Here is a 72,089-nt window from a genome sequence, read left to right on the forward strand (position 1 = left end):
AAATGTCTCTCTGTGCATCTCGCATATATAGGAATGCATCCTTTAAATGCTCTATAGTCAATAATATATTGTCCCTGTCCAGGGTATCAATATTTTCAGTCAGGGAATCCGACCAAGCCACCCCAGCACTGCACATCCAGGCTGAGGCGATTGCTGGTCGCAGTATAACACCAGTATGTGTGTATATACTTTTAAGGATATTTTCCAGCCTCCTATCTGCTGGCTCCTTAAGGGCGGCCGTTTCTGGAGACGGTAACGCCACTTGTTTTGATAAGCGTGTGAGCGCCTTATCCACCCTAGGGGGTGTTTCCCAACGAGCCCTAACCTCTGGTGGGAAGGGATATAGTGCCAATAATTTTTTAGAAATTAGCAGTTTTTTGTCGGGGGTAACCCACGCTTCATCACACACTTCATTCAATTCATCTGATTCAGGAAAAACTACGGGTAGTTTTTTCACACCCCACATAATACCCCTTTTTGTGGTACTTGCAGTATCAGAGATGTGCAAAACCTCCTTCATTGCCGTGATCATGTAACGTGTGGCCCTACTGGAAAATACGTTTGTTTCTTCACCGTCGACACTGGAGTCAGTGTCTGTGTCTGGGTCCGTGTCGACCCACTGAGGTAACGGGCGTTTAATAGCCCCTGACGGTGTTTGAGACGCCTGGACAGGCACTAACTGAGCTGCCGGCTGTCTCATGTCGTCAACAGTTTTCTGTAACGTGCCGACACTGTCACGTAATTCCTTAATTACAGCCATCCATTCAGGTGTCGACTCCCTAGGGGGTGACATCACCATTATAGGCAATTGCTCCGCCTCCACATCATTTTCCTCCTCATACATGTCGACACACACGTACCGACACCCAGCACACACACAGGGAATGCTCTGATAGAGGACAGGACCCACTTAGCCCCTTGGGGAGACAGAGGGAGAGTTTGCCAGCACACACCAGAGCGCTATATATGTATAGGGACAACCTTACAATAAGTGTCTATCCCTTATAGCTGCTTATATCTGTTATTTTGCCAAATAAGTGCCCCCATCTCTTTTTTACCCTGTTTCTGTAGTTGCAGGATGCAGGGGAGATTCTGGGAGCCTTCCTACCAGCGGAGCTGTGTGGGAAAAATGGCGCTGTGTGCTGAGGAGATAGGCCCCGCCCCCTTCACGGCGGGCTCTTCCGCTTTTTTCTGGAAAACTGGCAGGGGTTAAATACATCCATATAGCCCAGGAGCTATATGTGATGTATTTTTTGCCAAATAAGGTAAATTCATTGCTTCCCAGGGCGCCCCCCCAGAGCGCCTTGCACCCTCAGTGACCGAAGTGTGAAGTGTGCTGAGAGCAATGGCGCACAGCTGCAGTGCTGTGCGCTACCTTATGAAGACAGGAAAGTCTTCTGCCGCCGATTTATGGACCTCTTCTTGCTTCAGCATCCGTAAGGGGGCCGGCGGCGCGGCTCCGGGACCCATCCATGGCTGGGCCAGTGATCGTCCCTCTGGAGCTAATGTCCAGTAGCCTAAGAAGCCCAATCCACTCTGCACGCAGGTGAGTTCGCTTCTTCTCCCCTTAGTCCCTCGATGCAGTGAGCCTGTTGCCAGCAGGTCTCACTGAAAATAAAAAACCTATTTAAACTTTTACTCTAAGAAGCTCAGGAGAGCCACCTAGATTGCACCCTTCTCGTTCGGGCACAAAATCTTAACTGAGGCTTGGAGGAGGGTCATAGGGGGAGGAGCCAGTGCACACCAGCTAGTCCTAAAGCTTTTACTTTGTGCCCAGTCTCCTGCGGAGCCGCTATTCCCCATGGTCCTTTCGGAGTCCCCAGCATCCACTAGGACGTTAGAGAAAACTTTTACTATTTTATCTGCTTTTAATAAGAGAGGTAGGCTTATTTTTTATAATTGCTTGAAAGGATTTTATTAATTGCGCAATAATAAAATTTTACTTACCGATAAATCTATTTCTCGTAGTCCGTAGTGGATGCTGGGGACTCCGTCAGGACCATGGGGATTAGCGGCTCCGCAGGAGACAGGGCACAATACTAAAGCTTTACGATTAGGTGGTGTGTACTGGCTCCTCCCCCTATGACCCTCCTCCAAGCCTCAGTTAGGATACTGTGCCCGGACGAGCGTACACAATAAGGAAGGATATTGAATCCCGGGTAAGACTCATATCAGCCACACCAATCACACCGTATAACTTGTGATCTGAACCCAGTTAACAGTATGACAAACGTAGGAGCCTCTGAACAGACGGCTCACAACAATAACAACCCGATTTTTTTTTTTTTTTTTTTTGTAACAACAACTATGTACAAGTATTGCAGACAATCCGCACTTGGGATGGGCGCCCAGCATCCACTACGGACTACGAGAAATAGATTTATCGGTAAGTAAAATCTTATTTTCTCTGACGTCCTAAGTGGATGCTGGGGACTCCGTCAGGACCATGGGGATTATACCAAAGCTCCCAAACGGGCGGGAGAGTGCGGATGACTCTGCAGCACCGAGTGAGAGAACTCCAGGTCCTCCTCAGCCAGGGTGTGCCCCTGACCAAGTAGCAGCTCGGCAAAGTTGTAAAGCCGAGACCCCTCGGGCAGTCGCCCAAGATGAGCCCACCTTCCTTGTGGAATGGGCATTTATATATATTTTGGCTGTGGCAGTCCTGCCACAGAATGTGCAAGCTGAATTGTACTACACATTCAACTAGCAATCGTCTGCTTAGAAGCAAGAGCACCCAGTTTTTTGGGTGCATACAGGATAACAGCAAGTCAGTTTTCCTGACTCCAGCCGTCCTGGAATCTATATTTTCAGGGCCCTGACAACATCTAGCAACTTGGAGTCCTCCAAGTCTCTAGTAGCCGCAGGTACCACAATAAGCTGGTTCAGATGAAACGCTGACACCAACTTAGGGAGAAACTGGGGACGAGATATGGGCTTTTGTGAGACAAAGCCGCCAATTCTGACACTCGCCTGGCCGAGGTCAGGGCCAACATCATGGTCACTTTCCATGTGAGATATTTCAAATCCACAGATTTGAGCGGTTTAAACCAACGTGATTTGAGGAATCCCAGGACTACGTTGAGATCCCACAGTGCCACTGGAGGCACAAAAGGGGGTTGTATATGCAGTACTCCCTTGTCAAATTTCTGGACTTCAGGAACTGAAGCCAATTCTTTCTGGAAGAAAATCGACAGGGCCGAAATTTGAACCTTAATGGACCCCAATTTGAGGCCCATAGACACTCCTGTTTGCAGGAAATGCAGGAATCGACCGAGTTGAAATTTCTTCGTGGGGCCTTCCTGGCCTCACACCACGCAACATATTTTCGCCACATGTGGTGATAATGTTGTGCGGTCACCTCCTTCCTGGCTTTGACCAGGGTAGGAATGACCTCTTCCGGAATGCATTTTTCCCTTAGGATCCGGCGTTCAACCGCCATGCCGTCAAACGCAGCCGCGGTAAGTCTTGGAACAGACATGGTACTTGCTGAAACAAGTCCCTTCTTATCGGCAGAGGCCCTGAGTCCTCTGTGAGCATCTCTTGAAGTTCCGGGTACCAAGTCCTTCTTGGCCCATCCGGAGCCACGAGTATAGTTCTTACTCCTCTACGTCTTATAATTCTCAGTACCTTTGGTATGAGAAGCAGAGGAGGGAACACATACACCGACTGGTACACCCCTGGTGTTACCAGAACGTCCACAGCTATTGCCTGAGGGTCTCTTGACCTGGCGCAATACCTGTCCAGTTTTTTGTTCAGGCGGGACGCCATCATGTCCACCTTTGGTCTTTCCCAACGGTGCACAATCATGTGGAAAAAACTTCTCGATGAAGTCCCCACTCTCCCGGGTGGAGGTCGTGCTGAGGAAGTCTGCTTCCCAGTTGTCCACTCCCGGAATGAAAAACTGCTGACAGTGCTATCACATGATTTTCCGCCCAGCGAAGAATCCTTGCAGTTTCTGCCATTGTCCTCCTGCTTCTTGTGCCGCCCTGTCTGTTTACGTGGGCGACTGCCGTGATGTTGTCCCACTGGATCAATACCGGCTGACCTTGAAGCAGAGGTCTTGCTAAGCTTAGAGCATTGTAAATTGCTCTTAGCTCCAGTATATTTATGCGGAGAGAAGTCCCCAGACTTGATCACACTCCCTGGAAATTTTTTCCCTGTGTGACTGCTCCCCAGCCTTTCAAGCTGGAATCCGTGGTCACCAGGACCCAGTCCTGAATGCAGAACTGTGGCCCTTTAGTAGATGAGCACTCTGCAGCCACCACAGAAGAGACACCCTTGTCCTTGGAGACAGGGTTATCCGCTGATGCATCTGAAGATGCGATCCGGACCATTTGTCCAGCAGATCCCACTGAAAAGTTCTTGCGTGAAATCTGCCGAATGGAATCGCTTCGTAAGAAGCCACCATTTTTCCCAGGACCCTTGTGCAATGATGCACTGACACTTTTCCTGGTTTTTGGAGGTTCCTGACTAGCTCGGATAACTCCCTGGCTTTCTCCTCCGGGAGAAACACCTTTTTCTGGACTGTGTCCAGAATCATCCCTAGGGACAGCAGACGTGTCGTCGGAGACAGCTGCGATTTTGGAATATTTAGAATCCACCCGTGCTGTCGTAGAACTACTTGAGATAGTGCTACTCAGACCTCCAACTGTTCTCTGGACCTTGCCCTTATCAGGAGATCGTCCAAGTAAGGGATAATTAAGACGCCTTTTCTTTGAAGAAGAATCATCATTTCAGCCATTACCTTGGTAAAGACCCGGGGTGCCGTGGACAATCCAAACGGCAGCGTCTGAAACTGATAGTGACAGTTTTGTACCACGAACCTGAGGTACCCTTTGTGAGAAGGGCAAATTTGGACATGGAGGTAAGCATCCTTGATGTCCAGGGACACCATATAGTCCCCTTCTTCCTGGTTCGCTATACTGCTCTGAGTGACTCCATTTAGAATAGGTCTCACCGAGCCGTCTGGCTTCAGTACCACAATATAGTGTGGAATAATACCCCTTTACTTGTTGTAGGAGGGGTACTTTGATTATCACCTGCTGGGAATACAGCTTGTGAATTGTTTCCAATACTGCCTCCCTGTCGGAGGTAGACGTTGGTAAAGCAAACTTCAGGAACTTGCGAGGGGGAGACGTCTCAAATTTCCAATCTGTACCCCTGGGATACTACTTGTAGGATCCAGGGGTCCACTTGCGAGTGAGCCCACTGCGTGCTGAAACTCTTGAGACGACCCCCCACCGCACCTGTTTGTACGGCCCCAGTGTCATGCTGAGGACTTGGCAGAAGCGGTGGAAGGCTTCTGTTCCTGGGAATGGGCTGCCTGCTGCAGTCTTCTTCCCTTACCTCTATCCCTGGGCAGATATTATGGGGACGAAAGGACTGAGGCTGAAAAGACTGTCTTTTTCTGCTGAGATGTGACTTGGGGTAAAAAAGGTGGATTTTCTAGCTGTTGCCGTGGCCACCAGGTCCGATGGACCGACCCCAAATAACTCCTCCCCTTTATACGGCAATACTTCCATGTGCCGTTTGGAATCTGCATCACCTGACCACTGTCGTGTCCATAAACATCGTCTGGCAGATATGGACATCGCACTTACTCTTGATGCCAGAGTTTCGCATATATAGAAATGCATCTTTTAAATGCTCTATAGTCAATAAAATACTGTCCCTGTCAAGGGTATCAATATTTCCAGTCAGGGAATCCGACCAAGCCACCCCAGCGCTGCCCATCCAGGCTGAGGCGATCGCTGGTCGCAGTATAACACCAGTATGTGTGTATATACATTTTAGGATATTTTCCAACCTCCTATCAGTTGGCTCCTTGAGGGCGTCCGTATCTGGAGACAGTAACGCCACTTGTTTTTATAAGCGTGTGAGCGCCTTATCCACCCTAAGGTGTGTTTCCCAACGCGCCATAACTTCTGGCGGGAAAGGGTAGACCGCCAATAATTTTCTATCGGGGGAAACCCACGCATCATCACACACTTCATTTAATTTATCTGATTCAGGAAAAACCACATGTAGTTTTTTCACACTCCACATAATACCCTTTTTTGTGGTACTTGTAGTATCAGAAATATGTAACATCTCCTTCATTGCCCTTAACAAGTAACGTGTGGCCCTAAAGGAAAATACGTTTGTTTCTTCACCGTCGACACTGGAGTCAGTGTCCGTGTCTGTGTCGACCGACTGAGGTAAAAAGGACGTTTTAACGCCCCTGACGGTGTTTTAGACGCCTGGACAGGTACTAATTGGTTTGCCGGCCGTCTCATGTCGTCAACCGACCTTGCAGCGTGTTGACATTATCACGTAATTCCTTAAATAAGCCATCCATTCCGGTGTCGACTCCCTAGAGAGTGACATCACCATTACCGGCAATTGCTCCGCCTCCTCACCAACATCGTCCTCATACATGTCGACACACAAGTACCGACACACAGCACACACACAGGGAATGCTCTGATAGAGGACAGGACCCCACTAGCCCTTTGGGGAGACAGAGGGAGAGTTTGCCAGCACACACCAAAAACGCTATATTATACAGGGACAACCTTTATATAAATGTTTTTCCCTTATAGCATTTTAATATATATATACATATCGCCAAATAAGTGCCCCCCCTCTCTGTTTTAACCCTGTTTCTGTAGTGCAGTGCAGGGGAGAGCCTGGGAGCCTTCCCACCAGCATTTCTGTGAGGGAAAATGGCGCTGTGTGCTGAGGAGAATAGGCCCCGCCCCCTTTTCGGCGGGCTTCTTCTCCCGTTTTTCTGAGACCTGGCAGGGGTTAAATACATCCATATAGCCTCCAGGGGCTATATGTGATGTATTTTTAGCCAGAATAAGGTATTATACATTGCTGCCCAGGGCGCCCCCAGCAACGCCCTGCACCCTCCGTGACCGTTGGTGTGAAGTGTGTGACAACAATGGCGCACAGCTGCAGTGCTGTGCGCTACCTTCATGAAGACTGAAAAGCCTTCTGCCGCCGGTTTCTGGACCTTCAATCTTCAGCATCTGCAAGGGGGGTCGGCGGCGCGGCTCCGGGACGAACCCCAGGGTGAGACCTGTGTTCCGACTCCCTCTGGAGCTAATGGTGTCCAGTAGCCTAAGAAGCCAATCCATCCTGCACGCAGGTGAGTTGAACTTCTCTCCCCTAAGTCCCTCGATGTAGTGAGCCTGTTGCCAGCAGGACTCACTGAAAATAAGAAACCTAAAAACTTTTTCTAAGCAGCTCCTTAAGAGAGCCACCTAGATTGCACCCTGCTCGGACGGGCACAAAAACCTAACTGAGGCTTGGAGGAGGGTCATAGGGGGAGGAGCCAGTACACACCACCTAATCCTAAAGCTTTAGTTTTGTGCCCTGTCTCCTGCGGAGCCGCTAATCCCCATGGTCCTGACGGAGTCCCCAGCATCCACTTAGGACATCAGAGAAAATTTGCCCTACCCTCTAGAGCACATAGGCACAAGGATAGCAAAAACCCTTAGGCTGGGTACACATTTAACGATTCAGGGATCGTGGCCGGTGGTATGAACGAAGGGACAAAAGGTCGGTCGGTCGTACACACTGAATAATATAGCACTATATCGTTCATGGCCGCAGTCAGCAGCATGACGTCGGCCACGGGGTCATCCCATCTGCAGTGCAGCACAGCAGATGGGACGAGACACGTATGTGACGGGAGTGCGCAGTATTGGGTGCATGCTACCCGATGTCCGTGATATAATCAGTTCAATCCGCAGGATATGGCGACATACTGCCTAGTGCAGTGGTTCCCAAACTGTGTGCTGTGGCACCAAGGGGAGTCTCCAGGCATTTTTAGGGGTGCCTTAGGTTGGTGGTCCAGGACCAACTCAATTTATTTATGTTCAGTATAATAGGCAAAACCAGAGCTGGTGGCTGATCATAAAACAAGTGGACACAGACTTGAATCTTGTCACTCACCACACAATTGAACCTAAGGATGATATATAAACACAATTTACTTAGTTTAACAGATTTTTCAATAAAAAAAACCCATTTACTGTGACAAAAAAATTCTGATACTTTAGTGCACAGGGATTGAAAAAAGTTTGGGAACCCCTGGCCTAGTGTGTACCCAGCCTTAGTCACAAATGCAGTTAAGCAAATGAATGCAGAGTGCTACATTTCTCTGCAGGCCTGTGACTTCCATAACGGGCTTTACTATCATCACGGCACATAATGATCACTTTGAGAGTGACTATAATGACAGAAAAATTCATAAACTGAACTGAAGTTAGAATACTCTTCCTTATTCTATATATGTTACGCATTTAGAAATAAGTTTAGTGTATTAGAATAAAGTAAAAACCATACTTTGTTATTGCATGCAAATAAATACATTTGGATACAAACTGCAACTACTGACTTATTACATCTTAGCACACAATGTGATAAAGAAATGCTACACAATATTAACTTATAATTTGACATTTTATTTTGCAAGTTCTACCTAGTATTTCTGTAGAATGGTTTGTTGTATCGAGTGATTTTTTTCTCTCTCTCTCTCTCTTTCTTGTAAGAGTAACATTCACCAAGAAGGCTTTGATTGCCAATTACAGTACATAGTTTTGGCACTAGTTAGGGAGCAAAACACAGTTAAATAAATATAAAAAGTACAATTATGAAGTGACACTAACATAACCATTTACAGACCTAGTGTGATGACAGCATCATAAAATCACAAGAAAAAACAAAAACAAATCCAAAACCCTATACAAACCTGCATCTGAAATCAACTACGGTCAGTTGATGAATACAAGTAACAGTGTTTTTGTATAAGGTAGAGAAAGTTCAGTCTGTAGAAGTGTGCGCAGGCTACACAGTTCTTTGCAAGCACTCTCTATAGGTAAGCATTCACAAGAAAACTGCCTTAGGAATAAAACAAAAAACAAGCCATCTTTGTTTTGCAGCCAGGTATTTTCCTTTATCTTCATTTTCACAACCAGTCTTCAGTTTTATGTGATGAGTCTCATCATGCAGCTCATAACAGCTTCCTAAGAGGCAAGACCTAATAAGAAGCCTCCAACAAATCCCCCAGACACAACAATGTTCTGCTTGATGAAATCTGTTGACTGCAAGAAATAAAAAAATAAAAAATAAAACTTTAACCTTAATGAAATCAATAAGAAACAGATATTGTAACAATGTTTTTTTTTCTTATTTCAGACATTGTCCCGCTGTGTACAGTGTCACCGAGATGAGAAGCCAAGCGGTCTGATGTATGGCATAGAACTTTTAATATCAAAACGCCATGATTTTTATTTTATTTTTTTTATACTTTTTTTTATATTTCCACCTCCAATCAATTAAGGCAATTGAGGTGTGGGTCCCCCGGAAATGCTTAAGGGCTTTACAATAATAGGATTTTAATTACCTACCGATAATTCCTTTTCTCGTAGTCCGTAGAGGATACTGGGGTCCACATTAGTGCCATGGGGTATAGATGGGTACAGTAGGAGCCTTGGGCACTTTAAGAAATCAATAGTGTGCACTGGCTCCTCCTACCAGATTCAGTCTAGAAACCGTGCTCGAGGAGACGGACTTATCATGAGAAAAGAAATCAGAAAGGATAGTGGTGAGATTCGAACCAGCACACACTAAAGAGAAGAAAACCATGTTAACACAAACGGATCAGGAACAGCAACGGCTGATCCCACAACAATATTTAACCAAGTAACCCTGCAGGAAACACAAAGCACCGGGCGGGCGCCCAGTATCCTCTACGGACTACGAGAAAAGGATTTACCGTTCGGTAATCAAAATCCTATTTTCTCTTACATCCTAGAGTATACTGGGGATCCACATTAGTACCATGGGGGATGTACCAAAGCTCCCAAACCGGGTGGGAGAATTCTGAGGTTCTTGCAGAACTGACTGACCAAACTAAAGGTCCTCAGAGGCCAAGGTATCGAACTTGTCGAACTCAACAAACGTGTTTGAACCAGACCAAGTAGCTGCTCGGCAGAACTGTAAAGCCGAGACACCCCGGGCAGCCGCCCAGGAAGAACCCACCGACCGAGTAGAGTGGGCATGAACAGATTAAGGAACCGGCAAGCTTGTCGTAGAGTAAGCATGCTTGATAGTCAGCATGATCCAGCAAGCAATAGACTGCTTAGAAGCAGGACACCCAATTTTCTTGGGATCATAAAGCACAAACAGCGAGTCCGATTTTCAGTGATAAGACTTTCGTTTGACATAGATTCTTAAAGCTCTCACAACATCCAGGGACTTTGAAGTAGAAGAGGGGTCACAATTGGCTGGTTGATGGTGACACAGACACCACCTTTGGAAGAAACTGCTGATGAGTTCTGAGTTCAGCTCTATCGTCATGAAAAATCAAATAGGGGCTCTTGTGAGACAAGGCTCCCAATTCCGAAACACGTCGTACCGAAGCCAAGGCCAATAGTGTGACAGTCTTCCAGGTAAGAAACTTTACATCCACCTCCTGTAAAGGCTCAAACCAATCTGACTGCAGAAATTTCAACACCACGTTAAGATCCCAAGGTGTCGTGGGAGGCCTGAACCTCATGAAGCGAAGCTAACTGTTCTGGAAGAAAAATGGACAAGGCCGAAATCTGTACTTTTATAGATCCTAAATGTAGGCCCACATCTGCACCAGACTGCAGATAAAGCAGAAAATGACCCAGTTGAAATTCCACCGCAGGAAATTTCCTGTTTTCACACCAAGAGACGTATTTTCTCCAAATTCGGTGGTAATGTTTTGACGTTACCCCTTTCCTGGCTTGGATCAAGGTAGTAATTACCCTGTGCAGAATACCTTTCCGGGCTAGAATCTGACGCTCAACCTCGATGCCGTCAAACGTAGCTGCGGTAAGTCTTGATAGATGAACGGTCCCTGTTGTAGAAGATCCTCCCGAAGAGATAGAGGCCATGGGTCCTCCAGAAGCATTTCCAGTAGATCTGCGTACCAAGCCCTACAAAGCCAATCCAGAGCAATGAGAATTGCTTGAACCCTTTCCCTTTTTATTCTTTTGAGAATTTTTGGGATCAATGGAAGTGGTGGAAAGACAGACACCATCTGATAGACCCATGGAGTCAGCAGAGCGTCCACCGCCACCGCCTGTGGGTCTCTTGACCTGGAGCAATACCGCTGGAGCTTCTTGTTGAGACGAGAGACCATCATGTCGATCTGTGGAGTCCCCACCGACGAGTCAAGCACCCGAACACCTCCGGGTGAAAGCCCCACTCTCCTGGGTGGAGGTCGTGTCTGCTGAGGAAGTCTGATTCCCAGTTGTTCACTCCAGGAATGAAGATCGCGGACAGCACCACAGCGTGTCTCTGCCCAGAGGAGAATACTTGTCACCTCTGACACTGCTGCTCTGCTCTTTATTCCGCCTTGTCGGTTTATGTACGTCATCGCCGTCACATTGTCCGACTGAACTTGGATGGCTCGATCTTGAAGAATATGTGCTGCCTGCAGAAGGGCGTTGTATATGGCCCCTAGTTCCAGAACGTTGATCGGAAGAATGGTTTCCTGACTTGACCATTTTCCTTGGACGTGTTCTCCTTGGGTGACTGCTCGCCAACCTCTGAGGCTTGCGTCCGTGGTCAGAAGAATCCAATTTTGGATCCTGAACCTTCGGCCCACGGTCAGGTGAGAAGTCTGTAGCCACCACAGAAGAGAAAACCTGGCTCTTGGCGACAGACGTATCCTCTGGTGCATGTGGAGATGCGATCCGGACCATTTGCCCAGCAAATCCAGCTGGAAGGGCCTTGCGTGAAACCTTCCGTACTGCAATGCCTCGTAAGAGGCTGCCATCTTCCCCAGGAGGCGAATGCACAGATGCACCAATTTCCGGGTCAGCCTGAGGACGTTTCCGCAGTATTGACTGAATTACCAATGCCTTTTCCAGAGGAAGGAATACTTTCTGTACCTCAGTGTCCAGTATCATCCCCAGGAACGGAAGCCTCCGTGTTGGTTCCGGGTGAGATTTTGGCAGGTTCAGAATCCACCTGTGATCCTGGAGAAGTCGTGTGGAGAGGGCAATGCTGTGCAACAACCTCTCCCTGGATGGTGCTTTTAACAGCAGATCGTCCAGGTACGGTATTATGTTCACTCCTTGTTTGCGGAGGAGAAACATCATCTCCGCCATCACTTTGGTAAATACCCTCGGGGCCGTGGAGAGCCCAAAGGACAGGGCCTGGAACTGGTAATGGCAGTCCTGCAATGCAAACCTTAGATAAGCCTGATGAGGCGGCCAAATCGGACTATGAAGGTACGCATCCTTGATATCCAGAGACACCAGGAATTCTCCCTCCTCCAGACCTGAGATCACCGCTCTCAGCGACTCCATCTTAAGGTTTAAAATGTGCCTCACCGAACCGTCCGGTTTCGGTACCACAAACAGGTTGGAATAGAAACCCTTGTTTTGTAGTTGAAGAGGAACTGTGGCACAATGACCTGAGTCTGTACCAGTTTTTGAATTGCTTCCTGTAAAGTCATACTTGCTTCTTGAGAAGCTGGTAAGCCTGATTTGAAGAAACTGTGAGGTGGGAGTTCCTGAAACTCCAGTCTGTAGCCCTGGGCTATAAGATCTATGACTCAGGGATCCTGACATGACGTTGCCCATATGTGACTGAAGAATATCAAACAGGCTCCCACCTGCCTGTCTTCCAGGCAGTGCGGTCCACCGTCATGCTGAAGGCTTAAAGGAAGCAGAACCGAAGTCCTGTTCCTGTAAAACCTGCAGTTTCTGGTTTTCTGGGTTTACCTCTATTGCCTTTGAAGGCAGTAGAACCACCCTTGGCCTTACCTTTAAACTTTGCCGTCCGAAAGGACTGCAACGTTGGTGCAGAATAGGATTTCCTAGCCAGGGGTGCTGCGGAAGGAAGGTATGTAGGTATGTATGTAAGGTATGTAGGTATGTATGTATGTAGACTTACCAGCAGTAGCCTTGGATATTCACGTATACAGTTCATCTCCGAAAAGGCCTTCACCTGTGAAAGGTAGGCTTTCCATGCCTTTCCTGGAATCCGCAGTCCACTGGCGTAGCCACAAGCCCCTGCATGCCGACACTGCCATGGCAGTGGTGCGTGCGTTGAGCAATCCAATCTCCTTTATGGCCTCCACCGTAAAGTTAGGAGAATCCTGTATATGCTGTAGGAGTAAAATAATCTTCCCCCTGGATAAGGAATCTAACCCGTCAATTAGGTTACCGAACCATTTTGCAATGGCCCTAGTGATCCATGCACAAGCTATAGTGGGTCTTTGGGCTACCCTCGCAGCTGTGTACAAAGATTTGAGAGTGGATTCAATCTTGCGGTCTGCAGCATCCTTCAACGAAGCAGCCCCAGGAACAGGTAGAACTATCTTACGAGACAGCTTGGAAACCGAAGCATCCACTATCGGTGGGTTTTCCCATTTTTTCCTATCATCCTGAGGGAATGGGAAGGATGTAACTGTTTTGGAAACTGAAACTTCCTGTCAGGATTAACCCAAGTTGATTCAAAAAGAGAATTTAATTCCTTAGAAGCAGGAAAAGTAGCAGAGGATTTCTTTTTCACATTAAAAAAAGGATTCCTCCTCATTCTCTGACACCTTGTCAGGAATGTGTAATACACGTCTTATAGCTTCAATCAGGGCCTGTATTCCCTGTGCTAAAGCTGCATATCCCCCTACCAAGTCCACCTCCCCCTCCTCTGGGTCTGATACATCATTGTCTGTATCAGCCTGCATGATTTGGGCCAGAGTACACTTCTGTGTACAAATAGCAGGGGTCTGAGACCTTGGGGTGACCACTGAATCTCTATTCAACAGGTCATCTACAGATTGCCTTAAATATTGCGTCTCCTTTTCATTTTTCAATTTATTTGAAATATTCCCTTTTAATGATTCTAACCATACAGGTTCAGATCCACTAGTTTGAGAATGTGTACTATCCTGAGTACACTGCAGTGGATCACTGATTGAGAAAAACACTCTGCTGTGCATGATACACACTCCTTTGACATGATAAATGTGAGAGAAACACACACAGAGTAAGGAAAAGGTTAAAGCACAGAGTACAGTGGAGCCAGCCACACAGCGCCCCTATAGCTAAAAATTAAACTTAGCTGGGTCGCATCTAAGTACCCTTAATAGGCCTTAGTACACCAAATTATTGATCCCCCCCTTGCTATGACCCCCCGATACCGCTGAGGTGCTTTGGAGTCCGTGTGGAGGAGCTGCGCTTCCCTGACAGGCTGCATGTGTAAAGCTGCAGAGGGAAAATGGCACTGGTGAGCTGCTGGATCCGCTCATAGTGAAGGCCCCGCCCCGGTAATGGTGCGCGGTCTTCCCGGTCTTTATACTGGCTGAGGTGTGGAAGCATATCTGTAAGAGATCAGAACCCCTGTAATAGTGCCAGTTTTGCGGGAAATAGATGTGGCTCCAGCCGCCCCTCACAGCGGACACTACAGTGTACCTGAAACCTGGAGCGCTGCGCTACTACCCTCATGCCTCCATCACAGCTGGCGACCCGCTAACCAGACGCCGGCCACCTACTCACCATTTTTCTGGCTCTGTTAGGAGTGGCGGCTTGCTGCGGGTCTGTACGCTCGCCGTGGTGGGGCTTGCGAATAGGACCCTCAGAAGCTCAGTGTCCTGTCAGCGGGGAACGGGACCATTAACCCTAGTGAGGTTGGGCCTCCCCCTGCCCCCAAGTACCACGAAGCAGGCAGTCTGTTGCAGAAAACACTTCAGGAGCTTCCTAAGCGTGACCGCCTCCTCCAGGCACATTTTCTAAACTGAGTCTGGTAGGAGGGGCAAAGAGGGAGGAGCCAGTGCACACTATTGCTTTCTTAAAGTGCCCAAGGCTCCTAGTGGACCTGTCTATACCCCATGGCACTAATGTGGACCCCAGTATCCTCTAGGACGTAAGATAAATAATATTTACTTTAGCACCCTATAGCAGTATCTGCTATTATCTATCCAACTTTCTCACACACTTGACTTTCCTCAGTAGTGTGATGCGTTGGGGTGGTTTTGGCTGGGCTGTTTTTGGGAGTGTTGCACGCCCTAGACTTGAACCCTTAGAATGTTAGGGACTTCCCAGAGTTTGAGGTTACCATGAAGTGGTGGGTAAGCCCGTAATTTTGGCCAGGAATATGCAAAATACCTCATGTATTACTGTTCCAATTAGTAATGTTTGAATAGTGCACCTGCATTCGTTCTCTTTGTGTGTGGCACTACAGGTCTCAGTAAGATAGCACCTCAAATTAATTGCAGTTAGGGTGTGCAGCCTAGGGCCCCTTCCCTATGTACTTTAAAGTATTAGTTTGCATGCTCTCTAGAACACTTCTGCTTAATAAATTGCTTTATATTTAACCACTTGCCTGGCATGGTCGCATTAGATGCGACCACACCAGGTTGTGCTTTCCCACACATGATTGCATCTAATATGACCTGTCAGAAAGCTCACTGTGCGGCTGCAGGAAGAGAAGCTTCCCGCAACTGCTACTCTCAGTGTGATCTCCTAAGTGTGTGTTGGAAAAAAAAAATATTAGTCAGTTAAGTGGTTAAAGCTTCTTAAAATGTTTTTCATATAGCCATTTATATCAGCCAGGGAGAGTTGTATGTTTTCAATTCCCATGGATATGACATGTTCTCCTGTAGTAAAAAAAAAAACAGACTGGTAGGTTGACTGCATATAATTGTATGCAAGTCTTTTCATATTTTAGGCCTCTACTGCAACAATACACTGGAACAAAACAGTAATTGTACAGTGTTACTATATAAAAAATAAGGAGATTTATGGTAAGACTTACCATTGTTAAATCTCTTTCTGCAAAGTACACTGGATTACACAGGGAATAACATTGGGGTGTAGAGTTGGATCTTGATCTGAGGCACCAACAGGCTAAAGCTTTGACTGTTCCCAGGATGCACTTCACCGCCTCCTCTATAGCCCCGCCTCCAGGCACTGGAGCTCAGTTTTGTTAACCAGTCCAATGCAGTAGCAGGTAAGAGAGATGACAGTAGTCAGTAGCCACATATAATCACACAATCTCACGACAGAAGGTACCAGCGGCTAATGCCATACCAACCCAAAGAAGCTAAGTACGTCAGGGTGGGCGCCCTGTGGAATCCATTGTACCATGCAGAAAGAGATTTAACAATGGTAAGTCTTGCCATAAATCTCCTTTTCTTTAGCGGGGTACACTGGTATTCCACAGGGAACAACATCAGGGATGTCCTAAAGCAGTTCCTTATGGGAAGGGACGCACTGTAGCGGGCACAAGAACCAGACGTCCAAAGGAAGCATCAAGGGAGGCGGAAGTATCAAAGGCATAGACTCTGATGAACGTATTCACTAAGGACCACGTAGCCGCCTTGCACAATTGTTCTAGGGACGTGCCACGGGGAGCCGCCCAAGAAGGTCCCACAGACCGAGTAGAATGGGCCTTGATAGTAGCAGGAGCTGGAAGTCCAACCTGCACATAAGCTTCTGCAATCGCCATTCTAACCCATCTTGCCAAGGTCTGCTTATTTGAAGGCCAGCCACGTTTGTGAAAACCAAAAAGGACAAAGAGAGAATCAGATCTCCTAAGAGAGGCGGTTCTCTTCACATATATACGGAGAGTCCGTACCACATCCAAAGACCGTTCTTTGGAAGACAAACCAGGAGAGATAAAGGCCGGACCCACAATCTCTTGGTTAAGGTGAAAAGACGACACCACCTTAGGCAGATAACCAGGGTGAGTTCTAAGAACCGCACGGTCAAGGTGAAAATTCAGATAGGGTGACCGACAGGATAAGGTACCCAAATCTGAAACCCTTCTAGCAGAGGCAATAGCCAGCAAAAACAAGACCTTAAGTGTAAGCCACTTCAGTTTCACAGAATCAAGAGGTTCAAACGGAGAGTCTTGTAGGGTATCCAGAACAACCAACAAATCCCAAGGAGCCACAGGAGGGACATAGGGAGGTTGAAGCCGTAAAACACCCTGAGTGAAAGTATGAACGTCAGGCAGAGATGCAATTTTTCTCTGAAACCATACCGACAAGGCTGAAATATGAACCTTGAGGGAGGCCAGACGAAGGCCTAAGTCCAGGCCCTGTTGAAGAAAAAAAAAAAAAAAAAAAAGTTTGGCAGTACTGAACTTGTATGCATCATAATTCTTAGCCGCACACCAGGTGAAGTAAGAATTCCAGACCCTATAATAAGTCTGAGTTGAAGCCGGTTTACGGGCTTTCAACATAGTTTGAATGACCTCCTTAGAAAATCCTTTGGCCCTCAGAACTGAGGCTTCAAGAGCCACGCCATCAAAGCCAGTCGGGCAAGATCCTGGTAGACACAAGGGCCCTGAACGAGGAGGTCTGGGCGTTGCGTAAGTAGAAGAGGATGCTCTATCGAGAGACCTTGCAGGTCTGAGAACCAATACCGTCTGGGCCACACCGGAGCGATTAGAAGTAGTATTCCTCCTTCGTGTTTGAACTTCCTTATTACCCTGGGCAGGAGTGACACTGCAGGGAACACATACAGCAGCAGAAAGTTCCATGGATTTGCCAGCGCGTCCACGAACGCTGCTTGAGGATCCCTTGTCCTTGCTCCGAAGACCGGAACCTTGGGATTGTGTCGAGACGCAATCAGGTCTACATCTGGTAGGCCCCACTTGTCCACTAGGAGCTGAAATACTTCCGGATGAAGGCTTCACTCTCCAGCATGTACGTCTTGATGACTGAGGAAGTCCGCATCCCAGTTGAGTACCCGCAGAATGAACACTGCCGATATGGCTGGCAGATGGCGTTCCACTCATTGAAGAATCTTTGACACTTCCATCATTGCCATGTGGCTTAGAGTGCCGCCTTGATGATTTATGTACGCCACCGTGGTGGCGTTGTCCGACTGTACTTGAACAGTACCAGAGGCAGGACAAGTTTCAGAGCATTGAACACTGCCCGCAACTCCAGAATGTTTATCGGAAGGAGAGATTCCTCCCTGGTCCACCGACCCTGAAGAGAGAGTGTTGCTCAAACACCGCGCCCCACCCCCGCAGACTGGCATCCGTCCTTAGGAGAACCCAGTTGGAGATCCAGAAGGGACGACCCCTGCTCAATCGTTGGTCCTGGAGCCACCAGCTCAGAGACAGAAGAACTTCCGGAGTCAAGGAAATCATGCGAGACCTGATCCGGTGAGGCAGGCAGTACCACTTGGAAAGGATTAACCGCTGCAAAGGGCGAGAATGAAATTGAGCGTACTCTACCATGTCGAAAGCAGACACCATGAGGCCTAGTACTTGCATCGCCGAGTGTATCGACACACGTGGGAAGATAGGAAGCATCTGATCCTGTCCTGAAGTTTCAGGACCTTCGCCGGACACAAGAACAACCGTTGGTTGTGTGTGTCCAGTAACGCCCCCAGGTACACCATGCTTTGAGCTGGGACCAGTGGGGATTTCTTCCAGTTGATGAGCCACCCATGGGATTGCAGGAATTGGATCGTCAGTTCCAGATGACGGAGGAGAACCTCTGGGGAGTTCGCCAGGATCAACAAGTCCAGAGACGGCAGGATCCTGATACCCTGACGGCGGAGAAGGGCCGTCATGACCGCCATGACCTTGGTGAAGATTCGCGGAGCCGTGATCATTCCAAAAGGCAAGGCCTAGAATTGATAATGTAGGTTGCCAATAGCAAACCGCAGATATTGCTGATGCAACATAGCAATAGGTATATGTAGGTAAGCATCCTGTATGTCCAGGCATACAATATAGTCCTTGGGCTCCAAGGCCAGAACAATAGAGCGAAGAGTTTCCATACGGAATTTGGAAACCTTCACAAATTTGTTCAAAGACTTGAGGTTGAGAATGGGACGGGAAAATCCATTCAGTTTCGGAACTAGGAACATGTTGAATAGTACCCCCTGCCTCTCTGAGACAGAGGCACCGGCACTATCACTCCTGTGTCCAGGAGGGATTGTACCACCAAATGTAGAGAGTTTTTGCTTTCAACGGATCCGAAGGGATATTTGTCGAGCAAAACTGGCAAGAGGGACGTTTCTTGAAAGAGATGGCGTATCCGTGAGCGACGACTTCCCTCACCCAGGCGTCTGAAGTGGTCTGTAACCATACTTGTGCGAACCGCATAAGTTGGCCTCCCACCTTGGGGTCGCCCAGGGGGAGGCCCGCCCCGTCATGCAGCAGGCTTGTCTGGTTTGGAAGCAGACTGACGGGCAGCCCAGGAACGTTTAGGTTTGGGCTTAGAAGTTTTGGAAGTGCGAGCCTGCTTTGTGTACGCCTGACCCTTTGCCTTACTTGGAGGTCGAAAGGAACGAAAAGGTGGTACTCTTAGCCTTCGAAGCCGAAGGATTAGTACTCGGCAGACATGCAGTTTTAGCAGACACTAAGTCGGCAACAATCTTGTTCAGATCTTCCCTAAAAAGGATGTTTCACTTAAAAGGGATCACCTCCAAGGTATTTTTGGAGTCCAGATCCACAGACCAGGACCGCAACAACAGAATCCGGAGAGCCAGAATGGACGTAGTAGACGCTTTGGCTGCCAGCTAACAGGCATCAGAGGCCGCCTCCTGAATGTAATGAAAGGCTGTGGTAATACATGAAAGACACTGTCTCCACTTCAACTTCTTGAACCCAGGCTTCAATAGCTTTTGCAGCCCAAAAAGCAGCAATAGTAGGTCTATGTACAGCACCCGCAAGAGTGTAAATAGACTTGAACCAACCCTCCACACGCTTATCTGTTGGTTCCTTCAAAGAGGTGACGGTAGTGACAGGCAGTGTAGAAGACACCACCAGATGTGCAACATGCGAGTCCACCGGCGGCAGTGTTTCCCAATTTTTACTTAACTCTGCAGCAAGGGGATAACGAGCTAGCATCTTTTTAGACAGGGAGAATTTCTTTCCTGGAGACTCCCAGGATTCCTGACGCATGTCAACAAAATGGTCAGAATGTGGCAAAACTAATTTAGTAACCTTCTGACGTTTGAACTTATCAGACTTCTTAGACGTATCTGGAAGTTCAGGTTCATCATCAATCTGAAAAATCAGTTTGATTACCTCCAAGAGGTCAGGAACATCCACCTGTGTTGTAGATTCCCCATCAGAAGCATCTGCATCAGTGTCTGATGGGTCAGTATATACGCCATTTTCAATGGATGAAGTATCCGAAACATGCGTGGATTGTCAAGGAAGAAATGGCCCGCTTAGATTACCCTTTGGTCCTAGGAGGGCGAGAGTCAGGCTTTTGTTTAACCAAAGACTGATTTAACTGCTGTAACTGAGTCAACAGAGAATCCACCCATGGTGTATTTACAACAGGGACAATATGCGATTGTACAGGCACAGGAGGTCCCACAGGGGGCGCAAGTCTCATTACTAGCGTAGTCAGTAAAATTACAAAAAGCAGCCCAAGGTGGGTCTTGGTGTGCCACCGGTGCTGCAGGCTGACCGAGGGGTACAGAACCCCCAATACCTGGACCCTCAGCTGGAATATTTTCCTCAGATAAATCCGCGGCATCAGCACTGCATGACGCAGGATCAGCCATGGATCTCCCGCCCTGTGAAGCAGACATTATTGGAGAATGTAGCCCTAGGGCATAACAGTACAATATAGCCAGACACAGTACCTGACAAAAAACTCCTGTGGAGTGTGATGCAAATCACAAACAGAGGATTTAAGTGGTATAAGGCGACTGAAATACACAGAGAAAAATACCAAACAGTATATCCTGTGAAACACTATATACAGTATATAGGACCCTGATGCACTTAGCCCCCGTCAGGGTACAGAATAATAAGATTTTACTCATCGGTAAATCTATTTCTCGTAGTCCGTAGTGGATGCTGGGAACTCCGTAAGGACCATGGGGAATAGACGGGCTCCGCAGGAGACTGGGCACTCTAAAAGAAAGATTAGGTACTATCTGGTGTGCACTGGCTCCTCCCTCTATGCCCCTCCTCCAGACCTCAGTTAGGATACTGTGCCCGGAAGAGCTGACACAATAAGGAAGGATTTTGAATCCCGGGTAAGACTCATACCAGCCACACCAATCACACTGTATAACTCGTGATACTATACCCAGTTAACAGTATGAAATATAACAGCTTCTCAACAGATGGCTCAACAATAACCCTTTAGTTAGGCAATAACTATATACAAGTATTGCAGACAATCCGCACTTGGGATGGGCGCCCAGCATCCACTACGGACTACGAGAAATAGATTTACCAGTGAGTAAAATCTTATTTTCTCTGACGTCCTAGTGGATGCTGGGAACTCCGTAAGGACCATGGGGATTATACCAAAGCTCCCAAACGGGCGGGAGAGTGCGGATGACTCTGCAGCACCGAATGAGAGAACTCAAGGTCCTCCTCAGCCAGGGTATCAAATTTGTAGAATTTAGCAAACGTGTTTGCCCCTGACCAAGTTGCAGCTCGGCAAAGTTGTAAAGCCGAGACCCCTCGGGCAGCCGCCCAAGATGAGCCCACTTTCCTCGTGGAATGGGCTTTTACTGATTTAGGATGTGGCAATCCAGCCGCAGAATGCTCCAGCTGAATTGTGCTACAAATTCAGCGAGCAATAGTCTGCTTAGAAGCAGGAGCACCTATTTTGTTGGGTGCCTACAGGATAAAAAAAAACGAGTCAGTTTTCCCGACTCCAGCCGTCCTGGAAATATAAATTTTTAAGGCCCTGACTACGTCCAGTAACTTGGAATCTTCCAAGTCCCTAGTAGCCGCAGGCACTACAATAGGTTGGTTCAAGTGAAAAGCTGATACCACCTTAGGGAGAAACTGGGGACGAGTCCTCAATTCTGCCCTATCCATATGGAAAATCAGATAAGGGCTTTTACATGACAAAGCCGCCAATTCTGACACATGCCTGGCCGAAGCCAAGGCCAATAACATGACCACTTTCCACGTGAGATATTTCAAATCCACAGTTTTAAGTGGCTCAAACCAATGTGATTTCAGGAAACTCAACACCACGTTGAGATCCCACGGTGCCACAGGAGGCACAAAAGGGGGCTGAATATGTAGCACTCCCTTTACAAAAGTCTGAACTTCAGGCAGTGAAGCCAGTTCTTTCTGGAAGAAAATCGACAGAGCCGAAATCTGGACCTTAATGGAACCCAATTTTAGGCCCATAGTCACTCCCGACTGTAGGAAGTGCAGAAAACGACCCAGCTGAAATTCCTCTGTTGGGGCCTTCCTGGCCTCACACCACGCAACATATTTTCGCCAAATACGGTGATAATGGTTTGCGGTTACTTCTTTCCTGGCTTTTATCAGCGTAGGAATGACTTCCTCCGGAATGCCCTTTTGCTTTAGGATCCGGAATTCAACCGCCATGCCGTCCAACGCAGCCGCGGTAAGTCTTGGAACAGACAGGGCCCCTGCTGTAGCAGATCCTGTCTGAGCGGTAGAGGCCATGGGTCCTCTGATATTATTTCTGTAAGTTCTGGGTACCAAGCTCTTCTTGGCCCATCCGGAACCACGAGTATCGTTCTTCCTCCTCGTTTTCTTATTATTCTCAGTACCTTTGGTATGAGAGGCAGAGGAGGGAATACATAACCGACTGGTACACCCACGGTGTCACTAGAGCGTCCACAGCTATTGCCTGAGGGTCCCTTGACCTGGCGCAATATCTAGTTTTTTGTTTAGGCGGGACGCCATCATGTCCACCTGTGGCCTTTCCCAACGGTTTACCAACAGTTGGAAGACTTCTGGATGAAGTCCCCACTCTCCCGGGTGTCGGTCGTGTCTGCTGAGGAAGTCTGCTTCCCAGTTGTCCACTCCCGGAATGAACACTGCTGACAGTGCTAAGACGTGATTTTCCGCCCATCGGAGAATCCTTGTGGCTTCTGCCATCGCCATCCTGCTTCTTGTGCCGCCCTGTCGGTTTACATGGGCGACTGCCGTGATGTTGTCTGACTGGATCAGTACCGGCTGGTTTTGAAGCAGGGGTTTTGCCTGACTTAGGGCATTGTAAATGGCCCTTAGTTCCAGAATATTTATGTGTAGGGACGACTCCTGACTTGACCAAAGTCCTTGGAAGTTTCTTCCCTGTGTGACTGCCCCCCCCCCAGCCTCGAAGGCTGGCATCCGTGGTTACCAGGACCCAGTCCTGTATGCCGAATCTGCGGCCCTCTTGAAGATGAGCACTCTGCAGCCACCACAGTAGAGATACCCTGGTCCTTGGATACAGGGTTATCAGCCGATGCATCTGAAGATGCGATCCCGACCACTTGTTCAAGAGGTCCCACTAAAAGGTTCTTGTATGGAACCTGCCGAATGGAATTTTGCTTCGTAAGAAGCTACCATTTTTCCCAGGACTCGTGTGCAGTGATGCACCGATACCTGTTTTGGTTTCAGGAGGTCTCTGACTAGAGATGACAGCTCCTTGGCTTTCTCCTGCAGGAGAACACTTTTTTCTGTTCTGTGTCCAGAACCATCCCCAGGAACAGTAGGCGTGTGGTAGGAACCAGCTGTGACTTTGGAACGTATAGAATCCATCCGTGCTGATGTAGCACTTCCCGAGATAGTGCTACTCCGACCAACAACTGCTCCTTGGACCTCGCCTTTATAAGGAGATCGTCCAAGTACGGGATAATTAAAACTCCCTTTTTTCGAAGGAGTATCATCATTTCTGCCATTACCTTGGTAAAGACCCTCGGTGCCGTGGACAGTCCAAACGGCAGTGTTTGGAATTGGTAATGGCAATCCTGTACCACAAATCTGAGGTACTCCTGATGAGGATGGTAAATGGGGACATGTAGGTAAGCATCCTTGATGTCCAGGGATACCATGTAATCCCCCTCCTCCAGGCTTGCAATAACCGCCCTGAGCGATTCCATCTTGAACTTGAATTTTTTAATGTATGTGTTCAAGGATTTCAAATTTAAAATGGGTCTCACCGAACCGTCCGGTTTCGGTACCACAACCAGTGTGGAATAGTAACCCCGTCCTTGTTGAAGTAGGGGCACCTTGACTATCACCTGCTGGGAATACAGCTTGTGAATTGCCTCTAGCACAGCCTCCCTGCCTGAGGGAGTTGTCGGCAAGGCAGATTTGAGGAAACGGCGGTGGGGAGACGCCTCGAATTCCAGCTTGTACCCCTGAGATACTACTTGAAGGATCCAGGGATCCACCTGTGAGCGAGCCCACTGATCGATGAAATTTTTGAGGCGGCCCCCCACCGTACCTGGCTATGCCTGTGGAGCCCCCGCCTCATGCGGTGGACTCAGAGGAAGCGGGGGAAGAATTTTGATTCTGGGAACTGGCTGACTGGTGCAGCTTTTTCCTTTGACCCGCTTGCTTTTTTGAAGCCGAAAGGACTGTACCTGATAATACAGTGCTTTTCTTAGGCTGTGAGGAAATCTGAGGTAAAAAATTTTCATCCCAGCTGTTGCTGTGGATACGAGGTCCCAGAGACCATCCCCAAACAATTCCTCACCCTTATAAGGCTCTATGTGCCTTTTAAAGTCAGCATCACCTGTCCAGTGTCGGGTCTCTAATACCCTCCTGACAGAATGGACATTGCAATAATTCTGGATGCCAGCCGGCAAAATATCCCTCTGTGCATCCCTCATATATAGGACGACGTCTTATGTTCGCAAAATAGTATCCCTGTTTGAAAGGGTTACAGACCACGCTGCAGCAGCACTATCTGCAGGTCTCAGTCTAGAACCTGAGTGTGTAAATACAGACTTCAGGATAGCCTCCTGCTATTTATCAGCAGGTACCTTCAAAGTGGCCGTATCCTAAGACGGCAGTGCCACCTTTTTTGACAAACGTGTGAGCGCTTTATCCACCCTAGGGGATATCTCCCAGCGTAACTTATCCTCTGGCGGGAAAGGGTACGCCATCAGTAACTTTTTAGAAATTACCAGTTTCTTATCGGGGGAACCCACGCTTTTTCACACTTCATTCACTCATTTGATGGGGGAACAAAACACTGCCTGCTTTTTCTCCCCACACATAAAACCATTTTTTAGTGGTACTTGGGTTAATGTCAGAAATGTGTAACACATTTTTTATTGCCGAGATCATGTAACGGATGTTCCTAGTGGATTGTGTATATGTCTCAACCTCGTCGACACTGGAGTCAGACTCCGTGTCGACATCTGTGTCTGCCATCTGAGGGAGCGGGCGTTTTTGAGCCCCTGATGGCCTTTGAGACGCCTGGGCAGGCGCGGGCTGAGAAGCCGGCTGTCCCATAGCTGTTACGTCATCCAGCCTTTTATGTAAGGAGTTGACACTGTCGGTTAATACCTTCCACCTATCCATCCACTCTGGTGTCGGCCCACAGGGGGCGACATCCCATTTTCAGCATCTGCTCCGCCTCCACATAAGCCTCCTCATCAAACATGTCGACACAGCCGTACCGACACACCGCACACACACAGGGAATGCTCTGACTGAGGACAGGACCCCACACAGCCCTTTGGGGAGACAGAGAGAGAGTATGCCAGCACACACCAGAGCGCTATATACTGTAGGGATAAACACTATCACTGAGTGAGTTTTCCCCAATAGCTGCTTGTATAACCAATATTGCGCCTAAATTTAGTGTCCCCCCCCCCTCTCTTTTTAACCCCTTGAGCCTGAAAACTACAGGGGAGAGCCTGGGGAGCTGTCTTCCAGCTACACTGTGAAGAGAAAATGGCGCCAGTGTGCCGAGGGAGATAGCTCCGCCCCTTTTTCGGCTGACTTTTCTCCCGCTTTTTTCTGTATTCTGGCAGGGGTAATTACCACATATATAGCCTCTGGGGCTATATATTGTAGTTATTTTGCCAGCCAAGGTGTTTTTATTGCTGCTCAGGGCGCCCCCCCTCAGCGCCCTGCAGTCTCAGTGACCGGAGTGTGAAGTGTGCATGAGGAGCAATGGCGCACAGCTGCAGTGCTGTGCGCTACCTTGGTGAAGACTGAAGTCTTCTGCCGCAGATTTTCCGGACCATCTTCATGCTTCTGGCTCTGTAAGGGGGACGGCGGCGCGGCTCCGGGAACGAACACCAAGGACGGGTCCTGCGGTCGATCCCTCTGGAGCTAATGGTGTCCAGGAGCCTAAGAAGCCCAAGCTAGCTGCAAGCAGGTAGGTTCGCTTCTTCTCCCCTTAGTCCCTCGTTGCAGTGAGCCTGTTGCCAGCAGGTCTCACTGTAAAATAAAAAACCTAATTTTAAACTTTCTTTCTAGAAGCTCAGGAGAGCCCCTAGTGTGCATCCAGCTCGGGCCGGGCACAGAAATCTAACTGAGGTCTGGAGGAGGGGCATAGAGGGAGGAGCCAGTGCACACCAGATAGTACCTAATCTTTCTTTTAGAGTGTCCAGTCTCCTGCGGAGCCCGTCTATTCCCCATGGTCCTTACGGAGTTCCCAGCATCCACTAGTACGTCAGAGAAATAGGGATAGCAATATGTGTGTGAGATACACGGAATAGGAACCACACAGCAGCTATTGGCACACACAGTCACATATACAATGCAGAAATTATTACAAACAACAATAAAACTGCACTAGACTAGCAATACTACGTAAAGCTATGTATGCATACAGATTTAACAATGCACAGTAAATACTGGATGTATATCACAGAATACTTGTACTAAATATTCCTGTAGTTATGCACTTGTTCTTAACTAACACTGTCTAAACGACATGTAGAATACTTAAGTGTCCTGTAAATGCTCAGCGCTGATGAAGCAGGCGGCTTTACAGAAGAGACAGTGCCCAGCAGTCCCAGAATCAGCGCAGCTGTGCGTAATGGCACCCAAACGCTGACAGGGAGTGAGAGAGAGAGAGATGCAGCTCCAGGGCGGGAACATCTGCTGTAAATGGCACCAGGGGCTGGGGGAGGAGCTACAGGTCAGAGCCTTATCCCCTCTGCTGGACTTCACCACCGGGTACTATGGAGCCTGTACTAAACGGATTTTAGTAAATCTGACCTGTGCTCCTTGCCCTGGTGGATATAGTGGGGTCCCTGCACGGCCACAGTGTCTACACCAGTGGCGCGGTCCGTCTCCGGAGACCGCAACTGGATTGCGATTTCGGCAGGTCCCGCCTGGGGAAACCTCTTACCTCCTCCCTATCGTGCGGCCACATGATCCAGGAGAGCAGTGGCGGTATGTGTGCCTGATGAGACCGGAGCGCCTCCGCTGAAAGTACCCGGCAACCAGGGCGCGGGAGTATACAGCGCCGCTGGGGGAGGTGATTGAGCCGCATCACAGAATGTCAGTATGACATATAGCACCAATTGCCTATGCTGCGGCCCTCTAAGTCTTCTTTCTTATCAGAAAAGCTCTTTTCAGGGCTGCCTAGCGCAGCCCCACCTGTTAGTGACCTGCACTGCAGGCACCAACTTACAAACTGAGCTCCAGTGCCTGGAGGCGGGGCTACAGAGGAGGCGGTGTAGTGCATCCTGGGGACAGTCAAAGCTTTAGTCTGTTGGTGCCTCGGATCAAGATCCAACTCTACACCCCGATGTTATTCCCTGTGGAATACCAGTGTACCCCGCTGCAGAAAAAAAGGATATCATCAGGTGACAAACATTTACTGGAAGGACTAAAGGCCTTGAGGAAATATACAGAAATGCTAGATAAATAATCCAATGTATTTAGGCATATTAAACGTCTATAGATAAGAGACATTTTAAAGGTATCAAAGAAGAAAAATACAACTTTGGTGCTGAAAAAGCAACAACAAAAAAACAAATGAAAATTTTTTTTTTAAAAATCGGAAATTGTATAAGCATACAGTATTTCTGTGTCATGCAGCTGTATCATATTGGCATCCTCAGGGAAAAATAACGTTATAAAAATGAGAAAGCTGCAGTCAGATATAAAATGATCAATGAGCTAATACTGCTAATCACACTATTACACACTTTAAAACCACAAAAGTGACATTAGCATCTTAGGCTAAAAAAACGACAAATGCAAGCTATAAGCATCTATCTGGACTAATAATGTAAACACTATCCTGAAGTAGGAAAGGTTATGTGCTGGTAGGTGGCATTGGCAAAGAACATATGCACAAACTTCCAAAAGGCCATTCTTAATATGTATGTAGCTGTGAGCAAGAACTTGCCGCAAGTGACGCTGTAAACAGACAGTATATTACCATCTAGAATGCCCCCTTTGGGATCCCGAATGTTGTCTAACCCATTAAGGGGTATATTCAATTAAAGTCGGATCCATTCCGACATGTATTTGTCGGAATGGATCCGACAAACCCTATTCAATCCCATCTTAATTTGACTTTTTCCAAGTCGAATTTAGAGGAGGAGAAGGGGGGCAAACCGTGGGGGGGGGGGGGGGGGGGAGGGGGGCAGCCGGCGGGCATACAAGGAGATCAGCGATACGGAGTAACGCTGCAGCAGGATGTCACTCAGCCGCCCGACCTCACAGCAGCTTCCACCCGGCTCCAGCAGCATGCTGGAGCCGGGTGGAAGCTGCCGTGAGGTTGGGCGGCTGAGTGACATCCAGCTGTAGCGCTGATCTCCCTGTATGCCCACCGGCTGTCCCCCCGTCTCCCTGCGGCTCCCCACCTCGCCTCCTCTGGGTCCACATCTCAGTCCGACATCATTTTGATGTCGGACTGAGATGGTCGAAAAGGGGGCCAAAACCTGTCGGATTTGGCCCCGTTTTCGACAAACACGTGGATCGGCAACTATTCCGCCGATCCACGTGCTTTTCGACAAGCCGAATTCATCGACTTGTCGAAAAAATTTCAAAATATTGAATAGGTCGAATCAGGATTCGACCTTAAAAAGTCAAAAACTGCCGTCTTTTCGACAGACGGCAGTTATCGACTTCAATTGAATATACCCCTAAGCCTGTGACCAACTTATGTTCCGGGTGACTGAAATTAAAAAAAAAAAAAAAAAGTGTAGAGTAGCAAGAGGCTTATGATCAAGATGCCGTTCTTGAACATGCAGTGCTGCTGTCGGTCAGTACGATCTTGCAAAAATTAAGTAATGCGGTAATGTAAATCTATAATGCATAGTTTACATACATATTATAAACAAAGTCCCTGACATGTTTCTATGCCAATAGAAATTTCCTCAGAAGGTTAGTATCCAAAGGTTTCTAATACTTAAGGGCCCCATACACTAACGCAACACGTCCGACTGTCATGTCGCAGGCTATCATCCCCGCAGCCTCCCGAGGAGCAGGATCGCATACGATACATTGTATGAGGTCCTTTTGCATACGATGTATCGTATGCGATCCCAGCCATGCCTGCAGGGTCGGACATGATCGTTAGTGCAGCACATTCAATCTAGGGGATCCGATCCGATGCTCACGGGAACGCGCATCGGATTGGATCGGATACATCTCCAATATACCCGATTTCACCCAATATATTGGCCCAAAATCTGATGAAATCGGGCATTATCGTTCTAGTGTATGGGGCCCTTAACACTCTGAGAACATCGCTACTGGAGAAGAAACTGTTAGAAACTTTTCGGTTTGTTTACCAAGTATTTTGGAGGTCAATTTACTAAGCCTTGGATGGAGATAAAGTTTACGGAGATAAAGTACCAGCCAACCAGCTCCTAACTGTTAATTATTCAAATCTAGCCTGTGACATGGCAGTTAGTGGCTGATCGGCTGGTACTTTGGGCCTAATTCAGATCTGATCGCAGGAGCAAAATAGTTTTCTAATGGGCAAAACCATGTGCAGTGCAGGTGGGGCAGATATAACATGTGCAGAGAGAGTTAGATTTGGGTGGGGTGTGTTCAAACTGAAATCTAAATTGCAGTGCAAAAATAAAGCAGCCAGTATTTACTCTGCACAAAAACAATATAACCCACCTAAATCTAAATCTCTCTGCACATGTTGCATCTGCCTCCCCTGCAGTGCACATGGTTTTGACAATTAGAGAAAAATGTTGCTGCTGCGATCAGGTCTGAATTAGGCGTTTTATCTCTATCAAAGGCTTAGTAAATAGACCCCTTAGTTGTAAAACCTGAAGTTGCCAAATGAAATCTAAAATGTAAAGTTTTTACTAGCCATATTTTGCTAGTAAAAGCATTGCCCTCTTAAATGTTGGGCATAAACACGATCAGAAGCACCAGGTTTTAGTACCTGTTTCTTATTAAAATAAACCCTTTTATTTTTAATCTATATATCCACTACAGATTTAACATTACTTCACTATGCACTTTGGGTGTAACATTACTTGAATCCATGTATAAGACCATCATCTGGATCACAAGCTTCCAGCTTACATGGCTTACCTTCAGTGACCCAGAATACAAGCTGAATGACAGGCTGGGTTGAGACACCAACTCTGTATTATACTGTCCATTTACAGCATCACTTGCTAGACTATCTTGCTCCACATTTTTTACTATTGGAAGTTTGTGCATGAGCTCCTTGCTATACCACCCATACGTGCATATAAATTATACTAGCTGTTCTACCTGTTCTTCGCACAGGAGTTTCTGAATTTCACTGTTGTACATATAAATGAGTGTTAAAAATTTGGTAAATCTATAGAGATGTAAATTTGAGACGTCTTGATATAAGTTGATATTAATCCACTGTTCTTGGCGTTACCAAAGGAGCACCTGTAGAAGATACAGTAAAAAGTGACAGAACCATTTTTGTAGTTTATTAAATTCTACACACTGGAGGTGCAATCCAAATTTTTATCCAATTGTCCATTTGGGTGTTACCGTTCATGCAACACAAGCCACGCATCGGTAATGATGTCATTATGTCAACCCCCTTGTCATCCCCTTAGGGGAGATTTATTAAAATTGTAATTACATAGTTTTCCTATACCCCACCTGCAGAATACCTATGGTAAATGTCATCTTTCTAATATATCGGGAAGTAAGAGAATTAGTGACAAGTCAGTCGGTGAGGGTGTGTAATATATATATATATATATATATATATATATATATATATATAAGAGAGAGAGAGCGATCAGTCCAGTAGATGCACTTGCATATTTTTAGGCCTAAGTGTCACACTTTTTATTTTGTAATATGTATGGAGTTCAGTGTGCAATAAATGTGATTAGCAGTATTATTGTTTTTACAATACATGTATAAGATTTTCACCCAGATCACGGGATGAATTATCTATTTTTCTCTGTACATTTTTTATTTTTTTATTTTATACTTAGAATGTAAAAAAGAAAAAAAATTGAGTTTATAGATAAAATACACATTAGATTAAAGGACAGAGACAGACATGCAGGGTATATATGAAACTAATGTTTTATACCTCTTCAATTAAATTACTAATTTCTGGTGCAGATTTATTTGCTTGCTTCTTTATCGTCCGCTTTGCCTTGCTTACATCCTTTTCAACTCTCTTCCAATCTATTTGTACATAACCCCCATGGCTTGCAATCTGGAAATACAAAGCAATGAATGGCAATAATACAGATGTAGCAGCATTAAGTGATGTGCTTTAACAACTCTAACATGGATTACATTTTCCGGATTAGCCAGCATTTAGCGCCTTGCTATGCTGCAAAGAATGGCTGCCACATTGATAAGGAAACAAAAAAGCATCATACAATTATATCAAGAGAATAATGTGGCAAAATGTAACTTATTCTAGACTAAAGGAATTGGAGGAATTTGGCCAACATGGGAGACTTCAAATACAGCGAACGTTCCACATAGCCAAGCCAACATTTCCAAGATGCAATATGAAGTAAATACTTCACGAAGAGCATACAAGTTGAACCATCAAAAAGACACTCTAATAAACCACTTGCCTGGCATGGTCGCACCAGATGCAACTACACCAGGCTGGACTTTCCCTGACCAGGTAACATCTTATGCAACCAGTCAGAAACGCCCACTGGGCGGCTGCTAGAAGAAAAATTGCATCAAGAAATCAAGAACACTGTGACTTCCATATCACTGAAACAGTTGTATTTTGTGTATTAGTCCATTACCTGAAGCAGAAGAAAGCCGCCTCCAACAGCGGTAGCAGCAAGTTTCCCAACCTTCTGGAACAAAAAGCCTGCACACCTACAAATAAAAACTACATTAAACCAAAAGAACACAATGGTGCAGATTAAAATGTGGCACGCATCACCTGCTGGCCACCTGAAGGAATGCGCGTCTATCTGAGCTATTCAATTGTTTCTCTGATAGACGCACATTAGCCACAGCAGTCTCATACCTTCTCAGTCTCTGGAGATGTGATCTAGTCACAAAGGGAAGAAATACCACCAGCCATAGAAAGTTCAAAGGAAATTTAATTCTACATGTGAACATACATAACTGGCCTCTCTATTGTATACACTGGATCCAGAACTCATGGAGACTAGCAGATGTTTGTTCCAAATCTTCTGCAGCCAGAAATCTTATTGCTGTTTACTATCCATCAGCTGATTTAATTTTACCAGTCTGTCTCTTCAATTAAATGTAGTTTTTAAAATAAGAATTTACTTACCGATAATTCTATTTCTCGGAGTCCGTAGTGGATGCTGGGGTTCCTGAAAAGGACCATGGGGAATAGCGGCTCCGCAGGAGACAGGGCACAAAAGTAAAGCTTTCCGATCAGGTGGTGTGCACTGGCTCCTCCCCCTATGACCCTCCTCCAAGCCAGTTAGGTACTGTGCCCGGACGAGCGTACACAATAAGGGAGGAATTTTGAATCCCGGGTAAGACTCATACCAGCCACACCAATCACACCGTACAACTTGTGATCTAAACCCAGTTAACAGTATGATAACAGCGGAGCCTCTGAAAAGATGGCTCACAACAATAATAACCCGATTTTTGTAACTATGTACAAGTATTGCAGATAATCCACACTTGGGATGGGCGCCCAGCATCCACTACGGACTCCGAGAAATAGAATTATCGGTAAGTAAATTCTTATTTTCTCTATCGTCCTAGTGGATGCTGGGGTTCCTGAAAAGGACCATGGGGATTATACCAAAGCTCCCAAACGGGCGGGAGAGTGCGGATGACTCTGCAGCACCGAATGAGAGAACTCCAGGTCCTCCTTAGCCAGGGTATCAAATTTGTAGGATTTTACAAACGTGTTTGCCCCTGACTAAATAACCGCTCGGCAAAGTTGTAAAGCCGAGACCCCTCGGGCAGCCGCCCAAGATGAGCCCACCTTCCTTGTGGAATGGGCATTTACATATTTTGGCTGTGGCAGGCCTGCCACAGAATGTGCAAGCTGAATTGTATTACACATCCAACTAGCAATAGTCTGCTTAAAAGCAAGAGCACCCAGTTTGTTGGGTGCATACAGGATAACAGCAAGTCAGTTTTCCTGACTCCAGCCGTCCTGGAACCTATATTTTCAGGGCCCTGACAACATCTAGCAACTTGGAGTCCTCCAAGTCCCTAGTAGGTGCAAGGCACCACAATAAGCTGGTTCAGGTGAAACACTGACACCACCTTAGGGAGAGAACTGGGGACGAGTCCGCAGCTCTGCCCTGTCCGAATGGACAAACAAATATGGGCTTTTTTGAGAAAAAAAACACCAATTTGACACTCGCCTGGTCCAGGCCAGGGCCAAGAACATGGTCACTTTTCATGTGAGATGCTTCAAATCCACAGATTTGACTGGTTTTAAACCAATGTGATTTGAAGAATCCCAGAACTACGTTGAGATCCCACAGTGCCACTGGAGGCACAAAAGAGGGTTGTATATGCAATACTCCCTTGACAAAGTTCTGGACTTCAGGAACTGAAGCCAATTCTTTCTGGAAGAAAATTGACAGGGCCGAAATTTGAACCTTAATGGACCCCAATTTGAGGCCCATAGACACTCCTGTTTGCAGGAAATGCAGGAATCGACCGAGTTGAAATTTCTTTGTGGGGCCTTCCTGGCCTCACACCACGCAACATATTTTCGCCACATGTGGTGATAATGTTGTGCGGTCACCTCCTTTCTGGCTTTGACCAGGGTAGGAATGACCTCTTCCGGAATGCCTTTTTCCCTTAGGATCCGGCGTTCCACCGCCATGCCAACAAACGCAGCTGCGGTAAGTCTTGGAACAGACATGGTACTTGCTGAAGCAAGTCCCTTCTTAGCGGCAGAGGCCATAAGACCTCTGTAAGCATCTCTTGAAGTTCCGGGTACCAAGTCCTTCTTGGCCAATCCGGAGCCATGAGTATAGTTCTTACTCCTCTACGTCTTATAATTCTCAGCACCTTAGGTATGAGAAGCAGAGGAGGGAACACATACACCGACTGGTACACCCACGGTGTTACCAGAACGTCCACAGCTATTGCCTGAGGGTCTCTTGACCTGGCGCAATACCTGTCCCGTTTTTTGTTCAGACGGGACGCCATCATGTCCACCTTTGGTATTTCCCAACGGTTTACAATCATGTGGAAAAAACTTCCCGATGAAGTTTCCACTCTCCCGGGTGGAGGTCGTGCCTGCTGAGGAAGTCTGCTTCCCAGTTTCCATTCCCGGGATGAAACACTGCTGACAGTGCTATCACATGATTTTCCGCCCAGCGAAAAGTCCTTGCAGTTTTTGCCATTGCCCTCCTGCTTCTTGTGTCGCCCTGTCTGTTTACGTGGGCGACTGCCGTGATGTTTTTCCCACTGGATCAATACCGGCTGACCTTGAAGCAGAGGTCTTGCTAAGCTTAGAGCATTATAAATTTACCCTTAGCTCCAGTATATTTATGTGGAGAAAAGTCTCCAGACTTGATCACACTCCCTGGAAATTTTTTCCTTGTGTGACTGCTCCCCAGCCTCTCGGGCTGGGCTCCGTGGTCACCAGCATCCAATCCTGAATGCCGAATCTGCGGCCCTCTAGAAGATGAGCACTCTATACCACCACAGGAGAGACACCCTTGTCCTTGGATATAGGGTTATCCGCTGATGCATCTGAAGATGCGATCCGGACCATTTGTCCAGCAGATCCCACTGAAAAGTTCTTGCGTGAAATCTGCCGAATGGAATTGCTTCGTAGGAAGCCACCATTTTCTACCAGGACCCTTGTGCAATGATGCACTGTTTTTAGGAGGTTCCTGACTAGCTCGGATAACTCCCTGGCTTTCTCTTTCGGGAGAAACACCTTTTTCTGGACTGTGTCCAGAATCATCCCTAGGCACAGCAGACGTGTCGTCGGGATCAGCTGCGATTTTGGAATATTTAGAATCCACCCGTGCTGTTGTAGCAGTATCCGAGATAGTGCTACTCCTACCTCCAACTGTTCCCTGGACTATGCCCTTATCAGGAGATCGTCCAAGTAAGGGATAATTAAGACGCCTTTTCTTCGAAGAAGAATCATCATTTCGGCCATTACCTTAGTAAAGACCCGGGGTGCCGTGGACAATCCAAACGGCAGCGTCTGAAACTGATAGTGACAGTTCTGCACCACGAACCTGAGGTACCCTTAGTGAGAAGGGCAAATTTGGGACATAGAGGTAAGCATCCCTGATGTCCCGGGACACTATATAGTCCCCTTCTTCCTGTTCGTTATCACTGCTCTGAGTGACTCCATCTTGATTTGAACCTTTGTAAGTGTTCAAAAAAATTTTAGATTTAGAATAAGTCTCACCTAGCCTTCTGGCTTCAGTACCACAATATAGTGTGGAATAATACCCCTTTTCTTGTAGTAGGAGGGGTAATTTAATTATCACCTGCTGGGAATACAGCTTGTGAATTTTTTCCCATACTGCCTCCTTGTCGGAGGGAGACCTTGGTAAAGCAGACTTCAGGAGCCTGCGAAGGGGAAACGTCTCGACATTCCAATCTGTACCCCTGGGATACTACTTGTAGGATCCAGGGGTCCTGTACGGTCTCAGCGCCATGCTGAGAACTTGTCAGAAGCGGTGGAACGCTTCTGTTCCTGGGAATGGGCTGCCTGCTGCAGTCTTCTTCCCTTTCCTCTATCCCTGGGCAGATATGATCTTATAGGGACGAAAGGACTGAGGCTGAAAAGACGGTGTCTTTTTCTGCAGAGATGTGACTTAGGGTAAAAACGGTGGATTTTCCAGCAGTTGCCGTGGCCACCAGGTCCGATGGACCGACCCCAAATAACTCCTCTTCCTTTATACGGCAATACACCTTTGTGCCGTTTGGAATCTGCATCACCTGACCACTGTCGTGTCCATAACATCTTCTGGCAGTTATGGACATCGCATTTACTCTTGATGCCAGAGTGCAAATATCCCTCTGTGCATCTCGCATATATAGAAATGCATCCTTTAAATGCTCTATAGTCAATAAAATACTGTCCCTGTCAAGGGTATCAATATTTTTAGTCAGGGAATCCGACCAAGCCACCCCAGCTCTGCACATCCAGGCTGAGGCGATCGCTGGTCGCAGTATAACACCAGTATGTGTGTATATACTTTTTATGATATTTTCCAGCCTCCTGTCAGCTGGTCCTTGAGGACGGCCCTATCTATAGACGGTACCGCCACTTGTTTTGATAAGCGTGTGAGCGCCTTATCCACCCTAAGGGGTGTTTCCCAACGCGCCCTAACTTCTGGCGGGAAAGGGTATACCGCCAATAATTTTCTATCGGGGGGAACCCACGCATCATCACACACTTTATTTAATTTATCTGATTCAGGAAAAACTATGGTAGTTTTTTCACATCCCACATAATACCCTCTTTTGTGGTACTTGTAGTATCAGAAATATGTAACACCTCCTTCATTGCCTTTAACGTGTGGCCCTAATAAGGAATACGTTTGTTTATTCACCGTCGACACTGGATTCAGTGTCCCTGTCTGTGTCGACCGACTAAAGTAAACGGGCGTTTTAAAACCCCTGACGGTGTTTTTGAGACGTCTGGACCGGTACTAATTGTTTGTCGGCCGTCTCATGTCGTCAACCGACCTTGCAGCGTGTTGACATTATCACGTAATTCCCTAAATAAGCCATCCATTCCGGTGTCGACTCCCTAGAGAGTGACATCACCATTACAGGCAATTGCTCCGCCTCCTCACCAACATCGTCCTCCTACATGTCGACACACACGTACCGACACACAGCACACACACAGGGAATGCTCTGATAGAGGACAGGACCCACTAGCCCTTTGGAGAGACAGAGGGAGAGTTTGCCAGCACACACCAAAAACGCTATAATTATATAGGGACAACCTTATATAAGTGTTTTCCCTTATAGCATCTTTTTTATATATTTCTAACGCCAAATTAGTGCCCCCTCTCTCTGTTTTAACCCTGTTTCTGTAGTGCAGTGCAGGGGAGAGCCTGGGAGCCTTCCCTCCAGCCTTTCTGTGAGGGAAAATGGCGCTGTGTGCTGAGGAGATAGGCCCCGCCCCTTTTTCGGCGGCCTCGTCTCCCGCTCTTAACGGATTCTGGCAGGGGTTAAATATCTCCATATAGCCTCCGGAGGCTATATGTGAGGTATTTTTAGCCAAAATAGGTTTTCATTTGCCTCCCAGGGCGCCCCCCTCCCAGCGCCCTGCACCCTCAGTGACTGCCGTGTGAAGTGTGCTGAGAGGAAAATGGCGCACAGCTGCAGTGCTGTGCGCTACCTTTAGAAGACTGAGGAGTCTTCTGCCGCCGATTCTGGACCTCTTCTTATTTCAGCATCTGCAAGGGGGCCGGCGGCAAGGCTCCGGTGACCATCCAGGCTGTACCTGTGATCGTCCCTCTGGAGCTGATGTCCAGTAGCCAAGAAGCCAATCCATCCTGCACGCAGGTGAGTTCACTTCTTCTCCCCTAAGTCCCTCGTTGCAGTGATCCTGTTGCCAGCAGGACTCACTGTAAAATAAAAAACCTAAGCTAAACTTTTCTAAGCAGCTCTTTAGGAGAGCCACCTAGATTGCACCCTTCTCGGCCGGGCACAAAAATCTAACTGGCTTGGAGGAGGGTCATAGGGGGAGGAGCCAGTGCACACCACCTGATCGGAAAGCTTTACTTTTGTGCCCTGTCTCCTGCGGAGCCGCTATTCCCCATGGTCCTTTTCAGGAACCCCAGCATCCACTAGGACGATAGAGAAATTGGGTTTGGCCTTAAACACTGCCCCGTAATAGTACTTTTGTGGTTTCTTAAACCTAGTCATGAACATGATATTGTATAACTGTGAGAAAAGTAGCTGGAAAGGATCACTGGGGAGAAAATACACTATCTTACCATCCTGTCACTCCACCCATTACTATTTGTGTAGCTACAGAATACTTTTCTGTAAGTGGACCAGAGTTCCGTCCAAAAACTCGACTCCACCAATGGTGACGTCTGGCATATTCTGTTATATCCAATACTTCGAAAGACTCATCCTCACTACTGGGATCTGTGGAAGAAAATCAAATCTATAAAACTATATATTATTAAGTAGCATGCAAGTATTACTGCATATACTGTCGAGGTAAAAATTGGGGGAGCGTTAACAATAATTTTCATATCTATTTTTGTTAATGCTACAAGATGGCTTTCTATAGTAAATCTGAAGGTTCAGTAGTTTAAGAGGAAATGTAAATACAGGTTGAGTATCCCATATCCAAATATCCGAAATACGGAATATTCCGAAATACGGACTTTTTTGAGCGAGAGTGAGATAGTGAAACTTTTGTTTTCTGATGGCTCAGTGTACACAAACTTTGTTTAATACACACAGTTATTAAAAATATTGTATTAAATGACCTTCAGGCTGTGTGTATAAGGTGTATATGAAACATAAATGAATTGTGTGAATGTAGACACACTTTGTTTAATGCACAAAGTTATAAAAAATATTGGCTAAAATTACCTTCAGGCTGTGTGTATAAGGTGCATATAAAACAAATGCATTGTGTGCTTAGATTTAGGTCCCATTGCCATGATATCTCATTATGGTATGCAATTATTCCAAAATACGAAAAAATCCCATATCCAAAATACCTCTGGTCCCAAGCATTTTGGATAAGGGATACTCAACCTGTATAGATGAAGAATCTTTCAATAACTTCTTCTAAAATGCACAGTTGTGAATCTATGTACTCGATGCAGGTCTCTAAATAGTCTCTATTGGATGGAAACATTGACATTGTAACAAAGTAAAAGAGAGGCTGTCTGCCCAGTGTGATAAGCATCAGCAATGTGTCACCAGAACTGATGCTAAACAATTGCTGCACTGGCTCAGTGTGGGTCACCAGGAAACACACAAAAGGAGAGGACAAAACATCAAGTAGCGTAAGACTATAAGGGGACTGCTCATAACAGACAATGACACTACATGTATATAACAGACAATGACACTACATGTATATTACAGACAATGACACTACATGTATATTACTGTCAAGCAATAACCCTGACACTGCCAGTACAAGAAGTTCAGCCACACAGCAGTCTCTTGCTACTCTCTAGGTATGTTTAGATATACACTAAGCTACATATATGTGACCACTGGCACGTATATTAACCAACAGCACAAAGAACCCACGCACTATTAAGCATTACCATAAAATCACCCCATCCCCCCCACCAATGACCCACTCGTCTCCCACCTCTCCTGGCAGCCATGACTTCTCCTGAGTCCTGGTATTTTGGTAGGCGACGCGATGACGTCAGCACGTGACCGGACTACATGCAACGTCACTACACTTCCTCTATCCACCCCGCCCCTAGGAATCCATTGCGGACATGCGCCGTAGCGCCAAGTGTAATGAATGTTTGTGGCGTAGTTAGAAGCTACCTTCATGCAACAGGAAAGCTGGTTTCTCCCCCAGTTTGATCTATTACGTGATATCTGGAGGAAAATATTGCGCTGTTGTACTTTTAGCGATTTTTAACTCAACGTAATCTGGCACACTTTTTTCTTATTAGTTGGAATTTCTAGATAATCACATTTATGTAATGTTAAGAGCAACACACAGCAAAACTCAGTGTAAGTGATCGTTTATAGGAACATTGAATGGGTGACCCTGGCAGTCTTAAATCACACCTCCCAACATGACCCTTTCAAGGAGGGATAAAACGCTCTGTACCATAATTTGCTACCCTCCATCTCCCTGACTCCCTGAATAGATCAGCAATCCCCCTGATCACATCTTATCACCATTATGCAGCTGTCACATTATTGGTGAATAATAGAAATCAGATACATACATGCAAATAAGCATCATTGCCATTTCCCTGCATTGGTTATAAAATCTCTATGGCTACATGCATTTTAAATAAGGTCTCTTATGGCCACCTATGGGATGCAGTTAATTTGCCGGCAGTCGGGATTCCATCAGTCAGGATACCGACGCCGCAGTCACACCTGCTTACAATACCGAGAGCTGGTATCCCAGCTCACAGGGGCTATTCCCACTTATGGGTGTCCATGACACCCAAAGAGTGGGAATAGAACATGTGTGGCGAGCCAGCAGGGGGACTCTTTGCACTCGCTCTGATGCCGGCATACTGACGGCCGGGATGCCGTTGTCAGTATACTGACGACTGGCATCCCGACCGCTGGTAAATCATACTGAACTCCCACTTACAGTATATGGATCCTCTTGTAAAGCACAATACACAAATATCAGTGTCTTATTTTCAACAAGTAGATCTTACTAACTTTGGGGCTCATTTACATTTGAAAGTAAGGCATGTTTATGACACGCCTCTCAGATGTAGCAGTATACATCCGCGCTGATAGGTGTTACTGTCACAGTCTCCCTGAAATGCTTTTTGAAAAGTAGGCTAGTATACTCTGTACCTGGACTTCCCTTTTAATCTATGGGGGAGATTCAAATGTTTGAAAAGTCGGTTGGGTGTCTGTTTTTTCCTGTCTATTAGATAGGAAAAAAAAGACTCCCAACTGACTTTTCAAATATTTGAATCTCCCCCTATGACTGCCAACACCTGTGTTGGGAGGTATGCTCAAGTACTTGTAATGCCAATGAATGTCAGAGTAGGGATGGCCATTGCTATGCTTGCCATCAATAGAAAGCATGGCAATATTCATTGATGGTATACAACTATTCTGTAATGTTCTATTGATGGTTCTAACCATCAATGTTATGCACATGTTTTGGTGGCTGCGGCTGCACTAACTTTGCTGCAGCTGCTCCGTCAAACTCAGGAGGTGTCAGGACTCAGAAGACTCCGCTACTGCTAGGCTCTATCTTAGGGATGGCCATTGGTGTGCTCATTATCGATGGCAAAGTTATGAGTGTCTATCGATTATAACAGACTATGTTATGGAAGTCCATCAATGGTTTCACCACTGATGGTCCTCCCTGTTCTTTCACAGTTTGGGGAGGGGCTTTATGGGTGTCAGGTTCTCCATGTCCTAGCACTCGTAGAAAAAGAAAAAAAAAGACTTATCAGATGTTACTCCCCCATCGATGGCAAAACTATTTGACACTGAGCAATGTTTTTGAAACATCGATGGTTGATGGCCATCCCTACTCCATCGCTCACTGCTGACCCCATAAGCGACCAATAGCTGCCTGGCCCGTCCACTTCCTGGAACACACCATCACACTCTTTTCCCTATGGCAGAGTAGAGGCTCATGGGAAATGTAGTTTCAATACAGACAAGCTGTCACGATCCGGGTAACTGGACGCCATTTTCTACCAGTTAGGTGTCTCCTGAGATTGGCTCAGCGTGCCAGGGCTGGGTCATAACTATGTGTTGTTTTACATTTCATTTGGTGTTACCCGCAACTCTAGTATGGCGCTCTCAGTCCCGCCGCGGCCGTCACCGCCGTGATACCCGCAGCTCTGGCTCAGCGGCCTTCTTAGTGTTTTCACTTAACTCTAGTATGGCGCTCTCAGTCCTGCCACAGCCGTCACCGCCGTGCCCGTGATCTTACCACATGGAAGCTGAAGACTCCACACTCTCCCACACACGCACAGCGGCCACAGGGATGGCGGCGGCCGGTGCGGCACATAGAGGACGCCACGTCCTCTATGTGCCGCACCGGCCGCCGCCATCCCTGTGGCCGCTGTGCGTGTGTGGGAGAGTGTGGAGTCTTCTGCTGCTGCTGCTGCGGCCTCCGCCGCCACTGCTGTTTGGCACACGGTTCTTCAGATCATCTTTCCCCTTCAAACTCTGTCATGGGCGCAGCCATGTTGGATGAAATCACATGTCACTCTTCTCACCAATCTACAGCGCTGCTGGTGCCTGTGTGTAATTGTCAGCCAATGCCTGCTCCCCAGCAGGTATAAATATCCTGTCCCAGCACCCAGGAAATTGTCAGTGCTTCAATTGTCTTCCCAGTGATTCCAGTCTTCAGCTTCACTAGAGACTCTCCTGTGGTTACACTCTGCAGTACAGCCTGACTCTCCTGTGATTACACTCTGCAGTGCAGCCTAACTCTATTGCTGTTGCACCCTGTGTTGGCAGAGTGTATGCCTCGGTTCCAGCAGCTCCTCTCCAGCGGTACTTTGCTCTCACTGTTTTCAAGAATCCACTATTACAGTTAAGTGCTATCTCTGCGATCCCTAGCATCACTTAAAGGCTTTACCTACGATCTCTAGCATCATAAAGCTCTTTAAGCCAACCCCTAATTACTGGTCTCAAGCCAGTAGGAACTCAAAGACTTTCTTTGACGGTTATTGTTTTGTTGCACCTTCTATGACTTTTATTATTTAATAAAGACCTTAAAGTCACTTCCAGTTGTCGTGGTCACGCCTTCGGGCATTGGTACTGCAGCCCCTGCGCATGTCTAGGAGTCCCATCTCACCTCCTAAGTTCAGGTACCCGTCAGCCCCTACAACTGAGGCTTCCCACTACCAACACCAGCCCTCAGTTGTGACACAAGCTTTGGAGAGCCGCGGCCAGGCCCGCCATCAGGGGGGTTCCGCAGGCACAGTAATCCCGGGCCCGGCCTCTCTAACAGAGAGGAGAGGGCCCAGGCCGCTCATGCCGCCGGCCGCCTGCTGCTTTGCTCCGCCCCCTTTTCGTGCCCAAGATCTGACTCTGTCACAGGAGGGGGAGAGGACGCTGCAAGCATCAATTGTAAGCGTCCCTCCCAAAATGGCCGCCGCCTCGTAGGAGACAGTTATTAAAGATACTAGTGGAGACTCCTCTTCTATCTTTAATAACTGTCTCCTTTGCGGAGGTGGCCATTTTGGGAGGAACGTTTTCAATTGAAGGTTGCAGCATCCTTTCCCCCCTCCTGTGACAGTATCAGAATGCGGGCATGAAAAGAGGGCAGAGCTACCGGAATGGAGGGGGAAGGGCTACACGGGACCAGGCTGGCTGCTACCACAGGGAGAGTAAGAGAGAAAGTGTGTGTGTGTGTGTGTGTGTGTGTATGGGTAGGTGTGTGTGTGTGGGTATGTGTGTGTGTGTGTGTGTGTGTGTGTGTGTGTGTATGTATGTGTGTGTGTGGGTATGTGTGTATCTGTGTGTGTATGTATATGTATGTACCTGTGTGTGTGTGGTCATTATGTGTAAGCGGCGCTACTATTGGAGGCATGTATAAGCACCACCGCTACGGGGGGCAGTTTGTGTGTACGCTGCACCGCTATTGGGGGGCATTATGTGTATAAGCAGCACCGCTACTGGGGGCTTTAATATGGTGCAAAAGGCATTAATATGGTGCAAAGGGCATAGTGTTGCTCCGTATGTGCACAGTATTTATTAACTTATTTTTTAAATATATATATTTATTTATTTATTTTACTACACACACACATATATATATATATATATATATATATATATATATATATATACACACTGCTCAAAAAAATAAAGGGAACACTAAAATAACACATCCTAGATCTGAATGAATGAAATATTCTTAATAAATACTTTGCTCTTTACATAGTTGAATGTGCTGACAACAAAATCACACAAAAATTATCAATGGAAATCAAATTTATTAACCTATGGAGGTCTGGATTTGGAGTCACACTCAAAATTAAAGTGGAAAAACACACTACAGGCTGATCAAACTTTGATGTAATGTCCTTAAAACAAGTCAAAATGAGGCTCAGTAGTGTGTGTGGCCTCCACGTGCCTGTATGACCTCCCTACAACCCACACAAGTGGCTCAGGTAGTGCAGCTCATCCAGGATGGCACATCAATGTGAGCTGTGGCAAGAAGGTTTGCTGTTTCTGTCAGCGTAGTGTCCAGAGCATGGAGGCGCTACCAGGAGACAGGCCAGTACATCAGGAGATGTGGAGGAGGCCGTAGGAGGGCAACAACCCAGCAGCAGGACCGCTACCTCCACCTTTGTGCAAGGAGGAACAGGAGGAGCACTGCCAGCGCCCTGCAAAATGACCTCCAGCAAGCCACAAATGTGCATGTGTCTACTCAAACGATCAGAAACAGACTCCATAAGGGTAGTATGAGGACCCGACGTCCACAGGTGGGGGTTGTGCTTACAGCCCAACACCGTGCAGGACGTTTGGCATTTGCCAGAGAACACCAAGATTGGCAAATTCGCCACTGGCGCCCTGTGCTCTTCACAGATGAAAGCAGGTTCTCACTGAGCACTTGACAGACGTGACAGAGTCTGGAGACGCCAAGGAGAACGTTCTGCTGCATGCAACATCCTCCAGCATGACCGGTTTGGCAGTGGGTCAGTAATGGTGTGGGATGGCATTTCTTTGGGGGGCCGCACAGCCCTCCATGTGCTCGCCAGAGGTAGCCTGACTGCCATTAGGTACCGAGATGAGAACCTCAGACCCCTTGTGAGACCATATGCTGGTGCAGTTGGCCCTGGGTTCCTCCTAATGCAAGACAATGCTAGACCTCATGTGGCTGGAGTGTGTCAGCAGTTCCTGCAAGACGAAGGCATTGATGCTATGGACTGGCCGCCCATTCCCCAGACCTGAATCCAATTGAGCACATCTGGAACATCATGTCTCGCTCCATCCACCAACGCCACGTTGCACCACAGACTGTCCAGGAGTTGGCGGATGCTTTAGTCCAGGTCTAGGAGGAGATCCCTCAGGATACCATCCGCCACCTCATCAGGAGCATGCCCAGGCGTTGTAGGGAGGTCATACAGGCACGTGGAGGCCACACACACTACTGAGCCTCATTTTGACTGGTTTTAAGGACATTACATCAAAGTTGGATCAGCCTGTAGTGTGTTTTTCCACTTTAATTTTGAGTGTGACTCCAAATTCAGACCTCCATGGGTTAATAAATTGATTTCCATTGATAATTTTTGTGTGATTTTGTTGTCAGCACATTCAACTATGTAAAGAACAAAGTATTTAATAAGAATATTTCATTCATTCAGATCTAGGATGTGTTATTTTAGTGTTCCCTTTATTTTTTTGAGCAGTGTATATTTATATATATATATATATATATATATATATATAAAATTATTTTTTTTTTTTAAATAATTTCAGTTTTCAATCCTGGCCCCACAATTTCTGATGGCAGCCCTGGTCACGGTCCTACCTGGCGGGTTGTGCATCTCAACTATAAGGGCTGACTGTGTGCACACCAGCACGTAGCAGATCTATGCAGCGCTCAGTAAGTATTTCTTTTTAAAAAACAGGTCCATGGCTTCCATCGATGGCAAGGAACCATTCAGGTCTCTGCCACCGATGGTAAAACTAGTTAACATCAGGCATAGATCATTGATACCACCTCATCCCTTTAATTCTGGACACATATTAATTACACAGGTTCTGTGGCTGGCTGACTTCAAGACTCCATTTCACCTGGTTTTAATCAGCCACAGAACCTGTGTAATTAATGTGTCCAGAATTAAGGGATGAGGTGGTAACTAGAGATGAGCGGATTCGGTTTTACTCGGTTTTACTCGGTTCTCAAAACCGAATCTTATTGGCTATCCAAAACACGTGACATCCGTGAGCCAATTAGATGCCGTTTTGAGAACCGAGTAAAACCGAGTAAAACCGAACCCGCTCATCTCTAGTGGTAACCCTAATCATTGATGATTTCTGATCATCAATGGTCGATGGCCAACCCTACAGCAGAGTATAAGTGTTACACGGAGGTTGATATATCAAGCAGTGAAAAGTGTGATATTGCCCATAGCAACCAATCAGCTTTGATGTAACATTTATTGAATTTATCGAAATGATAGGTAGTAGCTGAATGGTTGCTATGGACAACTTCTCCACTGGTCCACTTCTCCATTCTTCCCCGCCTGATATTTTATCCTCACATTTTTAGCCATCTGTTCTCATATTTTTTTAATGAGAAGTAAATACAGTAAAATCATATTAAAAAGGTCATTATTAGAATGGCTGTTAGCAAAAAATGTTTAGGTGCGGAGTGTTCTCTTCTATCCCATGGGGCACCTCGGGGTTCCTGCATCAAACTGAGAAAAGTGGACCAGTGGAGAAGTTGCCCATAGCAACTGATTGGCTTTGATGTTGCATTTTGTAAATGGATAAGTAGAAGCTGATTGGTTTCAATGGGCAAATTCTCCAGTGAAAGTGGTGTCATAGGGGGCTGCGGACCGCACCTGGGTGACACCAAAATGACAGGTCCTCTGCAGTGACAGGAGCTTGTTGCTGCAGTGTGACATTCTCCTACAGCACCCGGCACCTGTCATAGAGGAGGAGCCGGCAGCGCAGACAGACTGTCTCCGGGGGCAGCACTGGGCACACCCCAGAGACCTTGCCCCTTTATGTAAGGTCATGCCCCTGAAGTTGCGTGGGGGAATCCAGAATGCGCACCGGGTGTCACCAAACCTGGTGACACTTCTGCCACTGGTCCATTTCCCCATGTTTTTTACTGTTTGATACATCAATCCCCTAGTCCAGTGGTTCCCAAACTTTTTCACTTTACGGCACCCTTAGAGTGTCATCAGTTTTTTTTAAACAAATCCCCCTCAAAACCCCCAAACTCAAGCAGCATGTCAATCATGCTGTGGTATTTGGGGCAGTGCGAGTGACTTTGTATAAACAGATCTGCACACGTGCAGTGCAGCTCCTGCACATGTGCCATACTCAGTGGCGTAAGTTCGTCCTAGACGCCCGGAGGCAATATAAATACAGGTGCCCCCCTATATAGAGGCAAAAAAATAAAATTTTATATATATATATATATATATATACACACACATACACACACACCACACCAATATTGATCCTGCAGGCTATATATATATAGGCAGAATGAGGGGTCATTGTATATATGAGGCGGGATGAGGCAGAATGGGGGTCATTGTATATATGACAAAAATGCAGATTTATTAAACGGGCATTGAAACGTTGCACTACTTCAATTGGTGTCAGTGTGCAAATCATTGGAGTGCCGCAACACCTCTATTTTGCTAAACTACTTTGCTGTGAGGGCACCCAATGTATTAGTCTATTATGTGGCTGTGCCAGACCCCTACCTCTATCTATATATACAAACATACATACAGTATACTGGCAGTGCACTTATACAGGGAGAAAGGGAGCATAGATGGATACCTTGTGTAGTGAAAGAAGGCTCTTCTCTCCTCCCCAATTACCGGAGGCAGAGCGCAATTAGGAAGTGGAATCCAAGGCAAGCGTGGTACCAGCTCTTAAACACCGCCTCGCATGTGTGTCCATCCATACCGTCCCCCCCTTCCCCACAGCAGCGGGGCAACGGTAGCAGCAGCTCCTCTCCTACCTCCCACAGCAGGCGCGCACCAGCGTACTCTCCTGGGGTTTGCGCTGTAGTGGCGGCTTACAGGAATGAGTCAGTTCAGTGACGTAACTAGAAATTTTTCTCCCCCAAGCCAAAAAATTATTTCCCCCCCCCCCCCCTCCATAATTGGCAGTATAGGGTGTGTGGCTTCGTTGGGATGGGCGTGGCTTACCATAAAGGGGCGTGACATTGCAGGAAAAGACTGCGTTATACCCCAGTTTTCCAACCTGCACGCCCAGACGGGAAAGAAAAATAATCCTGATTCATGCCCCTTACATTATTTGTAATTTTTCCTCCTTATAGTAATGCCCAGTATACATTATGCCACATACTGCAGTGGCCCTTAGATATTATGCCACACACAATAATGCACATGACACAATATGCACACACCATAATGCCCCAGACACATTATGCCACACACCGTAATGCCCCCGACACATTATGACAGGAATCGCAATGCCCGTTATACATTATGCTACACACTGCAATGCCCCTGATACATTATACCACACACCGTAATGCCTGTGACACATTATGACAGGAATCACAATGCCCATTATACATTATGCTACACACTGCAATGCCCTTGATACATTATAGCACATACAATGTCTTTGACACAGTATAACACACACCACAATGAGCCTGAGACATTATACCACATATCACAATGCCCGCGATATAGTATACCATACACCGTAATGCCCGACACATTATGACACACACCGCAATGTCCGTGATACATTATGCCACACACCGTAATGCCCATTACACATTAAGTTCTACAGTAAGGCTTCTAATTACTTTTAAATTACCTGCTCGTTGCCAGGGGTTTCATGCTCTTGGTTCCATGCACGGTGCCAGGGGTTTTCATGCTCAGGGTGTCATGCTTGTTGCCAGGGGTTTCATGCACTGGGTGTCATGCTCGTTGCCAGCGGTTCCATGCACGGTGCCAGGGGATTTCATGCTCAGGGTGTCATGCTCGTTGCCAGCGGGTTCATGCACTGGGTGTCATGCTCGTTGCTAGGGGGTAGTGCTTGTTGCTAGGGCCGTGCTCCCAGTGCCACATATGCCCCCAGTGCCAGATATTCCCCCACAGTGTCAGGTATATGCCTCCAGTGCCAGGTACATGCCCCCAGTGCCAAATATACCCCCCCTCCAGTGCCACATATGCCCCCTCAGTGCCTGCTCCCCCCAGTGCCAAATATTCCACCACAGTGCCACATATGCCCCCTCAGTGCCTACTCCCCCACAGTGCCAGCTATATGCCCCCAGTGCCTGATATTCCTCCACAGTGCCAGGCATATGCCCCCAGTGCCAGATATTCCCCCCACAGGGCCAGGTATATGCCCCCAGTGCCAGATCTTCCCCCACAGTGCCAGGTGTATGCCCCCAGTGCCAGATATTCCCCCACAGGGCCAGGTATATGCCCCCAGTGCCAGATCTTCCCCCCACAGTGCCAGGTATATGCCCCCAGTGCCAGATATTCCCCCACAGGGCCAGATATATGCACCCAGTGCCAGGTATATGCCCCCAGTGCCAGATATTCCCCCACAGGGCCAGGTATATGCCCCCAGTGCCAGATCTTCCCCCACAGTGCCAGGTATATGCCCCCAGTGCCAAATATATCCCTCTCCCAAGTGCCACATATGCCCCCCGCCCCAGTGCCAGGTATATGCCCCCCAGTGCCAGGTATATGCCCCCCAGTGCCAGGTCTTCCCCCACAGTGCCAGGTATATGCCCCCCAGTGCCAGGTGTATGCCCCCCAGTGCCAGGTCTTCACCCCCAGTGCCAGGTATATGCCCCCCAGTGCCAGGTATATGCCCCCCAGTGCCAGGTCTTCCCCCACAGTGCCAGGTATATGCCCCCCAGTGCCAGGTATATGCCCCCCAGTGCCAGGTCTTCCCCCCCAGTGCCAGGTATATGCCCCCCAGTGCCAGGTATATGCCCCCCAGTGCCAGGTCTCCCCCCCTCGTGCCAGGTATATGCCCCCCAGTGCCAGGTATATGCCCCCAGTGCCTGCCCCCCCCCCCCCCTTGTGTTGGAGGGACACGGAGCGCATAGAGCGTCTCTCCTGTGTCCCTCCCTGGCTCTCTCCCCCGGCTGGTCTAATACAGGAAGTGCCGGTTCGTGAGCCAATCAGAGCTCACGAACGGCACTTCCTGTATTAGACCGCCGGGGGAGAGAGCCAGGGAGGGACACAGGAGAGACGCTCTATGCGCTCCGTGTCCCTCCAACACAGCAGGGAGGGAGACCGCAGATTGACATGCGGACGCTCGTCCGCATGTCAATCTGTGTAAAGTCAGTGGGCGCTGCGAGGCGCCCTCTTCAGGTTAGGAGCCCGGCGGCAGCCGACTCCGCTGCCTCCGGGACTTCCGCCCCTGGCCATACTTGCATACTCTCCCGAATCCTGTGGGAGACGCCCAATTTTTGGAGTTGTTCTACGCAGCCCTGGAAGAGTGCGCACCACTCCTGCATCCTGAAAGTGGGCAAAATGGGGAGTTTAATATAGGGAATCCTGGGGCTCCTCGAGGATGGGGCAGGGCCTATTGACATATTTCTATGTACATGCATCCTTCTGGCCACACCCCTATGCAAATATGAGCCAATCGTGTCAATTTCCAATGAGGAGTGGGCTTATTGACACGACTAGCCTGCCCCCGTCACCGCCCTCCTGCATCTCCTCTACGTGATTCTCCTGGAGAGGAGAACAAAAAAGTAGGCAAGTATGGCATGGGCAGATCCAAAAACATCAGAGATTTACGTATATCTCGAAACTATGTAAAGTCTCTGAATCAGCCCCAGAGTTACTGGCTAATTAGCACAGGTGTGTGGCGGAAGTGTGTATTGAGGACTATGGTAATGATATTATTAAATTGTTATACTGTAGATATTTAAATAAAGATAAAGTGCATAATTAACATACTAAAAAGAGTATAAATCTTAAGCACTTTGAACCTTATTCAGCTTGGATCGCTACTGAGACAGAAATAGCAATTTTCTCAATCCTGCTTCTGCTAAAAATCGCATGTGAAGAGCCGCCCAGAAAGGTAAGAGAGGCCGGCCGATGGAATCACAAAACTGCTATGCATACACAGAAATCAAGCACCATCAACAAATGCAGATGACCCAGTGCTACTCAGAATAATGAGAATGCAGTTGCACCGGGCGCCATGTTTTCAGTCACAGGAATCGCAGCTGATGGCAGATGCACGTCCCGGAAACGGCTGCATTTCCCCAACCACTCCCCGCAAACATCATGTGTATGCGCACAAACACCCACCACCAATCAATCAAACTGCGATCGTATCCTGGAAAGATGCGATCGCATAAGGATCGCAGGTTGCGTACGCTCAATGTGTTCGCAGTGCATGCGCAGTCATCAGATTAACGCCAGATTTGCTAGTTAGCAAAATTACAGCTGAAGCTGAATAAGGCCCTTTATTTCTATTTAAACTATCTGTAACCCTGTAATAACTTCACCAAGATCTGCAATACTTCCTAGCTGCTTATTTAACAATCAAAAATGGAATGATTAAAAAAAAAAAAGGGGTAAAATACATTTTAAATTACATATATTCTTACACAAATAGGGATGGCCATCAGTATGTTCTCCATCGATTGAGAATATGGCAAGAACCATAAATAGTATTTATTAATTCTATAATGTATCATCGATGGTTCTTACCATCGACGTTTTACGCATGCGCAGAGAAAATATGCGGCTCCAGTAGCTGCTACTGCGCTAGCCTTACTGCAGACGATTTGCCAGAGTCAGGACAGAGGACTCCAACAGTGCTTCCAGGGCTCCTTCTCTCCCCATACTATGTGATGACTTATAAGAACTCGGAGACCAGTAGTTGCACAGCCCTGCTCACTTCCTGGTAGTCACAGCACTATCACACTCCCTCATCCGAACCCATTGGTTTGTGAGATGCTATGGTGTGCTGCAATAGGCTAACAGTGAGTCAGTAGCAGCCAGTAAGTTTTGTGACTACATTTCACAGAATCCCTGCTCAGAGCAGTCTATAGGGGAGGATCATGGAAAATGTAGTTAGACAAGTGCCATATAGCTGTGTGTTGTCACAGACTTGCCTGCCGGAATTGTGTCCACAGCCAGCATTTAGCAGATATGTGCAGCAGTCCTCCATAAAGGTAAAAAAAAAAAACACCATCAGTCCCACGTCTACCATCTGCTTTTCCCCCATCAATGGCACAAACATTCAACATTCAGCTTTGAGGATCAATGATTTAGAATCATCGGTGGTCCATGGCCATCCTTACACACAATCAGTTAGAGTGTTAGGCTGCAGCACAGTATGGAGCCAGCCAGCTGCTATGCAAATGGTAGCGGGCTGCTTATAGAGGCAGCGCGTGGCCCTTCCACATAATCTGCCGTTGGCAAAGTAACCGTGGGGCACCCCTGCGGATCACGCAGCGCACACTTTTGGAACCGTTGTCTTAGTCCATTGGTGATGGGGAAGAAAATGCGAAATTGTGTCATGATAGCCACGCCCCTGCTGAACTCTCTGTATTGTATAGTAGTGGGCATGGCCTCGATGATGCAATTGTGTAGCCACGCCCACAACATATACACATACCGCCCTCTAATTCAAACCACACCCTCCGCACTGGCTTCCGCTGTGCTGACTCAGCTACCAGCCAGGAAGTCGGAAACTATGAAATTAGGCAAACGCCATGCCTCAACATTTCTAATTGCAAAATTGTAAAAAAAAAAATTGCCTGTTCTGCCCTCCTTTTGATATAGCTCCATCTATTTCAGTGTAACCTACATCCAGGGGTTCGCTGGCAAATTTTAGCCTGGGGGGGGGCATGGCGCACAGCACTGACCACTGAGTAAAAGACCATCCTTAGAAGTTGATTTTAGGTATAGTACATGAGCTGAATTTAATCCAAAATTGAAAAGCAGTTTTGCAGGACAAAATGGGTGTTTTTGCCAATGAAAATAATAATTATTTTTTTTGCTCTACACATTAATGGAGTTATCACTCACAGTAACCTCACTAGGAGCACCCTTTTAGTGACCAATAAGGGAGAACTCCCTGTTCTGATGACACCATCCACCATGTGTTCCCAGAACAGAAGAATTTAAAAAAAAAATGCTCTGTTTCAAGAATAAACTATTTGTGTAATGCAGCGTCATTCTACCCAGCATGTTGACCAGATGAACCAGAACAACAGGGTGCGCACTGCACTGAAAACCATGGTTGACCACAATAAGGGATAAGGGTCATTCCATGCCAGTTTACCCATGCATAACACCCACCGACTCGGATTTTCATGATATTTTGTACACTTGATTCTACACAGAGCTACTAACCCATGTCAATTTTTTCTGCTCTAGGCCTCATAGTTTTTGAGACATACAGTAGGGGGTCAAAGTTTTGAAAAATTGCTGGGAAATGCTGCTTCTGATGCTCTGTTTTTTCTGAGGTTTATCTGGAAAAAAAATTCACATCTCAGTGCCTGATCCACATATCACTTTAAAATGTTGACCCTTTGTCAATTGAAATAACAGGATTTTAATACCTACCGGTAAATTATTTTCTCCTAGTAGTAGTCAGTAGAGGGAGCTGGGGTCCATTCAGTACCATGGGGTTATACTAAAGCTCCAGTACGGCGGGAGAGTGCGGATGACCCTGCAGCACCGATTGACCAAACTTGAGGTCCTCATCGGCCAAGGTGTCAAACTTGTAAAACTTAGCAAACGTGTTTGCCCCTGACCAAGTAGCTGCTCGGCAAAGTTGTAACGCCGAGACCCCCCGTGCAGCCGCCCAGGATGAGCCCACCTTTCTAGTAGAATGGGCATTCACTGAATTCGGTATCGGCAATCCTGCCGTGGAATGAGCGTGCTGAATCGTACCTCTGATCCATCGCGCAATGGTCTGCTTAGAAGCAGGACACCCAATCTTGTTGGGAACATACAGGAAAAACATAGCCTCTGTTTTCCATATCCGAGCTGTTCTTGCGATATAAATTTTCAAAGCTCTGACCACATCCAGAGACTTTGATGCAGCAAAGGTGTCAGTAGCCATTGGCACCACAATAGGTTGGTTTACATGGAAAGAAGAAATCACCTTCGGAAGAAATTGCTGACAAGTTCTTAACTCAGCCCTATCTTCATGGAAGATCAAGTAAGGACTCAGACACCCTCCTTGCGGATGCCAAGGCCAACAGCATGACCACTTTCCAAGTGAGAAACTTCAACTCTATCTCCTGTAGAGGTTCAAACCAATCCGATTGAAGGAACTGCAACACCACGTTAAGATCCCATGGTGCCACTGGAGGCACAAATGGAGGTTGGATGTGCAGAACCCCTTTCACGAACGTCTGAACTTCTGGAAGGGAGGCCAATTGTTTCTGAAAGAAAACGGACAAGTCCGAAATCTGGACCTTGATTGAACCCAATCTTAGGCCCGCATCCACACCTGCCTGCAGAAAATGGAGAAAACGTCCTAACTGAAACTCTTCCGTAGGAGCCTTCTTGGATTCACACCAAGACACATATTTTCTCCAAATACGGTGGTAATGTTTAGACGTTACACCTTTCCTGGCCTGAATCAGAGTGGGAATGACTTCTCTTGGAATACCCTTTCGACTAGGATCCGGCGCTCAACAACCATGCCGTCAAACGTAGCCGCGGTAAGTCTTGATACATGCACGGCCCCTGCTGCAGCAGGTCCTCGCGAAGAGGAAGAGGCCGAGGATCTTCTATTAGCAACTCCTGAAGATCTGGATACCAAGCTCTCCTTGGCCAGTCTGGGACAATGAGGATCACTCAAACCCTTGTTCTTCTCACGATCTTGAGCACTTTTGGTATTATTGGAAGTGGAGGAAAAACGTACACGGACCGAAACACCCACTGGGTCACCAGTGCATCCACTGCTATTGTTTGAGGGTCTCTCGACCTGGAACAATATCTCTGAAGCTTCTTGTTGAGACAAGATGCCATCATGTCTACTTGAGGAACTCCCCAAAGACCTGTCACCTCTGTGAAGACTTCTTGGTGGAGGCCCCATTCTCCTGGATGGAGATCGTGTCTGCTGAGGAAGTCTGCTTCCCAGTTGTTCACTCCCGGAATGAAAATTGCCGACAGAGCTCTTGCATGTCTTTCTGCCCAGAGGAGGATCTTTGTCACCTCTGCCATTGCCGCTCTGCTTTTCGTTCTGCCCTGACGGTTTATGTACGCGACTGCTGTTACATTGTCCGACTGGATCTGTACGGGTTGATCTTGAAGAAGATGCCCCGCTTGTAGAAGGCCGTTGTAAATGGCTCTCAACTCCAGAACGTTTATGTAAAGACAGGTTTCTTGACTTGACCATCTTCCTTGGAAGCTTTCTTCCTGTGTGACTGCACCCCAGCCTCGGAGACTTGCATCCATGGTTACTAGGACCCAGTCCTGAATCCCGAACCTGCATCCCTCTTGTAGGTGAGAACTGTGTAGCCACCACAGGAGCGAAATTCTGGCTTTGGATGACAGGATTATCTTCCGGTGCATGTGTAGGTGGGATCCAGACCAACAGGTTCCACTGGAATACTCTGGCATGGAACCGGCCAAACTGTATGGCCTCGTAGGCCGCTACCATCTTTCCCAACAACCGAATGCATCGATGAATCGACACTCTCGTTGGTTTCAGAATTTGTTTGACCATTCTCTGGATTTCCAGAGCCTTTTCCACTGGAAGAAATACCCTCTGTACTTCTGTGTCCAGTATCATCCCGAGAAAGGATAATCTTGTCGTCAGTTCCAACTGTGACTTTGGAAAATTTATGATCCAACCGTGTTGTTGAAGTACTGTCAGGGAGAGTGCAATGTTCTGCACCAACTTTTCCCTGGACCTTGCTTTTATCAGGAGATCGTCCAGGTAAGGAATTATATTGACTCCTTTCTGTCGAAGGAGGACCATCATCTCCGCCATCACCTTGGTGAACACCCTTGGTGCCGTGGAGAGTCCAAACGGCAACGTCTGAAATTGGTAATGACACTCCTGTATCGCGAATCTCAGATAAGCTTGATGAGGAAGATAGGTGGGAACATGTAAGTAGGCATCCTTTATGTACACTGACACCATGAACTCCCCTTCCTCCAGACTGGAAATCACTGCCCTCAGAGACTCCATCTTGAACTTGAACCTTTGGAGGTAGAGATTCAGAGATTTCAGGTTTAGAATTGGTCTGACCGAGCCGTCCGGCTTCGGAACTACAAAGAGGCTTGAATAAAACCCTTCTCCTTGTTGTGACAAGGGAACCAGGACAATGACTTGATCCTGACATAATTTTTGTATTGCTTCTGCTACTACTTTCCTGTCTTGAAGAGAAGCTGGTAAGGCGGATTTGAAAAATCGGCATGGGGGAACGTCTTGAAACTCCAGTTGTATTTGTAAGATCCACGGGTCCAGGCCAGATTGAACCCAGAACTGACTGAAAAGTTCCAGATGTGCCCCCACCTGAGCGGACTCCCGCAAGGGAGCCCCAGCGTCATGCTGAAGATTTGGCAGAAGCAGGGGTTGATTTCTGCTGCTGTGATCCTGGAGACGCTGCAGACTTTTTTCCTTTTCCCCTTCCTCTACCCGCAAAGAAAGGGGAACCTTTACCCTTTTTGTATTTATTGGGCCAAGAGGACTGCATCTGAGAGTGATATGTCTTTTTTGCCGGCGCTGGAGCATAAGGCAAGAATGTCGACTTACCTGCGGTAGCCGCAGAAACTAAAGCATCCAGCCCATCTCCAAACAAGGCCTCACCTTTATATGGGAGAGCCTCCATATTTCTTTTGGAATCTGCGTCAGCATTCCATTGGCGAATCCACAACGCCCACCTTGCTGAAATAGCCATGGTAGCGGCTTTTGATCCCAAGAGCCCAATATCTTTCATGGCTTCTAGCATATACGCAGCAGCGTCTTTGATATGACCCAACGTTAGGAGAATCTCGTCTCTATCTATTGTGTCAATATCTGATGGCAAGTTTTCTGACCACTTTTCAATAGCACTACTCATCCACGCACAAGCAATGGTAGGTCTGAGTAGTGTCCCATTGGCCACATAAATAGATTTTAACGTAGTCTCTAACTTGCGGTCTGCCGGTTCCTTTAGGGAAGCCGTCCCAGGCGCAGGGAGAATCACCTTTTTTGTTAATCGTGACAGGGCACTGTCTAATACGGGGGGTGACTCCCACCTTTTCCTGTCCTCTGCCGGGAAAGGATAAGCTACCTGAATTCTTTTGGGAATCCGAAATTTCTTTTCAGGGTTTACCCAGACTCCCTCAAAGAGAGTGTTCAGCTCATGAGATGGAGGAAAAGTTACGTTAATTTTCTTTTCTTTATAAAAGTAAGCCTTCTCCTGAGGTAAAGGAGGGGGTTCTGTAACTTCTAAGACCTCCTTTATAGCAACAATCATGTACTGAATGTTTTTCGCTAATTTTGGATCTATTCCCCTGGAATCACTAGTGTCGACACAGGAATCAGAGTCCGTGTCGGTATCAGTTTGTACTACTTGTGCAAATGACCTTTTATGTGACCCAGAGGGGTCCCCTGTGGATGAAAAAGCAGAACTATTAAAAATCACATCTTCCACGGATTTTCTCCAGGTTTCTGCATGAGACTCAAGACTTATCGAATCTCTTACTGATATGATTCACACTATCACGTAATTCTTTCACCCATTCAGGCTCATGGTGTGCTGGCAGCGCCACCACATTACTACTCTGTGTCCCTAAAATGTCTCCCTCAGGGGAAGAGCTCCCTGCCTCAGACATGTCACCACACGTGCACAAACACACCACAGACACTCCGGGGCTTATAGGGGACAGACCCTGTCAGAAGGACACAGGAAGGATTTGCCAGTTCACAACTCAGCGCCGATATAAAATCCCTGTGCAATATAAAATGTCCAGAGACCTCTAGCGCTTTTATAATGTCAAATTATACAATACAGCACCAAATACACTGTGTCCCCCCTTATTTACACCCTGATTCTTGGTTCAGAAGTGGAGGAGGACCAGCGTTTCTTCCCCTGCAGCCTGTGTGGAGAAAATGACGCTGAGCAGTGTGCTGGCTGACTGAGGAGGAAGCCCCGCCCCCTGTAATGGCGCGTTTCCCCTCAGAATTTCTCACTCAAATATTTATACTGGCGGGGGTGTAGAGTTGTGCCACGGCATAATATGCTACTTTTGCCAGTGTAAGAATAGGTTTTCATGCTGCCCATGGCGCCCCCCCCCCCCCCCCCCGGCGTCCTGCACCCTGCTGTGCGCTGTGTATGGGTAACATGTCCGCGCAGCGTTCCCGCTCGCTGCGCGGTACCTTGAGCCGTCACGATGACCGGAGGTCCCTCTTGCAGATCCCCGGTAATAATACTCACACGTCTTCTGACTTCTGGCTCTGTCAGGGGGGTGACGGCGTGCTGTGGGAGTGAGCGCATAGCCGCAGCTAGTGTTCAGTTCCCTTCAGGAGCTAATGGTGTCCTGTCAGCAAGAAGCAGATCCATGAAACTATTTAGGAAGTTGGTTCCTACTTCTTCCCCCTAAGTCCCACGAAGCAGGGAGACTGTTGCCAGCAGTCTCTCTGAAAATAAATAAAACATAACGTAAAGTCTTTTCAGTGAAACTCAGTAGAGCTCCACTGGAGTGCAACCAGTCTGCCTGGGCACATTTTCTAAACTGAGGTCTGGAGGAGGGGCATAGAGGGAGGAACCAGTTCACACTCTAGAAAAGTCTTAAAGTGCCCATGGCTCCTGCAGAACCGTCTATACCCCATGGTACTGAAGTGGACCCCAGCATCCTCTAGGACGTATGAGAAATGGAGATTCTGGAAACAAATGTTTTAGCAATCTTGCATAACTCCCAAGAGTTCATTATACATTAATTTATGTCATACTTAATATTTTTTGGTGCAAAAAAAAAAAGTGGGTTCAATTAGCATTATCCAGGGCTTCTAAACCAAATCCCTGACATTTTGACTTTGAAATAGAGATTTTTCCCAACTTTGTACTTGCTCAGAGTAGGTGAAGTGAAATTCACGGTTAAATTATTGATGATAAATTATTGCGGCTAATTGAATAGGGGTCTTTCACGATTTGCAGTAAAATCACAGTTTTTCATGCAAAAAACGGGTTATTGCAGCTAACTGAATACTCCCCTATGGGGGTAATTCCAAGTTCATCGCAGCAGGAAATTTTTTAGCAGTTGGGCAAAACCATGTGCACTGCAGGGGGGGGGGGGGGGGGGGGGGGCAGATATAACATGTGCAGAGAGAGATAGATTTGGGTGTGGTGAGTTCAATCTGCAATCTAAATTGCAGTGTAAAAATAAAGCAGCCAGTATTTACCCTGCACAGAAACAAAATAACCCACCCAAATCTAACTCTCTCTGCAAATGTTATATCTGCCCCGCCTGCAGTGCACATGGTTTTGCCCAACTGCTATAAAATTTCCTGCTGGGGGCGTGGTCTAGCAGCCTGTGTGAACGGACGCACAGCTTCAGGGCTCCTGCTATGCCCACATCATATAACATATTTATTCCCCCTAACCACGCTCTAATCCCCCACATCTGATCCCCACCTTCACCCCGTTCTTCCTGGAGTGCAGAGACCACGGAGCCGGGAGAGACACTAGGCCTCTCTGCGGGTTGCGGCCTGCCTCCCCCACACAGCCCGGGGATTACATTTTCAGTGCGGCCCGCCGGAAGTACTGTCGGAGCCCGTTGACCCTCCTTGGTCCGTCTGTGGCCTAGCGACCCCCTGACTGCTCCCCCACCGCACTCACCACCAGTGGAGCCGATCACTCTCTCCCGTCTGGACCCTCCGCAGCTGCCGCGACTCTCCCCGCTCTCCGGATGGGCGCCCGCCATCTCTCCGAGAAGCCTCCTACGCCGCATCGATTCCCGGCACCGCACCTCGTGTGGTGCCGCCGAGGATAAGGCTCCATCTCTGGGGGGGCCAGCGGAGTGCGCACCGACACGGGCCCACAGTGATCTACATCGGGACCCGCCGGAGCCCGCGGCCTAAACTAGGAGTGACAGCAGAAAGAGGTAAGACCCTCACTGACAACCAGATGCTGCCAGTACTCCCCTGTCACTGTCCCCACTCTATCTTGCATACCCCAGCAAGTGGGTTTCATTGAGGGGCGCTGCACAAGATCAGGGCTATCAGAGCCCCCCTACCTGGGCCACTCATAGACTCAGAGCTTCCACTCCCTGACTTCCCTGCGAGCTCCGGTCTCTCTAACCCCCGCAGCTGTTTCCAAGTGTTGCCTGTCAATCCAGGGATCACTGGAGGAGTCCCCACAGATAGCAACACAGCTGGTCCCTGGTCACCGCTACTTCCCCTCCAGCTATCCGGAGGCTCCTAGCCCGGTAGACAGGGGCTCTCTGGCTCCAGCCCACGGCACCAAAGCTCTGCTGCTGCTGCTGTACCCCCACACCCGGTCCCCCTCGTGGTGACTCCTGGATAGCAGCGTTCCACCCCTTCGACCCGGGCCGTCCCATACGAGCGGTACCGCCACACTCTCCAGCACCGTACCCGCCTTCCTCATTGTCGCACCTACTTATCTACAATACGCGACTGCTCAATACGACAGCGGAGCGCTATCTCTGATTTATCAGCGGACACCCACCGCTGTGAGTGTGACGAACAGCCCACAATCCTTGGACCCCACCTTACGTACACCCAGACCTTCGACGACGACAGAGCCACGTGAACTGTACGGCTTCACCCCAGTTGCATGGGGACAAGAACTCCCACATACGGCAACGACTGGGCATCCCACAACTCTCTAAGACGTCCACCAGTCCTCATGTTCCACTGATTGCACCATAACTCAGCCCTCCAGTGGTTCCCTCTCTGGCATCTTGATAGTCCCACTCTACCCACCTACCTCAGTGCCTTGTTTAGTCCCTTCTTCTCCAAACCCGCCTGCCGAGGTGCAAACATGTCTAAATCCAACCCGAATACAAGAAAACGTGCGGGTACAGATATCTCCCAACATTTCACCAAAACCGACAAGAGCGACAAGCCCTCCCTACCTTCAGGCCCTCCCTCTCCCAGCCTATCTTCTTCAGGCGGTGACGACCCGTCATCCTCACCCGTTCCATCGACCAAAGATGATATCATGGCTTTGAAGTCGCTCATAATGGACTTTAAAGAATCATTGGAATCCAAACTCGACAGAGCAGTTACCTCTATTAGGTCGGATATCTCATCCCTGTCCTCCAGAACTTCCAAACTGGAAGCCAGACAAGACGTTCTACAGAAAGATCACCTCATCTCATCCAAGATATATCGGAGCTCTGAGCCAAAAACGAGGACTTAGAGAATCGCGAAAGTAGAAACAATCTCAGAATCCGCAACATCCCAGAGTCCATCCTCCCGGCAGCCCTCGAAACATACCTCCAACGGCTGTTCTCCCCCCTGTTGCCAAGCACAGATGCTTGGGAACTGCCTCTGGAAAGGGCTCACAGGGCCCTCCGCCCTAGACCTCGCGATGGCGAACCCCCGAGAGACGTCATCATGCGCTTTCTCAACTTCAAAGATAAAGAGATGGTCCTCCTCCCGACCCGGGGCAAGCCACACATAATGTTCGAGGACGCCAAATTACAATTCTTTCAAGACTTGGCCCCCTCCACCATACTTAAAAGGAGAGAACTCAGAGACCTAACTTCCGCTCTCCGCACACGAGGTATCCGCTACCGTTGGGGATTCCCCTTTAAACTTCTGGTCGAATATAATGGAAAAACAATCGTCATTAAAGACCCGAGAGAAGGGGGTGACTTCCTGTTACACCTGGAGGACTCAGACCCACTCATTGGGCAGAATTCTAACCCTCACCCGCCCCCTGATCACCTCTGCACCTGCGGTTACATGGACACTCCACTCATTATATTGCTATAGTACTCCTGTTGACTACTTTACCTGTTTTAGTTTCACATCCTGATTGTTCCATATACCTATTGTATATTGTCTGCCCTTACTTTTCTCCAGCCCACCTTGCTAACCCCGCTACTCGAAGTCCCGCGGTTATAGCTACTCCCTTATACCCGCTCACATATGTGCTCTCCGCAGCATATTGACCACTAACACACACTTTATACTCTTTATACTCGTATATAGGAACCAGGATGTTTAGTTTGAAATTCTAGTTACTTTGTTTGTATTAATGTAGTATTGATATTATTGCACTCGTTGTTTGACCTTGCATGCCACCTTTCAGTTACATGCCATTCACACAATGATTTATACGCCTCTCAACCATTACTGTTACTTTCACACAGACCACCACTGGAGGGACGTGTTCCCTCAATCCCTGTACTTACCACACAAACCCACACTATTGCTTTCTAGCATCTAGACCCGCTTCCCCACCTCTTCCCCTCCGTGGAGGGAGTACGATCGCTCCCCGACGCCAGTGGTGCAAGTGGGCGGGTACGGGTGGGTACGGCGTACCCGTAAGAATTTAGCCGTGGGTACGCCGTACCCACACCGACGGGCCGCCGCTCCTCGCACCGCCTATGATGTGAGGGAAGGAGAGCGCAGCCTGTGCCTCTCCTTCCCCTCAGTCTCCGGCGGGTGTCATAGTTTAATTCAGCGCCGATCCGTGAGCCAATCAGAGCTCGCGGTGCGAGCTCTGATTGGCTCACGGATCGGCGCTGAATTAAACTGTGAGACACCCGCCGGAGACTGAGGGGAAGGAGAGGCACAGGCTGCGCTCTCCTTCCCTCACACTGGACGCCAGCGGCAGCGGAAGCGGTGAGCAGGGAAGGGGGGGGGGGCATGTTATACCTGGCACTGGGGGATATCTGGCACTGGGGGGGGGAGCATTCCTATCTGGCACTGGGGGATATCTGGCACTGGTGGGCATATATACCTGGCACTGGGGGATATCTGGCACAGGGGGGCATGTATACCTGGCACTGGGGGATACCTGGCACTGGGGGGGGAGCATTCCTATCTGGCACTGGGGGATATCTGGCACTGGTGGGCATATATACCTGGCACTGGGGGATATCTGGCACAGGGGGGCATGTATACCTGGCACTGGGGGATATCTGGCACTGGGGGGGAGCATTCCTATCTGGCACTGGGGGATATCTGGCACTGGTGGGCATATATACCTGGCACTGGGGGATATCTGGCACAGGGGGGCATGTATACCTGGCACTGGGGGATATCTGGCACTGGGGGGGTATTTCTATCTGGCACTGGGGGATATCTGGCACTGGGGGGCATATATACCTGGCACTGGGGGATATCTGGCACAGGGGGGCATGTATACCTGGCACTGGGGGATATCTGGCACTGGGGGGCATTTCTATATGGCACTGGGGGATATCTGGCACTGGGGGGCATATATACCTGGCACTGGGGGATATCTGGCACAGGGGGGCATGTATACCTGGCACTGGGGGATATCTGGCACAGGGGGGCATGTATACCTGGCACTGGGGGATATCTGGCACTGGGGGGGGAGCATTCCTATCTGGCACTGGGGGATATCTGGCACTGGTGGGCATATATACCTGGCACTGGGGGATATCTGGCACTGGGGGATATCTGGCACTGGGGGGCATATATACCTGGCACTGGGGGATATCTGGCACTGGTGGGCATATATATCTGGCACTGGGGGATATCTGGCACTGGGGGGCATATATACCTGGCACTGGGGGATATCTGGCACAGGGGGGCATGTATACCTGGCACTGGGGGATATCTGGCACAGGGGGGCATGTATACCTGGCACTGGGGGATATCTGGCACTGGGGGATATCTGGCACTGGGGGGCATATATACCTGGCACTGGGGGATATCTGGCACTGGGGGCATATCTGGCACTGTAGGGGCATTTCTGTATCTGGCACGGGGGGCAATGTATATCTGACACAGTGGGGCAATGTATATCTGGCATTCTGGGGGCATTTTTGTATCTGGCACTGTTAGTCAATGTGTATCTGGCACTGTGGGGCAATGTATATCTGGCACTGTGGGGCAATGTATATCTGGCACTGTGGGGCAACGTGTATCTGACACTGCGAGGCAATGTATATCTGGCACTCGGGGGGCATTTTTGTATCTGGCACTGTTAGTCAATGTGTATCTGGCACTGTGGGGCAACGTGTATCTGGCACTATTGGGGTCATACGTGTATCTGCCCCTCCCCCATATGTGTATCACGCCCCCATTTTCATTGCCCACGCCCCATGTGGCATTTGGCCACACCCACAGTACCCGTAAGACATTTTTTCTACTTGCACCACTGCCCGACGCTCCTCCACTTTGGATCCCTTGATCCTACTTTCTGTGCCCGTTCCTTATCGCTGGTCGTAAGGAACTCCTACACAGACTCTCCCCCCTTCTCCCCCCCCCCTATTTTTCTTTTCTCTATTTTCTCTTCCCCTCTTCTCTCTTTCTTCGCCTCTCTCTCCTTCCTTTTTCCTTTGTGCCCCTTTCTAACACCTTAAAAGATGCCCCTGATCCTGGCGTCCTTGAATGCCAAGGGTCTCAATACTCCCCAGAAGCGCTCATCCCTGTTCCGCTCTCTTCAAACTCTAAAAGCGGGAATAGTGCTCATCCAAGAAACTCACTTCAAAACCTGATCGCACCCATCCCTAACCACTAAACGCTACCCAACGGTTTTCTATTCCTCAAGCCAATCGAAACACAATGGGGTGGCCGTCCTGATCCACTCCAAAATCCCGTTCACACTACAATCGACCCACACAGACTCTGATGGCCGATATATCATTCTGACGGGCACGCTCGGACACCTAGAATGCACGATCGCCACCGTCTACGCCCCCAACTCCGGGCAATCCTCTTTTTTTTATTATTTTTTCTCAGATCTAACCAAAGTCAGAAAAGGTTATTTAATACTAGGGGGGGACTTCAATACTGTCCCAGATATTGACCTAGATAAATCCTCTGGTCAGACCCGCCCCCAACGAGACTCGTCCTCACGCTCCTTAAATAAACACATCCGCGAATCTGGCCTCTTCGACGTCTGGCGAGCTCTCAACCCAACAGCCAGAGACTATACCTTCTTCTCGACCCCGCACCAATCATACTCTCGAATCGATCTTTTTTACTGCGGCACATTGGTCTCTCAGCAAGTACTAGACTTGTCTATTCTCACTAATCCTTGGTCGGACCACTCCATTATCACCGCCACCTTTGACTTCCTCGACACCACGACAACCCGCCCCAACTGGAGACTAAACAAGACGCTCTTGAAAATCCCTCAGTTTCAGGAAAAAATCAATCTAGCTCTAGCTGACTACTTCTCCTTAAACATGACTGATTCTACTTGCACTCCATTAATCTGGGAAGCCCACAAAGCCGTAATTAGGGGACACATCATTAACTATGTGTCATATAGGAACAGGGATCGTAAACAAAAAATATCATCCCTCACAGTTGAGGTCCACAACTTAGAAACCCTACATAAACAACGACCCTCACAATCTCTTTATTCAAAACTCACATCTACCAGGGCAACTTTGAACGCTTTGCTAGCCGAAAAAACCGAGCACTCACTCCGCTGGCTGAAACAAAAATTCTACGAAAAAAGTAATAAAGCCGATTCGCTATTGGCTGGCAGATTGAGGGCTCGGAAAGTGCACACTGCTATCCCGGCTATTAAAGACGAGTACAACTCCCTCCAATACAATCCAAAGACTATTAACTCTCTTTTTCGGACGTATTATGAGCAGCTCTACAATTTGCCAGACACTTCCTCTTCATTAGACCCGACCCACCCCACGATTTCAGACTACTTAGCTTCCTCAGATCTACCTCGTATCGACGCCAACACCTCCACGGACCTTGACAGACCCATTACCCCCGAGGAAATAACCCTTGCCATCGGTAGTCAGAAACCATCTAAGGCCCCGGGTCCGGATGGCTACCCAATGTCATATTATAAAACTTTTCAACCTGCACTACTTCCTCACCTCACGACAGTATTTAACCTTATTCTAGATGGGTCTCCCTTCCATCCCCACACTAACAAGGCCGTCATTACCGTGATCCCAAAACCCAATAAAGACCCCCAGCTTATCTCTAACTACAGACCCATATCACTTCTGAATTCGGATTTGAAAATCTTCGCCAAAGTACTGGCTAATAGACTTAACCCTATTCTCCCCTCGCTCATACATCATGACCAAGTGGGCTTCGTTCAATCCAGACAGGCACTCGACAATACTAGGCGTGTTGTAGATATTATCCACCACATTAATCTTCATAAGATCCCGTCCTTGACTCTTGCCCTAGATGCAGAGAAGGCCTTTGACAGAGTTTCTTGGCCTTTCATGCGACAGACTTTACAACGTTTTGGCCTTCAAGGTAAATTCCTTCAAGCCATACAGGCCTTATACCAGATCCCTTCAGCATCGGTTCTCTCCAACGGCCTACTATCGGACCCCCTCAAAATTTAGAATGGAACACGACAGGGATGCCCACTATCTCCCCTCATTTTCGCACTCGTCATTGAACCCCTTGCAAACCGCATCCGGACCAATCCTGACATCTCGGGAGTCCACGTTAACCACACTCAATACACCATCTCCCACTTCGCCGATGATATCCTCTTGACTCTGACGAACCCGACTATTTCCCTCCCGAACCTCTTCCAAGAACTAACCACGTACGGCAACCTCTCGGGATATAAAATTAATCAGACAAAATCCGAAGCCCTCTCCTTGCACATCCCCAAGCTAACTAAATCACAACTACAAAAGAACTTTAATTTTTCCTGGCGCAGACGCTCCCTCAAATATCTTGGGATCTCCATCACCAAATCTTACAGTTCTCTCTGTCACGATCCGGGTATCTGGACGCCATTTCTTACCCATCAGATGCCTCCTAAGGCTGGCTCAGCGCTCCAGGACCGGATCCCATCTGTTATCCTGATGTGTACATTCCTGTATCCTCTCCTGTCACTCTGGGACGCTGTCACAGTAAACGCCATATTACACCTGGCATGGCGTCTCCCGCGGCCTCTGCCGCCGTCCCTGAACTTCTGCATGCAGAGTGTCTGAGTGGCGATTACGTCAGCCGCGGCCTCCGCTGTGTCCGCGTGGTTGGATGTGCATCTGTCAGCCTGGCGCCTCCTGTCTCCGGTGGCCGGCGCCGCCATTACTGTTTTCATTACCACATGGATTACAAACCAAACTTCCCTCCAAGTGTCTGCATGGGCGCAGCCATCTTGGATTCTGTCAGCTGATCATTTCCACCAATCTGTTCTCAGTATTGATAATCTGCATAATTGCCTAGCCAATCCCTTCCTTGCTGCAGGTATAAATACACTGTGCCTGAGCAAGGAAGGCGTCAGTGCTTTGGTTGTCAAACCTAGTTCCTGTTTGTCTCTCTCCTGTGATTGTCTTCCAGGTTCCAGCTCCTGTCTCAAGACTTCCACCATAGAGACCCGCACCAGCATTCCACCTGCGGTGTAGCCTGACTCTCCAATCCATTGTGGAGTCATCTGTTTCCAGCTACAACATTACCTGCTTCCAGCCCAGCTTCCAGCAGAGTACAGCTTCTCTTAAAGGGCCGGTGTCCTTTCTACACTTTACCACTCTCCACCGGTATTATTATTTCTCCGCTCTCAAGTTCTACATTTCAGCTCATATTTCATCGCTCCCAAGTTCATTTATTATTTAACTGGTTCCAGCCAGTATACACTCCGTGCTAACAACAGTCTGGTTCCAGCCAGTATCCACAGCAGCCGTTTTATCTTCAGCAACCCAGCTTTTCCTGGAACACCAGCTGATACAATCCTGGGTTATCTCCATTGCTACAGTTGGGCCTGGTAAGGACTTTCCATCTAGAAGATTATAAGAACTATCTCACACTACCAGTGCCCTGTGGCTCCTGCCATCCTGTAGTACCCAGGAACTGTATTTATTCTTTGCTGACTTTTACGTTTTCTTTTACTGCTGCTGTGTTGCGGAGTTGTCATAATAAACATCATTGACTTTTATCCAAGTTGTCGTGGTCACGCCTTCGGGCAGTTATTATTCATGTTACTTACATGTCCAGGGGTCTGATACAACCTCCCAGGTTCCGGTACATCTCAGCCCCTACAACTGAGGCTGCCTCCCGTCAGCTCAGGCCCTCAGTTGTGACAGTAAGCACTGACCTAATGAATCCAGCCGGAGACCAGGATCAAGCGGCCAGGCCGATGCAAGAACTGGCAGCCCGACTAGAACATCAGGAGGCTGCACAGGGCCACATCATCCGCTGTCTCCAGGATCTCTCTACTCGGCTGGATGGGATTCAGACAACTCTCCGTGGATCAGGCGCTTCTGGTGCGTCAACCACAGTGACTCCAGTTATAACCCCACCCACCTTACCCATTTCTGCTCCACGTCTTCATCTTCCAACGCCAGCAAAATTTGACGGATCTCCAAGATTCTGCAGGGGATTTCTCAACCAGTGTGAGATTCAGTTTGAGCTACAACCTGGCAATTTTCCTAGTGACCGTACAAAAATTGCCTACATTATTTCTCTTCTCAGTGGCTCAGCCCTTGATTGGGCATCACCGTTATGGGAGAGGTCCGACACCCTGCTATCTTCTTACACTGCATTCGTCTCAACATTCAGGCGCATCTTCGACGAGCCAGGCCGGGTAACCTCAGCTTCATCCGAGATTCTCCGTTTACGCCAGGGGTCATGTACTGTAGGACAATATCTGATACAGTTCCAGATCCTGGCATCCGAACTGGCATGGAACGACGAGGCCCTGTATGCTGCATTCTGGCATGGCTTATCTGGGCGTATTAAAGATGAGTTAGCTACCAGAGACTTACCCTCTAAGTTAGATGAGCTAATCTCACTCTGCACGAAAGTGGATTTACGTTTCAGAGAGAGAGCAACTGAGCGTGGAAGATCATCTGCTCCAAAATCTTCTGCTCCTCCTCCTCGCCAACTGTCACCAACTAAAGATGAGCCCATGCAAATTGGCCGTTCCCGTTTAACTCCTGCTGAGCGCCGAAGACGTCTCTCCGAGTCTCTCTGTCTGTATTGTGCAGCTCCGTCTCACACCATTAATGCCTGTCCCAAACGTCCGGGAAACTCCAAATCCTAGCTCGCCAAGGAGAGGGCCGGCTAGGAGTAATGATTTCCTCTCCATCTCCTCAAGATTGTAATCTCCCAGTCTCGCTTCAAGTTGCTCAACGTTATCGGAACGTCATTGCCCTCCTTGATTCCGGAGCAGCTGGGAACTTTATTACCGAAGCCTATGTTAAACGGTGGTCCCTACCCACCGAGAGACTTCCTTCGTCCATTTCTTTAACTGCCGTGGATGGCAGCAAAATTTTTGATGCAGTTATTTCTTTAAGGACTCTACCAGTTCGTCTGAGAGTGGGAGTTCTTCATTCCGAACTTATTTCTTTTTTAGTGATTCCAAGAGCCACACATCCTGTGGTCCTGGGCCTTCCATGGCTCCGTCTTCACAATCCTACAATTGACTGGACGACTACGCAAATCCTGGCATGGGGTTCCTCCTGTGCTGAGACATGTTTGTTTAAAGTATTGCCTGTCTGTTCTTCCTCCCCCAGGTCGTCTGATGTTCCACCTCCTCCATATCAAGATTTCACGGATGTGTTCAGTAAAGCTTCTGCTGATATCCTTCCTCCTCATAGAGAATGGGACTGCCCGATTGATCTCGTTCCAGGGAAGGTTCCACCTCGAGGCCGAACTTATCCGTTGTCTCTGCCTGAGACGCATTCTATGGAGGAATATATTAAAGAGAACCTAGCAAAGGGGTTCATTCGACCTTCTTCTTCTCCAGCCGGCGCAGGCTTCTTTTTTGTAAAAAAGAAAGATGGTGGTCTGCGGCCGTGCATCGACTACAGAGGTTTGAACGACATTACCATCAAGAACCGTTATCCTTTACCCCTGATTACTGAGCTCTTTGACAGAGTTAGCGGAGCTACCATCTTTACAAAGCTGGACTTGAGAGGTGCATACAATCTCATCCGGATCCGTGAGGGTGACGAGTGGAAGACCGCCTTTAACACCCGTGACGGACATTATGAGTACCTCGTCATGCCCTTCGGATTGAGCAATGCTCCAGCTGTCTTCCAGCATTTTGTCAATGAGATCTTTAGAGACATTCTATACCGTCATGTCGTGGTCTATCTAGACGATATCCTCATTTTTGCCAACGATTTAGAGGAACATCGTTTTTGGGTTAAAGAGGTTCTGTCCCGTCTCCGTGTCAATCATCTCTATTGCAAATTAGAGAAATGCGTCTTTGAAGTCAAGTCCATTTTGTTTCTAGGGTACATTGTGTCCGGTTCCGGACTAGAGATGGATCCTGAGAAACTACAAGCAATCCAAAATTGGCCGGTACCCTTAACCCTCAAAGGGGTCCAGAGGTTCTTAGGGTTCGCCAACTATTACCGAAAGTTTATACGAGACTTTTCCACCATTGTGGCGCCTATTACTGCTTTCACTAAGAAGGGTGCTAACCCGTCCAAGTGGTCTGAAGAAGCCATGCAAGCATTTCATCTTTTAAAACAAAGGTTCATCTCTGCGCCTGTTCTGAAACAGCCTGACATCGACTCTCCTTTCATCTTAGAGGTGGATGCCTCCTCCGTTGGAGTTGGAGCGGTGTTATCTCAGAGGGCTAAAGATGGCCATTTACACCCTTGCAGTTTCTTCTCCCGGAAGTTCTCCCCAGCTGAGCGCAACTATGCCATTGGCGACCAGGAGTTGCTAACCATCAAGCTCGCTCTAGAGGAGTGGAGGTATCTGTTGGAGGGAGCTTCTCATTCAATTACCATACTTACAGACCACAAGAACCTTTTATATCTGAAAGGCGCACAATGTCTCAACCCTCGTCAGGCCAGATGGGCACTTTTCTTTTCCAGGTTCGACTTTAAACTCCAGTTCTGTCCGGGCTCTCAGAATCGCAAGGCCGATGCCCTTTCCCGCTCATGGGAGCAAGAAAATGAGTCAGAGTCTTCAGACAAGCATCCTATTATAAATCCGTTGGCATTCTCCACGGTAGGGATGGACTCTACGCCCCCATCAGGGAAAAGTTTTGTGAAACCGATGCTAAGGAAGAAGCTCATGCATTGGGCCCATGCTTCCCGTTTTGCCGGACATACAGGTATCCAAAAAACCCTGGAGTTTATCTCTAGGTCCTATTGGTGGCCAACTCTGAAAAAGGACGTCTTGGAGTTTATTGCATCTTGCCCAAAGTGTGCTCAACATAAGGTATCCCGCCAGTCGCCTGCGGGGCAACTGGTTCCACTATCTGTTCCCCGTCGACCTTGGACCCATTTGTCGATGGATTTTATTACAGATTTACCCATGTGCAACAAGTTCAATACCATCTGGGTGGTAGTTGACCGGTTCACCAAGATGGCACACTTCATTCCTCTCACCGGTCTTCCGTCAGCTTCCAAGTTGGCTCAAGTATTCATACAAGAGATCTTCCGACTCCACGGTCTTCCTGAAGAAATTATCTCAGATCGAGGAGTTCAATTCACAGCCAAATTCTGGCGAAGTTTATGTCAAGTCCTTCAAGTCAAGCTAAAGTTTTCCACGGCTTACCATCCTCAGACCAATGGTCAAACCGAGAGGGTGAATCAGGACTTGGAGGCCTTCCTCCGCATCTATGTGTCCTCCTCTCAAGATGACTGGGTTCAATTACTTCCCTGGGCCGAGTTCTGTCATAACAACCAGTATCATTCTTCATCTGCTTCAACACCATTCTTCACTAACTTTGGATTCCACCCTAAAGTCCCTGAGTTCCAACCGCTTCCAGCAACTTCTGTTCCCGCAGTGGATATCACCTTGCATCAGTTTGCCAATATCTGGAAGAGCGTACGATCAGCTCTGCTCAAGGCATCGTTCAGGTACAAGAAGTTTGCGGATAAGAAGCGTCGAGCAGTTCCTGCTCTCAAGGTGGGTGATCGGGTATGGTTATCCACGAAGAATTTGAGGTTAAGAGTTCCCAGTATGAAGTTTGCACCTCGCTATATCGGTCCTTTCAAGATTGAACAAGTCATCAATCCTGTTGCTTACAGACTCCAGTTGCCTCCCTTCTTAAAAATACCCAGGACATTCCATGTTTCCCTGTTGAAACCGCTGATCTTGAATCGGTTTCATTCCTCACTTCCTCCAACTCCGAAAGTCCAAACTCAACGAGGCGTTGAGTATGAAGTGGCCAAGATCCTGGACTCACGTCACCGTTACGGTCAACTACAATATCTTATTGACTGGAAGGGTTATGGTCCTGAGGAACGTTCATGGACCAATGCTTCTGATGTCCATGCTCCTGCCTTGGTCCGGAGATTCCATTCCAAGTTTCCTCAAAAGCCAAAGAAGTGTCCTGGGGCCACTCCTAAAGGGGGGGGGTGCTGTCACGATCCGGGTATCTGGACGCCATTTCTTACCCATCTGATGCCTCCTAAGGCTGGCTCAGCGCTCCAGGACCGGATCCCATCTGTTATCCTGATGTGTACATTCCTGTATCCTCTCCTGTCACTCTGGGACGCTGTCACAGTAAACGCCATATTACACCTGGCATGGCGTCTCCCGCGGCCTCCGCCGCCGTCCCTGAACTTCTGCATGCAGAGTGTCTGAGTGGCGATTACGTCAGCCGCGGCCTCCGCTGTGTCCGCGTG

At 47.9% G+C, this 72,089-nt stretch overlaps 1 protein-coding gene across 1 annotated transcript; it reads right to left on the minus strand.

The window, feature by feature from the left end:
* Positions 1-8,432: 8,432 nt before the first annotated feature.
* On the minus strand, positions 8,433-39,515 carry FUNDC1 (FUN14 domain containing 1). The gene is made up of 5 exons (XM_063955629.1): positions 39,389-39,515; positions 38,037-38,193; positions 31,893-31,968; positions 31,208-31,336; positions 8,433-9,092 (listed from the first exon to the last, which is right to left on the minus strand). The coding sequence occupies exons 1-5, from the start codon at positions 39,402-39,404 to the stop codon at positions 9,015-9,017; spliced, it is 456 nt and encodes a 151-aa protein (XP_063811699.1). The 5' UTR covers positions 39,405-39,515; the 3' UTR covers positions 8,433-9,014.
* Between the last annotated feature and the right edge of the window lie 32,574 nt (positions 39,516-72,089).

This window comes from Pseudophryne corroboree, chromosome 2 (assembly GCF_028390025.1).
Source record: "Pseudophryne corroboree isolate aPseCor3 chromosome 2, aPseCor3.hap2, whole genome shotgun sequence".
NCBI lineage: Eukaryota > Metazoa > Chordata > Amphibia > Anura > Myobatrachidae > Pseudophryne > Pseudophryne corroboree.

Bases quoted from the DNA above. Each gene is read 5' to 3' on its own strand.
- FUNDC1 (XM_063955629.1), bottom strand. The intron at 31,337-31,892 runs GTAATGGACTAA...TTGTATTTCCAG, and splicing joins GCGGCTTTCTTCTGCTTCAG to ATTGCAAGCCATGGGGGTTA. The intron at 9,093-31,207 runs GTATAAAACATT...TATTTCTTGCAG, and splicing joins TTAGTAATTTAATTGAAGAG to TCAACAGATTTCATCAAGCA.